This window comes from Natator depressus, chromosome 5 (genome assembly GCF_965152275.1).
Source record: "Natator depressus isolate rNatDep1 chromosome 5, rNatDep2.hap1, whole genome shotgun sequence".
In the NCBI taxonomy this organism is placed as follows: domain Eukaryota; kingdom Metazoa; phylum Chordata; order Testudines; family Cheloniidae; genus Natator; species Natator depressus.
Window position 1 is genome coordinate 24,516,743 of NC_134238.1, and position 60,948 is coordinate 24,577,690.

General features: G+C 44.5%; 1 protein-coding gene across 1 annotated transcript; it reads left to right on the forward strand.

Annotated features, from left to right (window-relative positions):
* The first annotated feature begins 19,864 nt into the window (after positions 1 to 19,864).
* On the forward strand, positions 19,865 to 58,274 carry LOC141987270 (sperm flagellar protein 2-like). The gene is made up of 10 exons (XM_074952471.1): positions 19,865 to 19,984; positions 22,219 to 22,321; positions 34,547 to 34,799; positions 35,811 to 35,981; positions 38,126 to 38,266; positions 41,799 to 41,881; positions 45,913 to 46,129; positions 52,444 to 52,632; positions 53,598 to 53,785; positions 57,689 to 58,274. Exons 1-10 carry the CDS (start codon positions 19,927 to 19,929, stop codon positions 57,909 to 57,911), a joined length of 1,626 nt encoding a protein of 541 aa, XP_074808572.1. The 5' UTR covers positions 19,865 to 19,926; the 3' UTR covers positions 57,912 to 58,274.
* The last annotated feature ends 2,674 nt before the right edge of the window (positions 58,275 to 60,948 follow it).

The window sequence follows — 60,948 nt, forward strand, 5'->3', positions numbered from 1 at the left end:
AATATCTGGCTGTGACAGGTGTACTCAAATGATATAGTTTTATTAAAACTGTTTTTCTTGACATTTGCATAGAACTTCATCCCAAGTTATTTTGTTTGAATTCATGCAGTAGTATTGCCAAAAACCTGGACTCTGACAGAAAACCTAAAAGCACATTGAGCAAGCAGTTTCAATTGGTTTCTGACTTGCACACATCCAGGCTAAGAGTGCTCTTCTGTCTAGTTAGTGCAAAAATCATTGGAATCACATTTATATGGAGACATGATGTGCATACTGTTATACCCAATCAGAGGGAGGCACAAAATGGGCTGAGTAAGATAGTAGGAACTCCTGCATTCTAATGCTGCTTCTGACATTGACACCTTCAGTAGTCTTGGGTAAGTTGTAATTTCTTTTCTTCAATCTCCTTATCTGTAAAATTGATATAAAAATATTTACCCACCTGTGATGGTTCTTGAGGTACCCAGGACTGCGAGTCACTGCGATACTCCCTGCTTCTAGTGAGAGGGACCCTGGTCTCTGGTACCTGGGTGTTAGATCCTTACCACCACCAGCTTGTCACCCACTTAAGCACTCTCCTCCAAGCTATGGCAGCGCTGTTTTTGCCTTGCAGGTTAACAAGAGGTGCATCTCAGGCCCTGAATCCCCTTGAAGTGTTTCCCTGTGATATCCAGCCCCTGACATTGGCTAGGCTCAGAAATCCCTGATTCTCTGCTCCCAAAGAAACAGCATACCCCAATTTACCAATTTTACCTCAAATCACCACTCCTGTATAATGCACGGTACCGATAAGCTCTTAAATTAAAACAAAAGAAAGGTAATTTAAGAAAAAGTAGAGGTTCCCTTAGAAATAAGAGACAGTAAAGAAGAAAATGGTTACAATACAAAACAAAACAATAAAACATGGTCTTGTAGACCAGTGCTTCTCAAGCTATCTGATGTGGGGGACCCGCAATTTTTTTCCCCACTGTGCGCACAGACTGGCAACCGATGGCTCGCGGACAGGCACCGGTTCACGGACCACCACTTTGAGTAGCACTGTTCTAGACCTTATCTTTATTAATAGTTTCCTTTCCTACCTAATAAAGTAGATTTCTCCCCCCACCCCCACAAAGTTCAGTCTGTTGCAGACCCATCCGATTTCACATGAACCAGGATCCGCTCTTTCATGAAACACCCCCCTCAATAAGATGCCTCTTCCATGAATGGAAGCAGAGTGTCTTTCTCCCCCTGTGATATACTCAGTCAGTCTTTTGTTTTTATTCAGATAGTGCGATCCCCTGTCTGTTATAATGTTCCTTTTTACCTCCAAGTGGTTATGATTCTTTGCAGTTGTCTTTGATGGTTTTCTAGGGACTGTTCTGGGATGGGGCAAGGGTGACCATTGAACCTTCCATTACATCACTGGCTGATCAGGGAGGAGTGAGAACTCTCTCCTGATTGAGTGGGCATCACCTAGCTCAGTAGTTCTCAATGGGGGGTCCTTGGTCCCCTGTGGGGGTCACAAGCCATTTAAGGGGTGTGCAGGACCCCAAGGCTGAAGCCTGGAGCCCCCACAGGGCTAACGCCCTGAGCCTCGATGCCCCAGCAGGTCTGAAGCTGGGAGCTGTGGGGCTGAATCCTGGAGCCCTGGTACCCTGATGCTCCCTGCAGGGCAGAAGCCCTGAGCCCCTAGGTGGAGTTGTAAGGTCACAGGGAGTGTTGCCCCCCCAAACTGCAGTGCCTTACCCAGAGTGGAACACGGGGTCAGCTCCACCCCGCCTCCTCCCCGCCGTCCTTCTCTCCCCCAGCCTCTCCGAGGCCCTGCCCCTTGATCAGGTCGGAGGTCGGAAGCTGGAGCTGGGCAGTGCAGGGCAATTGCTGCTCTGGTTGGTGCCATGGAGCGGGCAGCCATGGCGCTCTCCTGCGTCCTGCTTCTGCTGGTACCTGGGGCTGCAGCTGCTCCTTAGCTCCCAGCCACCTTTGACTGCTTGCACAGCCAGTAAGAGCTACCTGGGCAGGAGGACCCAGCTCTGGGGCTGGCAGAGCCCTTGGGGAGCAGTGCCCCGGGTGGAACATAGCCTCTAGCTAACTCTCTCGCTGCATCCTGAGCTACCCCCTGACCACACACAGCCCCAGCTACCCCTCTCCCTGCACCCTGAGCTACTCCCCTGCCTGCACATATCCCCTAGCTACTATCTCCATGCACCCTGAGCTACCCTCCTGCCTGCGCACAGCCCCTAGCTACCCTCTCCTTACACCCTGAGCTACCCCCGTGCCTGCACACAGCCCCTAGCTACCGCCTGCCTGCACCCTGAGCCGTTGTCAAACTTTTTGAGCTGAGTCCCCACTTTGAGTTATAATTTTTGGTTGCACCCCCCCGAAGAACAGCCATACTGGGTCAGACCAAAGGTCCATCTAGCCCACTATCCTGTCTTCCGACAGTGGCCAATGCCAGGTGCCCCACACGGAATGAACAGAAAGGTAATCATCAAGTGATCCATCCTCTGTCACCCATTCCCAGATACTGACAAACAGAGGCTAGGGACACCATCCCTGCCCATCCTGGATAGTAGCCATTCGTGGACCTATCCTCCATGAATTTATCTAGTTCTTTTTTGAACCCTGTTATAGTCTTGGCCTTCACAACATCCTCTGGCAAAGAATTCCAGGCAGTTCCTCAACCCAAACAGGCTGGGTGGTCTGGGTGGCCTGAGGTGAATCAGGGAGTGGAGGTGGTGATCCCCCCCCCAATTCCTACAGTGTGGAGGTCGTCGAAGCCCCGCTGGGCCCTGCTCCCTGAAAATAGATTTCTAACTATGCCTATGCCCGAGGGCCCCCTCAACCCACCCAGTGGCTAGAGCCCCAAGTCCCCTTCCCCGACTGGGCCATGGAGTTTTTATAGCATGTTGGGGTGGGGGGAGGGGGAGAAAGAAAAAGGGCGATAACCCCTGACCTAGATGTATGAATTCCTGGTGCCTAACTTTTACTCTAAGACTTTAAGGCATAGTTTTCAACACAGTTACATTATTCCTTAAATATTACCAACACACACATCTCACAATAATGAGTATAGATAAGTTATAAGCTTTCAATAGAAAGCGCCCATACTATTCTTCATTGATAAATAAAATGAAAGTAGTGTATTAGGTGTAGTGAGTTTATCATGTCTGAGGCAGGAGTTGCTTGTAAAGAGCAGTGTATCCTTTTCAGAGTAGCAGCCGTGTTAATCTGTATCCGCAAAAAGAAAAGGAGTACTTGTGGCACCTTAGAGACTAACAAATTTATTTGAGCATAAGCTTTTGTGAGCTACACGAAAGCTTATGCGTCTACGCTGTAGCTCACGAAAGCTTATATTCAAATAAATTTGTTAGTCTCTAAGGTGCCACAAGTACTCCATTTCTTTTTTGTGGATACAGACTAACACGGCTGCTACTCTGAAACCTGTCATTATGCAAGGCACTGAATTTAGCCGTATGGAGTGGAAATCTATCAACTTCAGAGGAATGCATCCGATGAAGTGAGCTGTAGCTCACAAAAGCTTATGCGCAAATAAATTTGTTAGTCTCTAAGGTGCCACAAGTACTCCTTTTCTTTTAGTGTACCCTTTGGAACCAATGGGCATCTGCATCTCACCACCTCACGTGGATGTTGTGAGGAGGCTGTTAGCCAATTAATGTTTTAATGAGCTTTGTAGATGAAAATGTAGTTGTCCTTACACCTTTTATTTGGAGTGGATGTGTGTGATACGTCCCCTCCAGAGTGCCCCCTGAAACTGGGGTACAGCTGAGCCCTTTGTTTTACCAATCTGGGATCCCTGTCACAACGTCAGTGTGAGAAGCTAAAAGCCCTCCAAGCTTCCGCTCATACCAACATCCACAGGTAGGGGCCACACCCAGCTGTGTTCATGAATGCTCCACCAGCCACTGCATGAAGCAACAATAGAAAGGCTCCATCCAAAATACTCTCAGCCCCCCATCTTAGGAAATTGGAGCTGTACTGTTCTGCCCTGGTCAAAACTTGACCAGTATGAATTTATTACCCAGCCGCCCCTCCCTTGATGTGAAGAGGATGATACACAAGCCCTTGTAAACTGAGCTGAAATTTTTCTCCAAACACTTCACTCAAAACCACACTGGTTAAGAGAAAACATAAAGTAGGTTTATTAGCTACAGAAAGATAGATTTTAAGTGATAGCAAACAGATCAAAGTAGATTACCATAAGAAATAAAACAAAACTGCAATCTAAGCCTAATATACTAGTTAGGATTTGAATCAAGCAGTGTTTCAGCCAGTTAGATATTACAAGCAGGTTAGCTTTTGTATACACAGGCAGGCTTCCTTCTATCCTGCCTGGGACCAGCACTTCCCTGCCAGTTCAGTCTTTTTTCCTCTGGTACTTTCAGGTTTCGTGCTGTAGAGAGAGGTCCAGTAATGATGTCACTTCCCCCTTTTATATCTTCTTCTAACTTGCTGGAAAGCTCTTTTGCTGTGATCTGGGTCAAACAGTTCCCATTATGTAGTGCTATCTCTGAGAGGTTTCTATCGTACACAGTTCCCGGGGTAATCCTTGTGCTTGTGTGTATTTCCATCAACATTGTTTGGCCTTTTTATTGTTGTACCTGAAAGGCTGCTTGTGGATGTTCTCAATCTCACAACATATTTCAGTAGCACATACTTAGCCAAACTTCATAAGTTCACATACAATAATAGCACATACAAGCTAAATGAGATATTAATGTCTAACAGATCAAGACTTTTAGAATGATACCTCACAAGGCATACTTTGTACAAAACATATCATACTTATATGACAGTAGTGAATATGGGGGTGCCAGGATGTCACAATATGCTACCCTGAAAAATGGATTTTAGGATGCTGCTATAACCACCTGCTTATTGCCCCCCTAATATTTCCTTTCTGAGGTAAAAGTTCCCAGGGTTGCTAAGGAAAACACCAAAGGACACGGATATAACCTTCCAATAAAGTAGTTGACACAGTCAATATTCTTTCCAAAACAAAGTATCTTTTTAATTAAGTGTCTAATAATCCCTACTACAGTATAATCTAAGAATCCTAAATAAAGGACAAAATCCCTGAGACACCAATCCCTTATTGCAAGTTAAAGAGCATTCAAACTACAATAGTATATAGTTCAAATGACACTAAGTGAAGCAATTTGTTGCAAGTGGCCAGTTTGCAACAAATTGCTGACAGCAGATCTTAAATTATACTTTAAGTTTTACATAAATAAAATACAATTAAAAACACACACCCATGCTTCAAGCATACACATACTAACTCTATATACTATCCTACCCTTATACTAAAATATAATTAAAAGAATATTAAGCTTATTCTATAAATCTGTTGCTGCTTCCTTTTAAAAATCAAATTGCTGCTGCTGTTCAGCTCCTGGTCAGTCAGCTCTGCCCCGCTCCAGCTTTCTGTTCTCTCTCTGCAGCAGTTTTTCTGTGGCTTCTCTTGTTGGCTTCCCTGCTCTTCCCGAACGGCTCTCTCCTTCTCCAATGCAGCCTCTGGACTCAGAAACTGAAGCTGGCCTTTTATGCTACATTGTAGCTCTTTCTTTATATCCTTCCTAATCTTAGCAACAGTTACCTCACTTGCAGATGCTCAATCTTGACCATTACCTCAGAATTCTATTGACAGCTCTGACCTTTAAAACGTGTTGTTACCAGTATGAGTAGGTTCTGACCAGCTAACTGCATAACTGACTGACTTCTCTGTCACACCTTACTGCATATGCTCAATAGTTGCCAATATTGTACATGCTCACTGTGGTCCTTTACTTCACAGCTGTGATTCTGCCAAGCCACTCCCACATATACTTGGTTCTTTGCCAGGACACTTATTTTTTTTAAATTAAGAAATCCTAAATTCTTACTGACCATGCTCAAGGTCCATAGCTTTGATATCAGGGTGGAGTGATTTTTGCTTAATTCAGAATAGAGATTAAAAAATACAAAGTAGACACTGGAAATTTTTTTCTGGTAATAGATGAAATGCTGTGATACACCAATTGATTATTGACAAAGCATTTGGTGGCTTACCAGTGTCATTTGCTAGGCCCATTTTTCACCAAACATCCTTCCAATTTCCACAGAAAGAATGTTACTTACTGTGACGGAGCAGGGAGTGGGGAGGATTGACCTGGGGATGTCGCAGGGGAGATTTACTGGGACTGTCTGCATTGGGGATGGGATAGCAGGGGGTGACTGCACTTGAGGGATGATACCTGAGCCTGTAACCTGAGCCAGGAGGGGGGTTAGGGCCAGGTGACACCTTTGCCTGGGAAACTGGACAAAGGCTGGAGGAGGAGCCAGGGGGAGGCTGGGTGAGACGGCTGGAGGGGGTTTCAGTTTGGAGCGGTCTGGGGAAGTGGAGGGAGCCCCAAGGCTGGGGTCTAAGCTCCCTGCCCCCCAGAGGGACCTGACTGAGGGGTCCTGTTTGTACCTACAAACTCTGTCTGGACTGTGTTCCTGTCGTCTAATAAACCTTCTGTTTTACTGGCTGGCTGAGAGTCACATCTGACTGCAGAATTGGGATGCAGGACCCACTGGCTTCCCCAGGAGCCCCGCCTGTGCGGAGTTGCTGTGGGAAGTGCACGGTGTGGACGGGGATGCTGAATGCTCCAAGGTCAGCCCCAGGAAGGTCGAAGTTGTGTAAGCTTCTTGCCCTGGGGAGAGGAGGCTTCCCCAGAGTCCTGACTGGCTTCGTATGGAGTAGTTCCAGAGCATCGCCTGGTGACTCTGTGACACTTACCTTACAGTAACTGTGGTTCTTCGAGAAGCGTTGCCCATGTGGATTTCACTCTTGGCGTGCATGCACTTCATGAGGACAAGATTGGATTCTTTTTGGCCACCGTGCCAGGCCTGCACATAGATGTCCTTGCATATAATTTCCGCAAAATAATTCCTTCAACTTCCAGCCTTTGACCTGTTATCCATTTGTCCGCTAGATTAAAGAGACCATTTGTTCTCCATGTAGGTACTTAGAGTCACCCCTTAACCTTCTCTTTGTTAGTCAAATAGATTGAGCTCCATGAATCTGGGAGGCTGTGAAAAATGATATTAACAAACATACAAACATCACTTTCCACAACAGACTTGCTAGTGCCCCAGCCACCCAGCTCTGAAGGCAGCACTGCTACTAGTAGCAGAGCAGAAGTAAGGCTGGCAAGCGTGTTTGTGCCCAGGCCCCCAATATTAAACAGCAACTGTTTAAAAAAATAACTTTTATGCTTACAACAATAATTTAAAAATACATTTTAGTCTTAATTTAAAAGTGGCGAGAAAAGGTAAATTCATTTTAAACAATAGGGTTATAAATTTAGCATTTAAGTAGTGTTAAATATAAAAAAATGTGTTTTTAATTTATAAGGGGAGTTGCACTCAGAGATTTGATCTGAAAAGGGTCACCAATACAAAGTTTAAGAACTACTGCACTAATCTGAATGGAAAATGCTCTAAATCTAATTTATTTTAGGGGGTTAAAACAACAAAAGTAACAGAATCCATAGAATCTGAATTTCTGACTATTCAACAGCTTAGCGTTTGATCTCTATATGACTCTCTCTTCCTACAGTCCTTTTAAATCCATCTTATAAAACATTAGCGTTCTTCTCTTTACAAGAGGATGTGAGCGGCTGGTAATGAGATATGGAGCCTTTTAGGTCAAAAGTTCAAATCCAGCCTACAGTGCATTCGTGGTGTCTGTAAGTTACTACACCATCTGCTGGTTGTTCTGTGACCTATGTGAAATCAATCTGGAATTCACAGTCTAGGCCAGGGGTCGGCAACCTTTCAGAAGTGGTGTGCCGAGTCTTCATTCATTCACTTTAATTTAAGGTTTCGCGTGCCATTTTAACGTTTTTTAGAAGGTCTCTCTCTATAAGTCTATATATTATATAACTAAACTATTGTTGTATGTAAAGTAAACAAGGTTTTCAAAATGTTTAAGAAGCTTCATTTAAAATTAAATTAAAATGGTGATCTTATGCCGCCGGCCCGCTCAGCCCGCTGCCAGCCTGGGGTTCTGTTCACCTAGGCCGGCAGCAGGCTGAGCGGGGCCTGCGGCAGGGACCCCGGCTGGCAAGGGGCCGGCAGCCAGAACCCCAGACCGGCAGCGGGCTGAGCGGGGCCGGCGGCCAGGACCCCAGATTGGCAGCGGGCTCAGCGGCTCAGCCCGCTGCCGGTCTGGGGTTCCGTCCGCTGGCTCCTGCCAGCCAAGGTCCCGGCTGCTGGCCCGGGATCCCGGCCCTGCCCACATAGAGTGGGTACCTACCTTCTCCCTGGTTCTAGCCCATTCTCTTCCTCTCTCTCTGCACTGAGCTGAGAGTGGGAGTGCACTGAGCACAGGGCTGGGGGTGAAGGAGCAGGCTGGGGGTTGGGGTGCAGGTTCTGGCCAGGAGCTAGAATGAGGGACGGGGCTCAGGGTTGGGGCAGGAGGTTTGGGTGTGGAGTGCTTACCTGGGCAGCTCCCATTTGGTGCGAGGTGTGCAGGTGGGAATGTGGGGGAGGGGAGGATGCAGGAGCTCCCATTTGGTGCTCAGGGTGGGGGTGGGAATGTGGGGGGTGCAAGAGTCAGGGCATGGTGTGGGGGGGCTGGGTATGTGAGGGGGGTACAGGAGTCAGGGCTGGGGTCGTGGGGGGTGCAGGGGTCAGGGCAGAGGGCTGGGTGTGTGTGAGGAGGGTGCAGGGGTCAGGGCAGGGTGTGTGTGGGGGGGGGTGTAGGAGTCAGGGCAGGGTGTGTGTGGGGGGGTGTAGGAGTCAGGGCAGGGGGCTGGGAGTGTGTGAGGGGTGTTTAGGGGTCAGGGCTAGGGTAATGGGGGTGTTTGAGGGGGTGCAGGAATCAGGGCAGAGGCCTGGGGGGTGGAGGAGTCAGGGCAGTGTGCTGGGGGTGCGTGTGAGGGGGTGCAGGGGTCAGGGCAGAGGGCATGTGAGGGGTCAGGGCATGGGGTGGGGGTGCTGGGTATATGTGGGGGGTGCTGGAGTCAGGGCTGGGGTCGTGGGGGGTGCAGGGGTCAGGGAAGGAGGCTGGGGTGTGTGGGGGGTGAAGGGATCAGGGCAGGGGGCTGGGTGTGTGTGAGGGGGTGCAAGAATCAGGGCAAAGGCCTGGGGGGTGGAGGAGTCAGGGCAGAGGCCTGGGGGTGTGTGTGGGGGGAGTGTAGGGGTCAGGGCAGAGGGCTAGGGGTGTGGACTAGGGTCGTGGGGATGCTCCCAGCCCCCTGCCCTTAGTGCCTCACGGCAGGGGGCTGGAGGGAATATGCCCTGATTCCACCCCCGTTCCCCAAGGCCCCGTCCCCACCTCTTCTCCACCTCCTCCCCAGAGCAGCGAGTGCACTGCGGCTCCGCTTCTCCCCCTCCCGCGCAAGGGCCATCAGATGATGGGCGGCAAGGAGGGAGAGGGGGAGGAGCAGGAACCCAGCACGCTGGGGGAAGAGGCGGGGGAGGGGGGAGCTTGCCTGCCCTGCAGCAGCAGCCGGCAGGACCAAGCTTCTTCACCCTGCCTCCACAGGGGGGACGGAGAAGAGCAGGCCGGGGCAGGCAGGATTTTTAATGGCATGCTGCTGCCTGCCAGGGTCCCGGCCACGGGCCCCACTCAGCCCGCTGCAGGCCTGGGTTCGGCAGCCGGCTGAGCGGGGCCAGCGGCTGGGACCTGGCAGGCAGCAGCGTGCCACTAAAAATCGGCTCGCGTGCCGTCTTTGGCACGCATGCCATAGGTTGCCAACACGTGGTCTAGGCCCTATTGGAACAGTGTCCATATCACAGAAGCCACCACCACACTGGCATTGCCTGTTAGACTCTGCAAAGACACACAGAATTGAATAGGATAGAGAACAAACAAACTTCTTATACAAAAGGGTTGAGGTTCATTGCAAAGGCAGAGTGGGGAAAACAGTTACTTTGGGTTGTTACCTATGCTGTAAATGTTCCGTGGATTTCATTCTCCAGGGCTCAAAAATCCAGCACAGTTCCTGAGCGCTAAAATTCACAACAAAACCTTAGATCACTATATAATCCTTTTCTAATTTACAGGGGTGTAATGAGGCTTCATTAATTTGTTTGCAAAGAACAAACAGATCCCCGGATGAAAGAAGCCATAGAAGTGACTAAAAGAGGGCCCAATTCTGCTACCCTCATTTTGTAGAGTAAAGTGCTACTCGAAGTAAGGATGGCAGAATTAATAGAAGAGAAAAAAATAGCAACCCGTTCCCTGTTGCTGACCAGCTTTCGTCCTGAAGCATGAGAGGTAATAAAATCTATCTTAGTATGTACAACTACCAATGTCAGTTCTGGACATAAAATTAGCCATTCATTTAAAATCCAAATAAATTATTTAAATCTCTGCTTGAGGCAGTGAATTCAACAGGCTGAATGCACATTGTGGGAAATACTGTAAACACATTGTGACAAATCTCTTATTGAAACTCCCATTTATCCAAATAAATTCCAGGCTGCCTATTCCAGTCAGATGAAAATGGTTCTGCGGCATTTTCATTTTCTTTTACATTTATCTATTATTTATTTCATTGTGTTGAAGACAAACCTAAGGACACTTAATTAATAGGGATGGATAAGCTAGTTCAAATAATTAAGAGTCAGCACAAAACTTCACCCATGCAGGAAACTGAACACTGACATTTCAAAATGGTTTGATTGACATTTTTTTGTCTTTTACACATTATGTCTCTGCACCTACAGTAATCCAGCTAGACCAGAAACGAGAGATTATTGGACTATTTTGTTTTGTATTTGTACAGCAGCTAACACAATGTGGTCCTGGTCCCTGACGCAGGCTCCCAGGAACTACAGTAATATTGTCATGGTGCTGCTGTCGAACCCAATGAAACCTGGGAATTCTGGACATCTTGCCAGAGAGCCACATTCTCACACACTTTTCTTTCTGCCCTGAAACATCAACTCTACCATACAACTGGGGAGTGTCTCTGTAAAGTTAGTGGAACAGGTGCTCTTCTCTTTGGTTCTGTACTCCCTTCTCTGCCCTTGTGCTTATAACAATGAGGCTGATCAAAAAGAAAGGAATGGGTCTGACAGCATGGGAAAAACAAAAGTAGCACTCCCATGCTCTTTACAGGCTCAGGGAAATTACAGAGTCCAAACTGCAGTGCATGCACACCAACATTTAAAAAAAAACATTCCTGGAACAATTCTGAGAAGACATTAGGGCAGCGGCACTGCCCAAGGAAGTGGGGGGCTTTGGAATTTCACCTAACCATTAGACTACCTCTTGTATGCTTCCCGATCAACTCCTATGTTGCTTAACAAAGTTCCCAGTCTCCCACAAATCACTCACCCATCCCCTAAATCAAGTTCTCTCTCCCCTTTCCAAACTCAGTTACTTATTAGGTATAGTAACTGGCCTCTCATATCAATTAGGGCTGTGCCCTGCAACTAAATCCCCTCTGGCCTCTCCAGACCTTGCCATTGCCTGCACAATAATGCCATCCAGCTTCAGTAGGCACAAAACTTTAAAAACAAAATATACGTACCCATCCTCAATGTGTGTGCATTTATCTCTCTCTAGTGCATGTTTATGCACATATTCTGGATCATTGACTGGGACAGAAGGTTGCTGGAGCCATTCATAAAAACCTGGAAACTGCAACAGTCTTTAGAATAAGTTAGAAGGCAATCCCTATTGTGGTCAGGCTTTCCATTAAATATCAAGACAGGCTCTATACTTCATTAAATTTCATCATTTTAATTGATCAAAGATGCCATAGCAATAGGTGCTACATAAAAATAAGTATTCTCTCTCCTATGTTTCAACTTTTTTCCATGAATAACAAGAATAAAAGTGAGCAAACTCCAGATCTCCAAACCACCCATACTTATCTTTTAAACTCAACCACACCCTGTTGCTTCTAGTGCTCAGCATACCCAGAGCAGCAAAGACAAAATTACTAGAAGGGAGAGGTGCATGCTGGTAGCAATAAGAGTCTTCAACCATCTAGCACAAACATCTTTCAGCTGAATGGGCTGGCCTGCTTTGAAGCCATCTCTATGTACACCTATACCCACATGTGAAAGGGGCCATCTAAGTGGACTTGAATATCACTGTTCGCCCAGCTTAAAGAACCAATTAATTTATAGATAGCACAGACTCAATTTAACTGTTTATATTGTTGATTTTACAGAACACTTTACATATATAATTTGCCTCTGCTTTATAAACCCAAAGAAACCAATCGATTATATTAAAAAAGGATAAATTTTTAGACAGACATTGCAACCCCATGCAATATCTTTGGGGACCATAATGTATTAAGTTTATGTATCACTGTGGGCCAAGGACTGTAACCAACTTCAAGAAGGGAGGGTTATCATAGCTTCTCCTTGAGGAGACTCAAGGAGCTTGGCTTGTTTAGCCTAACTAAAAGAAGGTTGAGGGGAGATATGATTACTCTCTATAAATATATCACAGGGATAAATACCAGAGAGGGAGAGGAATTATTTAAGCTCAGTACCAATGTGGACACAAGAACAAATGGATATAAATTGGTCATTGGGAAGTTTAGACTTGAAATTAGATGAAGGTTTCTAACCATCAGAAGAGTGAAGTTTTGGAATAGCCTTCCAAGAGAAGCAGTGGGGGCAAAAGACCTATCTGGCTTTAAGATTAAACTCAATAAGTTTATGGAGGAGATGTATGATGGGATAACATGTTTTTGGTAATTTGATCTTTAAATATTCATGGTAAATAGGCCCAATGGCCTGTGATGGGATGTTAGATGGGGTGGGATCTGAGTTACTATAGAAAATTCTTTCCTGGGTATCTGGCTGGTGAATCTTGCCCATATGCTCAGGGTTTAGCTGATCGCCATATTTGGGGTCGGGAAGGAATTTTCCTCCAGGGCAGATTGGAAGAGGCCCTGGAGGTTTTTTGCCTTCCTCTGTAGCATGGGGCATGGGTCACTTGCTGGAGGATTCTCTGCTCCTTGAAGTCTTTAAACCACAATTTGAGGACTTCAATAGGTCAGACATAGGTGAGAGGTTTTTCGCAGGAGTGGGTGGGTGAGATTCTGTGGCCTGCGTTGTGCAGGAGGTCGGACTAGATGATCATAATGGTCCCTTCTGACCTTAGTATCTATGAATCTGTGAAACCAAAAATAAGGTGGGGGTGATTAAGGTATCACCTTCTGGGGAGGCTTACATATTATGGTTCAAACTGGGTTTTCCAGAGACTAACAAAGAAAGGGCTTTTGATATTAAAAAACTGGGTTTAAACTGACTCAGGGTCTTCTATTTGATCCAGTGAACAGACGGAACCTTCCATCCCAAGGAAGGCTTCCCCGCTTGTGGAATGGTTGGAAAGATTTTAGTCTACAAGGGCCTCATAAGACTGATGGGTGACTCTTAGTATGTTTAATGTGAGTTTAAATCTGTTGATTGTTTTTATGATGTTTTCTTTGTAATACTTTTACCTTAAGAATAAATATACTTGCTTAGAAAAATAAAGGTGTAGTAACTTCATCTGTTCATAAACTTTTCATAGGCCTCAGGGGGAGAGAGGGAGGGAGAGGAATGCACAGGAGCTGTCCGTTAGGGAGATTGGCTTGCTGGGAATCGGCATATAAGGCAGGGAGCTCTGCAGCCTCAAAAACCCCTGGTAAGATCCATCCCCAGAGACAGGAGATGTTAGGAGATCAGAGACCTGATTGGGCACTCCTGGAATGGACCATGAAGAGTGGGCGAAAAATACAGCTTCAGTTACTGTGGACTGGTCTACACTAGAAAATGAAAGTTTACCAATGTTGCTCAGGGGTGTGAAAAATCCACACCGCTGAGTGGCATAATTAAGTCAACCTACCCCCCTGGAGTAGACAGCGCTAGGCTGGAAGAATTCTTCCATCAAGCTAGCTACTGCCTCTTTGGAAGGTGGATTACCTACACTGATGAGAACCCCTCCCATCAGAAGAGCTACAGTGGTGCAACTATGCCAGCGTAGTGTTTTAAGTGTAGCCATACCCAAACAAACAGTGAGAGAAACAGCCTTACCCTTCCCAATTCTGGGCTTCCCTGTGCCTCTACTGTATTAACAAATGGACTAGACTCCCTATGATTCTTTGTGTTCCCATAACTCTTTGTATATAAAACCCCCATGATCCTTTGGTTCATGCACAAAGTGTTTTGTAACTATAATTCTAGTGCTTTGTATCTATGATTCAAGGGACTCTGTACTTAGGTTGAATTTTAGTGTGTGACCAAATGATGGAATGTGTATAATATTTTTACCCTGACCCTACTGACTCATGGAGAATGTGTCCAGGAAGGGACCACTAATGATTGAGGAGGGATATTTATTATTGCAAATGTCTTCAGTGATCAATGAGATGATCACCCACTGAGAAATGTTTTTAGCTCGTTACCTATGCCACAGGCATTTTCTACAATAAGGACTTAGTCATAGATACTTTTAGCTTATTGATTAGGTAAGATGAGATACCATAAGGGGAATTCCATATGTAGATCAGTTATGGAAAACGATTCTTCTTTGTCCCAAGTACAACATGTACAGAGGGTAGTTTCTGGGAGTGAGTTAGGACTGAATCAAGCTGCAAAGTCACTTCTCCAGTCTTCAGACTGGTTTGGTATTGATAGCCTTTCTGTATTCTGTATTGTGCTGTATTAATCTTGACTACATTTTTGATTAATAAATTCCAATTGAGCCTGATTATTTGAAGTTTTATTAATAAATCAAAATGGAACCTAACAACTGTGCATATGTCTGGTTTAGTATGGAGCAGAGGCAATCTATGTTTCAAGACTTGTACAGAGCTCAGCAAAATCTCAGTACTTAAAAAATAAATTTCCTCTAGTCTAGAAAATAAAAATTGTTATAATGCACATGTCCTCAGCAGATTCATTTGCCAAATCACAGCTACATTTCAGCTGTAAAGGAATCAAAATATTTGCATCTGTGGAAACCCCAGAGCCATACATAAAAGCAAAAGGCAGCAAATATCTGTGCTTTAATTAAAGTATAAAATATAACGTAAAACAAACTAACATTACAGAATCTCTTGTACGATCAGTGCATAAATATAATCATACAGGGAGACTGCCAAATTGAGGTCCGGTAACCTGTTGACAACTGTGTTAGTTGATATCATGTAACAGCTGCACCACGGGAAGCTTGTTGTTTTGGCCTAAATTAAATGAAACACAGGGCAATTTGCTAAGAGAGAATAGTGTGGGTAGGACAATGAAAAACAAAAGGAGAAAGGGACAGAGCATTCAAAGGCATAAAAAGTGACACAGAAGACTGTTGCAACTTGGATTTCTTTTTCTTACATAAAGTGTCTGAGGGAAATAAGTTATGTTAAAATAGATGTTTTCATATTAGTTTCTAAGGGCACAGCTACATTAGAGAGAAATGTAACTGCTCCAAGTTGATGGGAGAGTGCTTTCCTGTCAGCTTAACTACTGCAGCACCTGTGAACAGCAGAAGCTATGTCGGCGGGAGAAGTTCTCCCACAGACACAGCGTTGTTCATACCGGCACGTATGTTGGCGTAACTTATGTCGCTCAGGGGGGTGATTTATCCAAAATAGAGCTCCTTTGTGTTGGGTGCAATACCTGTGTCTTAGAAAAGCATCATATCTAATTTTTAGAAACTCTAATTATGTTATATTGCTGGCTGCATGAGATCTCCAGCAAAGAACTCCCAAACTGAAATCTCCCATAACACCACAATTTTTCTTTCCACACATTACAAACAGTGCTTAATGAGTAACTCAGCCTGTTCTTTGGTTTAATTTGATGGTCTGGAACAGAACTCCACCAGCACCTATTGCTGGGCTTTCCCAGTTAGCACATTGATCCATATGCATTCAAGATTCTGTGCTTCTGAGTTATTAATAACTCTATAACAGGTAATAGTGTATTTAATGTAGAGTATGACACCCTTCCCCACTGCATACATACATCTTTTACTTACTATATCCTTCCTAAATAGGTTATAACTAGCAATTTTACAATTCCAATCATGTGAATATTCCCACCAGGTTTTCAGTAATGCCTGTTATAAAATTTCTCATGATCAATAAGAATTGCCAACTCTTTCTCGTTACCTAGCATTGGTATATAAGCATTTGAAACATTTCTTCTCTTTACATTCTTGGTCACATCACATCAATTTGTTTGTGACACTGAGTTTGAGTTTGTACTGCATTTGGCTTCTAAGCACCCTCCCCTTGCGTTGTTTGTTTAACCCCATCCTGCTTGCTCCAGCTAGTTTCCAGTGGAGATTAACTCCCATCCCCACTTGTGAGTTTATATAGCATCCTCCCACACTGGAATGTGACCCAATGTCCCAAAAACCAAAACCTTCAGCTTTACATCAGTCAAACGTTTACGTCCAGTATTTTCTGTCTTCTCCTTTATCTCTCTCGTGGGACCGGAAGGACCTCCAAGAATATTACTAGGACTTTCCTCTTCTTCAGCTCCCTTCCAAGGTTCCTAAAGCCTTCTATAGTCTGTAAAGATCCACGTGATGCCAAGTCATTGGTTCCAATGTGTACCATCACCAGTGGACACTTGCCAGTCAACTTCACAATCACAGCCAACTATGCAATTACATCTCATGTTTTCACTTCACAGAAACAGCACACCTTCCTATGGTCCTTGTATCCCTTACAGAATTCTCTGTCCGTTCTTCTATATATGGAGTTATCAGTGACGATTGGCAGCCTTCTCAGGATGGTTGAAGAGCCTTTCTTGGTAGTTGCATGTTCTTGCAGTTCAGCAAGCATCAGAAATGCCACCCATAGGTTTCTGTTTCTTTCCTCTAGAGACAGGTTCTTCGGCAGTTGACTCGCTAATCATGTCAATACCTCTAACCAGGCTGAATGGCTGCTGGTTCTCCTTTCCCTCCTGGTCATAAATTGCGAATCCACTTCTTTGATTTCTATTCTTTCCAGTTCCCCATGAAGGCCTTTTGATGTCTGTGCAATGATTTCCAAATGTGGCTGTCCAATAAGTCTTCATTTTCTCAAATACTACACAGTATTAAAAATTGTGGTTCCAGACCAGTACGTTTGCCAGCTTGCACTTAATGCACCAGCAATCTCTTCGGTCTTCCAGCAGAAGGAGAAACACAGCACTTCCAAGGTACGTAAAAGCAATTGTTTCCTCATCATCCATATCCACTACTTGATGAGGAACCATATCTAAAACAGATGGAACCCTGCTCCCTTTTTAAACTCCCTCTGAAACTGCAATCAGCTGTTCCTGTTTGCCTGTTAACTGTCATATACTAAGCCTCAGTGCTAGTCTTCACCTCTAGTTATCACGGAGGGATTAACTTTTGGAGACTTCAAACACTGAGTCTGTTCAAAGATCCAAGAGTGCCAGCCTCACCGAGACACAAACAGATCTGTCTCAATGGGCCTGTTCAAATTCCCACAGTCTAGCCACACAACTCTCACAGAGAACCAACAAAAAACAATAAACAGACCAAACACACCACTCACAAAATCCTTCTGCCTCCAATCACAAGGATCTGCAGCTGTGCCCTCTAGAATTGCCATGTGCTGTTCTGGAGTTTGCCTCATGGCTCAACTTCACCCCCTCACAGGGAGGGATTAACTACTCAGACTTCAGGGAACTCATCACAGTGACTGAGTGAATTTCCAAATCTATGCGCTTGCTAGGATGTCAGTAAAATGGGGAAATCCCTGCATACCCACCCCCACACAGCAATTTGAGGCAGGCAAACGAGCTTTAAGTAAACACAAAGCATCATTAACAAAAAAACAACACTCAAGAGTCCTGTTTCCCCTGCTCTAAAGAATGGTCTAACCATTGCCCTCTAAACAATGCCTTATCAGAGGCAGGAAAATAACTCTGGAATCCTAAATCACAGCATTCTACTGCTGTCTAACAAGTAGTTCTGTAACTCACTGGCAGAGCACGTTAGGTCACCCCTCTGATGACTGGTCCATATAGATGATAAACTATTATTGCTTAAGGAGGCCATTCATCCAGGAATAAACTGGAATGTCCTCTTTTTGAGATGTTTGTCCCCAGTCTGATCCCGAAACAAAACTGAATGTGGTTTTGTCCAGTATTGGACAGGGGATGCCATTTTTAAAAGCGTGCCACTCCACCCCCTCCAGCGTGACCTCACATGCACCATGTGCATGAGGTCACACGGGGGGGGCCACACGACATGACGTTCCAGGAAGTACTGGAATGTCCGGTATTCTGAAAATGAGTGAGTGGCCATCTTAACACTGTTACCAATTAACAATTACTTCTTAAGCTCAAGTACTGAGGGGTCTGTGCTGCAGGTCTAGAGGCCCTAGGTGCCAACCCACGCAGGGTTTTTATGGCTTTACATACCTGATTTTCCCCACCTCACAAACAAGAGGCCCGTAGGATACTGATATGATTTCTTAGTTTCCATCATCACGATAACATTGCCCCTTTGGCCCAAGTAGCTACCAAGATAGCTAGGCTTCAGAACACAATCTCCATCAGGAGCAGCAACTTTTAGGGCTGTCTATACAGCTATTTTTAGAGCATTAATGCAAGCCATGCTAGCCCAAGTCTGCTGACTCAGGCTGGGAGGGTTGCTCCAACAAGCTATATAGACAAACCCAAGTACATGTCATACATAACTTCTTCTGAGGATGGAGGGTTGGGAAAATTAACCAACAAGATGTAAGAATGTGTAAGATAGCCAGATCTGTCCTACTCTTTCTCCCTAGTCCTCCTGTGGTCTGCTTTTCCATTTACAGTGCTAACCCACTGTGCCCCTTCTCCTCCCCACCACCTTTATAAATGTTACATGATTTTATATTCACTTGTGCTTGCTCACCAGTGTTGAATTTATACTCTATAAATATCACCTCTGAATTGAGTCCATAGCCCATAAAAATTGACACAATTTAGATGAAGACACAATCTTTCAGAGGTTTTCCATCTTTGGAATCACTACTCATGGCACAAACTGGTAGTGGTGTTATTTATACTTGATCAATAACTTGACCGGGGCCTTTCAGAGCTATTTCAATATAAATGGTGTCCTGACCCAGACCCACTGTGCTTGGCACTGTATCAATGCACAATAAAATACAGACCCTGCCCTCAAGCACAACTTCACCTCTATAGCCTGATGCAGCATCGGGGCCCATGGCTCTCGCTGTCAAACAGCCCTAAGGACTTTGTTCCCACTCCTGTGCAGCAACCTCTACTCCCAACGCCTCATCTCCCCACAGGGGAGGCACCGGCGGAGCATTTTCCCCTTATCGTCCCACAAAAGCTTCAGCCTCCTCCTGTTCGCATTCTCTCACAAGAGCCTCAACGCCCCTATTCCTCCCCCGCCCGCCCCCCGCATCTGGGCTTTGCACCCGTCTCCCACACCAAACCCACCAGCACTAGGGCATCCCTCCCATTCCCCTCTCAACACAGCCAAGGGCAGCCCTTCCCCCACAAGCGCCTTGGTCGCGTCGGCCTAGGCTCCAGCTCCCCTAACCGCGCCCCAGGCCTAAACCCAAGCCCCCATCCTTTCTCCGTGCGAACTCTCCTTGCACGGCTTCCCCCGCCCCAAACTGCCTCCCATTCAACACTGAGCGACACAATTACAGTACCCACCAGAAGACGATACTTACTTCACTGCGCATGCGCCAGTAGCCAAACGCGGCCAACACAAAACAGTTCGCGCGCTCCCCCGCTGTGGACGCATGCGCTTAGCAGAACACATTCTCCCCACCCCCCGGCAGCGTAGGTGTTCCACTGCGCATGCGCAGTTCACAAGGCACACTCTGGTCCCGCTATGTAGTCCCAAGCCCACCCCTCCACAGCGCATGCGTTAGATGCTTGCCTGCATGTCACCATGGTAACGGGACGCGGAGCCGGGCCCGTGTGAGTGGGGTTCGCCCGCAGCCCGCGGCCGCCATGTCGGAGATTCTGTGCGAGTGGCTGAACCGGGAGGTGAAGCTCTCCCAGACCGTGGGTGAGTCAGGGGCTCCGACGCCTGGGTCCTGGACGGTGCCGCAGCTGGGGAGGCAGGGCCCGGGGGTGCCCACAGACCACCGTGTGCCTACGCAGCTACAGGGGCTCCCGCTCAGGGGTGTCTGTTCGCAGGGGCCCGGTGGATAGGAGCCCCCGGGCAATTCTTCGTTAGGGCATTAGTACGGCTGCAAGGGCTTCCGAGTTGCTGCCCGACGGGGAGTCCCAGAGGGCAGTGCCCCAGGGGACTAGCCCCTCGGCCTGCGCCACAGCGAGACAGCCTGAGGATCAGTGCACAGATAGAGAGATGGGTTCCCTGCTCGACTTTCGATGTGCCATGGGTGGGAGTCACTTTTGGGGAGACTTTGACGTCCGGGAGGTGGGTGAGGTTGTCGGGGTCTCTGCAGGCAAGTTTGGGAATGTGGTGACTGGGTAAGGTGGGGGTAGCGGGAGCGTTCTGCTGCTGGGACGGCAGTCGGGTTGTTGGCCTGTTGGTATTATTCATATACTCACTTTACCTGGAGTGGGCTTTGCGCACTCTCTGTAATAACTATAGGTTTCAGAGTAACAGCCGTGTTAGTCTGTGTTCGCAAAAAGAAAAGGAGTACTTGTGGCACCTTAGAGACTAACCAATTTATATGAGCATGAGCTCTTAGTCTCTAAGGTGCCACAAGTACTCCTTTTCTTTTTGTAATAACTATGTTCAACTGAAAATACTGTCGCCCTAATTCTGAAGAAGGTGTGAGCAACAGTAGAGGGAAATTAGTATTGGGGACATTATGTTTAGGTTTTATAATAACCCAACCATTCCCACTCTTTATTCAGGCTTAATCTGATGGTGTCTTGCAAGTTAATTCCAGTTCTGCAGTTTCACATTGGAGTCTGTTTTTGAAGTTTTTTTTGTTGAAGAATTTGCCACTTTTAGGTCTATTATTGAGTGACCAGGGAGATTGAAGTGTTCCCCTACTGGTTTTTGAATGTTATGATTCCTGATGTCAGATTTGTGTCCATTTATTCTTTTGTGTAGAGACTGTCCGGTTTGGCCAATGTACATGGCAGAAGCATCTATTCTATAATGAGAGACATCCCTTATGAAAAATCAGGCATATTAGAACATATTTACTGGCTGGTTTTGTTTCTGTGTGTGTTTTAGGATCAGAGGAGTTAGTAACTGTAACCTGTCAAGTATTGGTTTTGCAAAATCTTAATTTTGAGCCAAATGTAAACAGTTAAAATAGTGTAATTTACTTTTTGATATTGAAATTTAGATTTTAGATGATAGAGTAGATTATGGAATTTGCTTTCAGTAGAAAGAAAAGGAGTACTTATGTCACCTTAGAGACTAACAAATTTATTTGAGCATAAGCTTTCGTGAGCTACAGCTCACTTCATCCGATGCATAAAAGTGGAAAATGCAGTGGGGAGATTTATATACATACAGAACATGAAACAATGGGTGTTACCATACAAGAGTGATCAGGTAAGGTGAGCAATTACCAGCAGGAGAGCGGGGGGGGGGGGGGGGGCTGAATTGGAATTAATTTGCAAACTGGATACAATTAATTTAGGCTTGAATAAAGACCGGGAGTGGATGTGTCATTAAACAAAGTAAAACTATTTCTCATGTTTATTTCCCCACCCTCCCCCACACTGTTCCTCACATGTTCTTGTCAACTGCTGGAAATGGCCCACCTTGATTATCACTACAAAAGGTCCCGTTCTCCGCCCCCCCCCCCCCACCCGCTCTCCTGCTGGTAATAGCTCACCTTACCTGATCACTCTTGTTACAGTGTGTATGGTAACACCCACTGTTTCATGTTCTGTGTGTATATAAATCTCCCCACTGTATTTTCCACTGCATGCATCGGATAAAGTGAGCTGTAGCTCACAAAAGCTTATGCTCAAATAAATTTGTTAGTCTCTACTGTGCCACAATTATGCGGGTACAGACTAACACGGCTGCTACTCTGAAACCTTCTTTTAGTACAGTTATACAACGTAAGTACTGGCTACTTGAAGACCATTTCTAATCCTAAAGTTATTTTAATATAGTCGTTTCATTAACAAAACTTTAACGTTAACTTACAATGTAAAGATTTTATAAGAGTAATAATGAGTTGAACTAAAATTAAGTTTGTCTCTAATATTATACACATTCTGTAATGATCTCTAATTCATATCATATTCTATTCATATGGTACTTTGTATTTTGTTGCTGTTTCTTGTTTTTTAACCTAGATCCAAAATCATTCCCAAAAGAATTTTCTACTGGCTACCTAATTGGAGAAATTCTGCACAAATATGAACTTCAGGATGACTTTAACCAATTTTCACAAAGCAGGTTTGTAACTTAAGGCTCAGTTAGAGCATGTATTATATCTCCTATGTAACTTATACAAGATATTTGTTTATCATTGAAGATTTTTTAGTGATACCTAGCAGGATTTGATGAAGTTACATACCAATCATTAGTTAGCAACATATTAGATGCACTAGCTGCATTAATTAGCTGCATACTTCCAAAGGTTTTGAACATTCATTAAGTATTTACTGGGAGGATATACTAGGATGATAAAGGATTGCAGCACAATTAATGTCAATCAACATGGTCCTATGGAAAATAGGTATTTGATTTAGCACTGCATGAACTTCTGATTAAAAAATTAACACTGCACAAAATTGATGTAACATATTAAATAGATTAAAAACTGGCTAACTTAGATCTCAAAAATGGGAAAATAATCATTCTATGGAGTGTTTCTAATGGAGTTCTACAAAGATCTGTTTTTGTCCCAATGCTATTCAATATCTATAAAGTCAGTGCTGATAAAGTTTCCAGATGACGCAAAAATTGGTGGAGTGGTAATTAACCCATTGTCAGTTATACAGAGAAATCTGGATCACTTGTTAAACTGGGCTTATTAAAACACAAGTTCAGATGCAGCCAAGTGCAAGGTCATATATCTAGGAACAAAGAATGTAGGTCATACTTACAGGATGGGGGACTGTATCCTGGAATGCAGTGACTTTTAAAAGGCCTTAGGGGTCATGATGGATAACCAGTTGAACATGATCTGCCAGTGCAATGCTGTGGCCAAGTGGGCTAGCACAATCCTTGGTTTATAAGCAATGGGAACATCACATAGGGAGGTGATACTACCTCCATATACGGCATTAGTGAGACCATTACTGGAGTAAAAATGAAGGTCTGTTTGATACTAGGATCCTCTGTGAGGAGAACTCTTCAGTATAGTATATCTTTACTGAACGATGTTACAGAAAGAGCTTAGCCTCTCCATAGCTATTTGTGAAACAAGGCTTAAGTCATAAGCCTGATTTTTCTCCTTCCATTTCTTATGTTTGTCAAATCAAAGCCAATCCATTTGAAATTGGACAGGGTATGATTTTTAGGAGAGATACTTTGAAGGAATTATGAGAAGGTCATGGGCGGCGCGTGAACCGCTGGCTGGGGGTGCCTAGTCCCCAACCCCCACCCCTTCCCCCTGCTGGAGCTGAGCCCCGACCAGAACCCAGAGCCACTCCCCCCACCAGAGTGCAGAGACGCCCCCCCACTGTGGCCACTGGCCCAGTCCTGCGGCTAGTCCCTCAGCCCCAAAGGAGCACCGGGAGGGTGGGCGGTGCGCGACCGCAGCCTTCCCAACCCTGGAGCGCCAGGAAGGCAGGCGGCCCTGGCCTCCCCGGTCCTGGAGCACCGGGAAGGTGGGTGGCACACGGCCCCAGCCCCGGAGTACCGGGAAGGCAGCTGTCGTCATGCAGAGCACTGAGGGGCTGGAACTGTAGGACTAGAGCTGCCTCCCCCAACCTATGCGACCCACCGCCCATGGACAAGGTGTTATAACAAAGTATTGTGGGGCTTAAAGGATGAAGTGCTCTACTTTTAGAAGTTTTTCTGTCTCTTTAGCTGGTCCTAATTCAAGTGGCTTGGTCTAGATATTTCAAATTTGTATTTAGTGTAGTGTCTCTAGTCAGTATTGTTGACTTTAACGATGTTTGTAGGATAATTATTTTGTTAAAAACCCACTTGACCAATGTTTGCTTTAAAACTCATATTTGGTCTCTCAAGTTGTGCTGGTACTCATCCTATAACATCTACCCTCAAACTTAAGGGAAAGTTACAAGGGGATGGAGTGGAGGCTACCTTTTCCATGGCTGTTGGTGGGGAAAGTACATTGCTTTTCCTGTTTGAATGAACAAGCAAAATATTGGCTCTTTCCTTCCTCTCAACTTTCTCACCTCCTTCTTCCCCCACCCTTTTAATGTCTGATTTTTTTTTTTCACGCTATGGGCTCTTCATACTGCATTTCTATGTAGTGTGACAAAGTTCCTCCTCTACCTTGGTGGGTCTTGCGCTTATTGGCGGATTTGCTCGCCTTTGAGCTTCACGGCAGCCCTCAGCCTGGCCGTTTTTCTGAACCCACAGTCCAGGTCAACTCCTCCTGTGTCTGACCAGGAGTTGGGAGGATTTGGGGGGAACCCGGGCCCGCCCTCTACTCTGGGTTCCAGCCCAGGGTCCTGTGGAATGCAGCTGTCTAGAGTGCCTCCTGGAACAGCTGTGTGACAGCTACAACTCCCTGGGCTACTTCCCCATGGCCTCCTCCCAACACCTTCTTTATGCTCATTATAGGACCTTCCTCTTGGTGTCTGATAATGCTTGTACAGCTCAATCCCCCAACAGTCTGCGTTCTCACTCTCAGCTCCTAGTGCCTCTTGCTCCCAGCTCCTCACACGCACACCACAAACTGAAGTGAGCTCCTTTTTAAAACCCAGGTGCCCTGATTAGCCTGCCTTAATTGATTCTAGCAGCTTCTTGATTGGCTGCAGGTGTTCTAATCAGCCTGTCTATCTTAATTGTCTCCAGAAGGTTCCTGATTGTTCTGGAGCCTTCCCTGTTAGGAGACGGAATCGTTTTTTCGCTCGCTCCTGAGCTATCTGCTTTCCTTTCTTTCCTGCAGCCCCCTGGCCCAGATTTTTCACACTTTTCCTTTTGCTTAGTTTCCCCCCCCGCGTTTGGGCCGGACGCTTTGTTTTTTTGGTTTCGTTTTCTTCCGCTTTTCTGAGCTGCGTCAGTGTGCTGGCCGGTTGCCAGCACCCCCCCCCAGACGCCTGCTTTTGGACTTTGCTTTTTGCTTAATTGAAACCCCCAGAAGAGGGGGGGAGGACTGCCGACCCGCTGTCCAGAGAGGGGAGTGGACGCCCCCAGACCCAGCCGTTTTGTTTTTTGCCTGGACTTTTTTCTTATCACTACAACATTCCTAGCTGCCGAGAGCCTTGGGACAGAGCCAACAGCTGCAACAGATGCCAGAGGCCGGAGAACTCGCCCGAGCAGCCGTGAATCATCGTGGAGAGAAGCCGTAAGACTGAGGGATTTCCTTTGAATTATACCCTCGGGGGGGGGGAGTTGACTGCGTTCCAGCTGCGTCTGTGGCGGCACAGGGGTGTAGCAGGGAGCTACCCCCAGATCCACCGGTGCCCCCAACCCCCCCACCACTACTACGACTATCACGGCCCCCGCTGCCTCGTCCCTGCTGGCGATCTGCCATCTGCCTTCGGATCCAGCTGTTTGCTTTGGACTTTGCCTTTCGGACCGGACATAACAACCAACCAAACGAGACTCTTTGGACAAGTGTGGTGGGTCGCCCTCCCTCCACCCCCACCCCCCGGATTGTTTATCCCATAGTTTACCCCTACTACCGGACCCCGATTTTTGCCCCCCCCCCCCTTCTTCCGGTGTCTCCCTGTCTCTCCCTGCTTACAATGGCAGAGATGGAGAGACGCAAGGCCCCTCCAATGAAATTGGTTGTCCCTTCCCCATCTACCCCCCTGCCCACCCCTCAAGATTTTCCCACCGCCTCCATTGTTAGAACCCCTGCCCCCGCCCCCGCTGGGGCCTCGGCAGTGGGAGGCACCGGGGCAATTACTACTGCTGCTTTGGTTTTTGCCCCATTAGATTCTAGGAACCCCCCCCCAGTTCGACGGAAAGGTCGGGGCGGGCCGAAAGGAAAGGGCCCCGCTAAAGCCGCTGGGCCCTCCATGGCAGAGGCCGCCCCCACCACTGTGGCCTCATCATCGATCGTGGCACCCCTCCCAGCTGTTCCCTCCACCAGCTCTGCGACCGTCCCTCCCCCGGCCCCCAGGACGTATGCCCGGGCGGCGGCAGGCTCCCCCTCGCCTGCCGCCTCCTCATCTCGCCCACCCACTACCTCCGCTACCATCACTAGCGCCCGGGGCCCTCTTCCCGCCCTGACCAGGAAGCACGGTGTCCGTTGCCTCCTGGTGCCCGCCTCGCCCCACGTGGAGGCATACGTGCAGGCGTTGGCGAAGGTGGTAGGACCCATGGCCATTGTGGCGGCCTCCAAGATGTATGGGAAGGTCGTTTTCTTTCTGGCTTCGGAGACTGCCGCCCAGGAGGCGGTGGAGAAGGGCCTAGTGGTAGGAGGGGTGTTTATCCCCCTAGAACCGCTAGAAGATCTGGGCGTTCGCCTCGTCCTCACCTCCGTTCCTCCCTTTTTACCTAATGTTGCCCTGTTATCCGCTCTTTCTGCCCTGGGAAAACTTGTTTCTGCTATTAGCCCTCTCCCGTTAGGCTGCAAGGACCCCGCCCTCCGTCACGTCCTCTCGTTCCGCCGGCAAGTGCAGATTTCACTGCCGGCGGGGGTGCGTGACGGAGAGGCGCTTGAGGGGTCCTTCCTAGTTCCCTACCAGGGAGCCCGCTATAGGGTCTTTTATTCCACCGGAGAGGCCCGGTGCTACCTCTGCCGCTCGGCGGGGCATGTCCGTAGGGACTGCCCTTTGGCCCGGGGGAGAGGGGCACCTGAGACCCCCGAGACCCGGCAGGATATCGGCCCTGTCGTTGCCGACACCCCTGGCCACCCGGCACCTGAAACCACCCCTCCTCCCACCCGATCCAACGCTGCCCCCGTCCGGGCCCAAGAGGTATCTTTCCAACAACGCCCGGGCGACCACGGGAGTCCCGCTCTTGCTGTAACCACCTCGGCAGAGCCTCTGGAGGAGAGTGTGGCACAGTTATTACCAGGTGCAGGAAAGGGCTCGCCCCAGGGAGAACCCCCCGCCCCTCCTGCTCCCTCACCGCTATCCCCCCGAACCCCTGAACCTTTGCCTCCGCGCCCCGCTCTGCCCCCTGCTATTCAATCCCCAGATGACGCTATGGAGGGCTGGACTGTAGTCCAGGGGAAGCGAGGCAAGCGGAGGGCTCGAGCCCCGCTGCATCCATCTGACGCGGAAGCCCCCCGGAAGACCAGGAAGGGAGGTACTGATCTTGAGCCTCCCGCTTCGGCCACGAGTGAGATCCATTCGCTGGTGTCGGGAGGTGAAGATAGACTGGCATTGGAGGGAGGACTCCCCCCTCCGCGGGGGACCCTCCCCTCCGAAGCCCCGGAGGAAGCCCCTTCTAACCGGATACCACCTGAACTCCCTACGAACCCCGACGTGACCGTTGAGGCGGGCCCTAGCGGAGAGGCCCCCAGGGTAGTAGGAGTCGGCCTCTCCTCTGTGTATGCAGAGATTGAGGCCCTAGATTTGACCCCGGTCACCCAGGGAGGGGATGATTTACTGCCGGCCAGCCTCGTTTTAGGTAATCTTACCCCAGGCCCCCTTTCCCCATGTTCTCTCCCCCTGACTGCCTTTCCGGGTGAGCACCCCACGGAAAGTGGTTTACCACCTGATGCCATGGCTGCCACGACCACCCCGAAGCCAGCATCTAGCATTGCTCGGAGCCCCCTCCCTTGCCCCTTAACCCCCGACCCTGCTCAGGAGGCATCTTCTTTTTGCTGCTCGCCTCCTGAAGCCCAGGGCCTTACCTCTGCCCCTGTCCCCACCCCTGTCCCGGTTCAATTTCCCTCCTCCTGCAAGGCTACTGCCGCCCCTGGGGTTATTTCTTTTCCGCCTTTTGCAGACCCCCCCCAGGGAGCAGTCTTTACGTTTTCTAGTTGCGACTCATTAGGAGTTGCGCTTTTCCCCCTGCCATCCCCTTCCACTCCAAGGCACGAGATGGATTTACTAACCCCAGCCTGTCAGACGCCCCGTCGGCGGTCCGCACCCTGCCTACCCGCCTTAGCGGACCTCGAGGCTGTATTAAGAACCCCATCGGGGAGTACCCCGGAAACCGTAACCCCATCCCCCCATGAGCTGCGGCATGCACTACGGCAGTTCTTAGAGCACACCCGTGGTGCCCGCAATAGGGCACAGCTGGCTCTCCAGCGATGGGGGGACTTCGATCAACTTGTTCAGGCCGCAAGGGCCCTTATGAAGGAGGGCAGAGGGCAAGGGAGGCACGGTGCTGCGGCCTACGAGCGGGCCCGCGGCTTCCGGAAAGAGCTACTTACTTATGGGATGGGACACGGGTTGCTACGCGACCCGCCGGGGGCCATGAGCACCCCCACCACTGAGAACTCCCCACCCCCCCGGCCCTCCGCATGACACCTCTCATTATTGTAACCCTGAATACCAGGGGCTGTAGGATGGCTCTCCGCAGGTCCCAGGTGCTCTCCTACCTTCGGGAGGGGGGGTACTCTGTGGTTTTCCTGCAGGAGACCCACACGGACCCAACCGCCGAGGATAGGTGGCGGCTGGAGTGGGGGGACGGGGTGTACTTCAGCCATTGCACGACCTGGCAAGCTGGAGTGGCGACCCTGTTCTCCCCCGCCCTGCGGCCCGAGGTGCTAGGGGTTACTGAGGTCGTACCGGGCCACTTGTTGCACCTCCGAGTTCGTTTGGAGGGGCTCGTGGTCAATCTTGTTAATATCTATGCCCCGCAAGTGAGTCCACAGCGGCCACAATTCTACCAGCAGGTGTCCGATTTTCTCGGCACCCTAGACTCGCACGAGTGCCTGATCCTGGGAGGGGACTTTAACACTACCCTCGAGGAGCGGGACCGCTCGGGGGCCGAGCCGAGCCCGGCCGCCGCGACCATTCTCCGAGACATAGTCGATTATCACTCCCTAGTGGACGTCTGGCGTGACCATCACCCAGATGACACTTCCACGTTTACCTTTGTCCGGGTGGAGGCCCATCGGTCACACCGCTCTCGGTTAGACCGTATTTACCTATCCCGTTTCCATCTTTCACAGGCCCACTCCTCCACCGTGCGGCCGGCCCCTTTTTCCGACCATCATTTAGTTACCGTCACGGTCTCCCTCCGTGCGGAGGGACCGGGGCCGGCCTACTGGCACTTTAATAACAGCCTGCTGGAGGACGAGAGCTTTGTGATGTCCTTCCGGGAGTTTTGGCTGGCCTGGCGGGAGCAGTGGCGCGCCTTTCCCTCGGTGCGGCGCTGGTGGGATCTAGGGAAGGTGCGCGCCAAGCTCTTCTGCCGCAACTACACTCGGGGCGCCAGCCGACGGAGAAATGCAACGATAGAGCAGTTGGAACGGGAGGTCTTAGAGCTGGAGAGGCGCCTGGCCGCCAGCCCCGGGGACCCGTCCCTCTGCGGAGCGTGCCGGGAGAAGCGGGAGGAACTTCGAGCCCTCGAGGACCACCGGGCCCGAGGTGCCTTTGTCCGGTCCCGCATCCGCCTCCTTCGGGAGATGGATCGCGGCTCCCGCTTCTTCTATGCCTTGGAGAAAACGAGGGGGGCCAAAAAACACGTCACCTGCCTTCTAGCGGAAGACGGCACCCCCCTCACGGATCCGGAGGAGATGTGTGGGAGGGCCCGTGACTTCTACGCAAGCCTTTTCTCCCCGGATCCGACCGATCCTGGCGCTCGCGGGGTGCTCTGGGAGGAACTCCCCACGGTCAGCGTGGGCGACCGAGACCGGCTAGAGCTGCCTCTCACCCTGGCCGAGTTCTCGGAAGCCCTCCGCCGCATGCCCACCAATAAATCTCCGGGCATGGACGGGCTGACCGTGGAGTTTTACCGCGCGTTCTGGGACATCCTCGGCCCAGACCTAGTCACTGTCTGGGCTGAGTCTTTGCAGGGCGGGGTCCTCCCTCTGTCGTGCAGGCGAGCGGTGCTTGCCTTGCTGCCGAAGAAGGGGGACCTCCGCGACTTACGAAATTGGCGTCCCCTCTCGCTCCTTAGCACGGATTACAAAATCGTAGCGAAAGCAATTTCGCTGCGGCTAGGGGCCGTGATGGCGGACGTGATCCACCCAGACCAGACCTATACTGTCCCAGGTCGCAGCATTTTTGACAACCTCTTTCTAGTCCGAGACCTTTTGGAACTCGGGCGGAGAGACGGTCTGTCGTTCGCCCTCCTGTCTCTCGATCAGGAGAAGGCGTTCGATAGAGTGGATCATGGGTACCTCCTGAGCACCCTGCGGGCGTTTGGATTCGGACCTCAGTTTGTGAGTTTTCTCCGGGTGCTGTACGCCTCCGCGGAGTGTTTGGTTAGGCTCAACTGGACCCTGACCGAACCGGTCAGCTTCGGGCGAGGGGTGCGGCAGGGGTGCCCCCTCTCAGGCCAGCTGTACGCTCTGGCGATCGAGCCTTTCCTCTGTCTCCTCCGCAGGAGGTTGACGGGGTTGGTGCTGCGGGAGCCGGAGCTGCGGCTGGTCCTGTCGGCGTACGCCGATGACGTCCTCCTCGTGGTCCAGGACCCGGGCGACTTGGCGCGAGTGGAGGCATGCCAAGCCATTTATTCAGCAGCCTCCTCCGCCCGAGTCAACTGGGTCAAGAGCTCTGGCTTGGCGGTGGGGGGCTGGCGGCAGGTAAGCTCCCTCCCACCCGCGCTTCAGACCATCCGGTGGAGTGCCGGCCCTCTGCTCTATCTCGGCGTTTACCTTTCTGCCACGCACCCTTCTCCGCCGGAGAACTGGCAAAATTTGGAAGGCGGCGTGATTGAGCGGATCAGGAAATGGACGAGGCTACTCCGCTGTCTCTCCCTTCGGGGGAGAGCACTGGTGCTTAACCAACTAGTCCTGTCCACGCTCTGGTACCGGCTCAACACCCTAGCCCCGGCCCCGGGTTTCCTGTCCCACCTCCGGAGATTGATTCTGGAGTTCTTTTGGTCAGGATTGCACTGGGCCCCTGTTGGAGTTCTTCATTTGCCCCTGAAGGAAGGAGGGCAGGGCCTGAAGTGTCTGTACACTCAGGTCCGCGTTTTCCGCCTTCAGGCCCTGCAGAGGCTCCTTTATGGTGCAGGTAGTTCGACGTGGAGCATATTGGCGCACGCCTTCCTACGCCGCTTCCATGGGCTCCGATATGACCGGCAGCTCTTTTATCTTTCTCCGAGAGGTTTTCCGCGAGACCTCTCCGGGCTGCCGGATTTCTACCAGGACCTCCTCCGGACCTGGAAACTGTTTTCAACCACCAGGTCTGTGGCGGCCATCGTGGGGGCAGATCTCCTCACGGAGCCCCTGCTACACAACCCCCAACTTCGTGTGCAGGCGGCGGAGTCCCGCACGGTGCGCCAGAGGTTGGTCCTGGCGGGAGTTACGAGGGTCGGGGACCTCCTGGACTACGACCGGGGGGACTGGCTGGATCCCCTGACGCTCGCTCGACGCATGGGGCTCTCCAGCCTTCGCACCCCCCGGCGCGTGCTTCAGGAGGTGGAGGCCGCTTTGACCCCCGCTGCTCGGGCTTATGTCAGCCGAGCCTTGCGCGAGGGCGCACCCCGCCCATCCTTTACCCCAGGCCCACCGGACCTTTCCATCGGGCCCCTACCTTGCCGATCCCAACACACCCCTCATCCTTTCACTGCAAGCCGGCTGCATGAATTGCAACCGGTCGGTTTTCAAGTTGCATCACGGCAATATTTCTATACACTCACGCTCCATACCCTTCACGCCCGCACCCTGGTGTCCCGCCCCGACACAAAGTGGCGAGACCTCCTACCACCCTTGGAGGGGGAGCAACCTCGGTGGGCCAGCCTGTACTCCACCTTGGTCCCGAGGCCCGTCGGGGACATCAGTTGGCGGCTCCTTCACGGGGCCGTGAGCACGGGCGTGTTTTTGACACGTTTTACCTCCGTTCCAGAGACTTGCCCCTTCTGTAATGTGAGGGAAACCCTGGCGCACGTCTATTTAGAGTGTGCCAGATTGCAGCCTCTTTTTCGGCTCCTCACAAACATTCTTTTGCGCTTTTGGCTTCATTTTTCCCCTCACCTCTTTATCTATACACTCCCCATCCGTGGCCCCACCAAGTCGCGGGATCTCCTGGTTAGCCTCCTCCTAGCCTTGGCTAAGACAGCCATTTATAAGACCAGAGAGCGGAGGTTGGCTCATGAGGCGTCCTGCGATTGTAGGGCCGTTTTTCGATCCTCAGTACATTCACGCATCCGGGCGGAGTTCCTCTGGGCGGCGTCCACCGACTCCCTTGACACCTTCGAGGAGCGGTGGGCGCTGTCCGGGGTTCTCTGCTCGGTGACCCCGTCCGGTTCCCTCCGTCTGACCCTCTGATTGAGGGACAGAGCGAGAGACGCCAGCCACAGCCGTTAGCTGCTGTGAATACCATCATTATTGTTATTTAGGAGGGGTCTTATAATACATGGATGTGCCCCCCTCCCTCCCAGCTACCCACCCCGCAGCCGTGCCCATCTTGTCGGGCACTCTCAGGAGAGGGAGGGTCGGTGACCCTGGGCGCGGCACTAGGTAACTCGAGGGGGTGGAAGACCACGAGTGTCGAGGAAGCCCCCCCGCTCTAGGCCACCAGGTAACTCAGGAGGGTGGAAGACCATGAGTGTCGAGGAAGCCCCCCCGCTCTGGGCCTGGGCTAGCCTGAACACCTCTCCCTCCTGAAAGCTGTTGTGTTATACCTTCTGATTGCGTTGTTTTGTTGCTAAGTTTTTCTTTATCTTTTTGTAATTTCTGTAACTGTTACAAATAAATTTCTTTTCTGTTTCAAAAAACCTTCCCTGTTACCTTACCCAGGGAAAAGGGACCTGCTTAGCCTGGGGCTAATATATCTGCCTTCTATTACCCTCCTGTAGCCATCTGGCCCGACCCTGTCACAATAGATATAGTTTATGTATGCAATATATTGTCCGTATGGCTGGTGGGGAAACTGATTTTTTTTTCTCTCAAAAATTCATGGGATAATATTTGTTCCAAATTTTTTGGAGGAAGAATTTGGGTTTCACTAGAAATTTCAAAAGAGATTTTTTTGTTTCATTTTGTTTTTGAAATGTTAAAATGAAAATTTTTGTTTTGACTTAATGTTGTTTTGGTTTGTGGAAACAGAAACATTTCAGTCTCCTGCATCGGGAGTTTTCTTCCCAGAGGATGACTTTATGGTAGCAGCCCAGAATTAAACTGAAGGCATCACCGCATCTCAGTGTACTACACTTATGTAGGCTTCTGAACCTTCTTCCAGCTAATGATCTACTGCTCTTCCTCAGATAAGCAATTGTTCCTGCTGTTCCTAAAAAACATGACTGAAGTAAGGGGCCAAGTATCAGTCAGAGGCATGTCCCTCATTCTTTTAACGTATCAGTCAGAATTCACTTCTGATGTAAATTATGCAGGAATTGGAATTTACAGTAAGTTTCCCATTGACTGGGCAAAGGACATTGTAATAAAATCTTCCAATGAAATAGGAAGTAGTAGGGTGGAGCTTCTATCTAATGACATATCCACTTAGCAAATTAAGGTGGGCTTGGAGAACAGGTAGGCATACTTGTGCTAGCTTTAATCTACTTAGCACAGGTAACAGTATAGTAGAACTTCAGAGTTACGAACACCAGAGTTATGAACTGACTGGTCAACACACCCCTCATATGGAAACGGAAGTACGCAATCAGGCAGCAGCAGAGACCAAAAAAAAAGAGCAAATACTAAAAAAATAAAGGGAAAGTTTAAAAAAAAGATTTGACAAGGTAAGGAAACTGTTTCTCTGCTTGTTTTGTTTAGAGATGGTTAAAAGAAGCATTTTTCTTCTGCATAATAAAGTTTCAAAGCTATATTAAGTTAATGTTCAGTTGTAAACTTCTGAAAGAACAACCATAATGTTTTGTTCAGAATTATGAACATTTCAGACTTACAAACAACCTCTGTTCCCGAGGTGTTCATCACTCTGAGGGTCTACTGTGGTAATGAAGGCATGGCAGCACACATTTCAGCACAGGCTAGCTGCCCCCGTACAAGCGCATCAGGGACTCTGGGTACGTACTTGGGTTGTTATCCTGCAGTGAAGTCCTTGCTGCCATGTCTTCACTATTAACCATGCTAGCTAGATTAAAGCACTATCTACAGTACAATCTAAGTAAAGAGCTTTTTTAACTAGTCGTATACCTTTTTAAAATAAATCTAACAAAAATCCTAGATTGCTTTTAGACTCCAGTTGAGCTTTCATATTTTGAATTGTTTCTTTTGAGAGTGTATCAATGAATAATCCATTATTTCTGTATTCACCATGCACATTACAACCTACTTTTAACTCTTATTCAGAGTCAGTTTTTTTCCATATACCCTGATATAGTGGTATATATCGTCACAGTGCTTACTGCAGCAATTTGGACTTTCAGGTAGTGTTTCTAGTGGTCCCTTCTGGCTTTAAGATCTATGAAAATAAACTTTATGAAGTGCAAAGTGACATAGTACTTTATAGTAGCAAAATACCATACTACATATAGTTTTGTTTTTTAAACATATAGGGTCACAAACTCTAAACTTAACAATTTTTCTCGCCTGGAACCAACACTTCAACTCCTTGGTGTGGAGTTTGACCAAAATGAGGCCCAAAATATCATGACTGAACAGCATGGGGCTGCAACCAAGCTTTTATATCAACTGTATGTTGCCCTAGAAAAAAAGAAAAAGACGGGGCTCACGGGAGTTGCCATGGAAGCAATGAGACCTGCAGCACCTGCAAAGCTCCAGGGCATTGAGAGTGAGTTGTATCGAGAGGTAGGTTAATTAAGTTTGTCATATACATAACTAGATAATCAACAGACTAAAATGCATCACATTTACATATACCTTTTGGGTAACAAACAAAAAAAAAGCATTCAGCTCATTTAACTCAACCTTCTGTTCAACAAAGAGTACCTATGTGAAGTGTCTGTGACAGATGCTTAGTTTTCCATCCCCTTCATTGATTCACAGGCAGGCCAATCAGCTTCAAGATTCTCTGTGTACTTGCTTTGCCTCTTTCCATTTGTTGCCTACTTTCTTCCCCAGGCTTCTTTTTTGCCTCAAAGGAAATAACAGCACAGGTCAGTAGTTTTACAGCAGCTGCCATCTTATTCTTCTCGGCAGTACAGTTTGCATGCTGAAATTGAGCAAAGAGCAGAAGACTGAGAACAGCGTTAGAGGTGTAGGTCCTGCCAGAGCACACACTCCCTGATCTCATTAGTAGTGCTCTCTGAGAGCAGGCCACACTCCCTTATGAGGGTGAGCAATTTTAAATAAATTTGGTTCAGAACATACAGCTTATCCCTTGTTTATATGTGTTTGATGGCACAAAATAAGACCTAGGACTTCACTGACAGAACGATCCTCAAGGAAAGTGGAAGCAGCCATAATATCCCTTCACCAAGGAGGTTGTATGTGGATAGCACAAACCAAAAAGGGAAAAGAGGTGCAGCTAAAGTAACAAGGAACACATGATTCAGCATTTCCTGCAACTGACTGAATTCATCGGTTCAAATACCATTTGCCGTCCTGTAATTTACAACTCTCTATGTCAATTTCAGAAAATCTGGCAACTTTTCTGGAAAAAAAAATCCTGTATATCTGGCTGTTGTTCTGCGTACATCAGTATATGGGAAGTGCCTATTCAAAACTATTTTCTTAAATGTCCCTTTAGGACAGTTTTGAGTTTTGGAGGTACAGTAGTTTAATGTTTAAGTGCTTAAATGTAATGTTTGTGTTACTGTTTCTAACTCTGAGATATCTTGAAACATTATTTCATCATAGCGTCTTAGAAACCTAATGCCACGGCAGACTGACGTGAGACTGCAACAGGTTTCAGAGCATTTTGAAATGAAATCTAAGCACATGCAAAATAAAATAGCTCGTATACAGTTTGCAGAACAACAGAAAGTTCAAAAAATCCAGGAGGAGCAAAGAGCCCAAGACATTGAAAAGGTGAAAAGCCAATTTATTTTTTCATAGCAAGAATCCAATCCTGCAGATGTTTACTTATGTAAACTTTGTGTTTTATTAGTCCTGTTGAAGCCATTAATTCCCTTTATATTGCTCCACATGTACATATTGATGGAGAAGCTGAAAAAGTATAACACTCTTAACAAACATAAAGATGTGGCTGTATAACCAATAGTATTTTATAAATCACCTAAAATATTAACATTTACACACACACACACACACACACACACACACACACACACACACACACACTAAAGTGTTTGGTGTGTTTGTATGTCATCACTCAAGTGGATTGTTAGGAATAAGGATAAAGGGCAAATGCCACAATCACATGAAAAGTTGTAATATCCAAACATGACACGCAACATGAAGAATCTTACTATGATTATAAAGTGGGTCTTATCAGTATAAGAAAAGAAAGAAAACTATCCTTACCCATCTAAATATTCTTTACCAAAAAATGTAAATGACATTTAAAATCACGTTTCTCTTATCTTTGATATAATGGTCCCTTTTGGGGTTGATTTTTTTGTTTTGTTTTTTGTTTAATCTCAGGAGGTAAATTGCTTTTTCCACCCAACCTCAAACTCTTATCCATGTATACCTAATCTAATGTAGTCTGCTTGAAGGTGTCACTTTAGTATCTATCCCACCTCCTGACCCACTGATGCAGCTTCACCTCTTCCTACTTTATAATCTCAATTGATGGCCAAAAGATTGGATCTGAAGATAGCTTCAACAATTGATCAAAAAGGCACAGGAGAATTGGTGCTTGACTGTATTTGAAATGCTACTCAGAGATGTCACATGGGGTACTTGTTGCTTCTAAAGAGGGGAAAAAAAGTAAATTTTAGAAGAGAATAGGAAGCCTTTCAACATACTGTTTTTTCCCTCAGTTCAGAGCAGCACTTCAATATCATTGAGGGATGGGGTTCTTCAGTCCTTTATCAATCAATTGTTGAATGAGGAGTATTAATTTCAGATTCAGCTTTTATTATTTTATCAAATTTAATTTTAAAAGCCTTTTGAGAGAGAGGACTAAGGGTGGTGAAAGGGGAAAGTAGAAGAGACAAAAAAAAAGTGCAAAAAAAGCAGAGGAGACATAGGAAAAATGGTGAGAGTCCATGCAACTTTCTCTCAGAGAAAGAAGAGAAATGAAAAAAGGGAAATGTTAACATATGCAATTGTCAGTGAAAGAAGAAAGTCTTTAATTATTATATTACCAGTTTTTAATTTTAAAAATATACATATTACAAATTTTGATTATTAAAAAATCCTCCATCTGATAGATCAGTAGTCATGTTTTGTGGAGGCACACTGGTATTATCTGTAATGGAGTTGAGTAAATAAAAATAGTGTGACACTGAGGTCTATCCCTCTCCCTCTGTGGTGGCACAAAATGGGGAAGGGCCACAGGGTAGTGCACCTTCACAATGGTGGGGAGGGAAGACGTGGCTGTGAGCACTTGAGAGTGCAGGGTTGGCGGTGCTACAAGCTGCTGGGGGTGCCTATCTGCACAGGGAGGGGATGAGATGAAGACCCTGATCCCAACATACCAGTAAAGCTGCATAATGACTCCTGGATGCATCTTTGGAAGAATGTAGCAAGGAACATTTCTTTGTGTACTATTCCCCACTGCTACCAGCCCCAGGAGGCGTTCTGCATTGTGAAGACATACAACTTCTGATACTGCTGTTTGAATAGTATACCTCCCTCCCCCAACATGGACCAACCACATGCGGAGCCATAGTGTGCTAGGATGTTGCTATGACTGTTGATGAGTTAGAAAGTTAGTTTACAAAATCTGTTTTTGGCCCAGAGAAAAGATTGTTCACATGCGCATAGGGGATGACAAATCAGGAGAACTCAAAATATAGTCCTTAAGACTTAATTATACACAATATATAGAGATGGGCTGTTTGATTTCACATTTTTTTTTAATGTTCTACTTTTTGAAAAATGGTTTAATTGTAAGTTTTTACAGCACTATATGCAAGATTGGAACTTGTTTGTTCAAGTACTTTCTGCTTATAAGAATTTTTCTATGGATGAATTACAATGCTTGTATAGTATATTTTTACATACGTTCAAGTAACTGAACAGATTTTATACTGGATGTTCAGCATCGTAAAGGAAGAAGGAGACAAAATGAAATAATGGCCAGGATTCAAGCAGCTATTATACAGATTCCAAAACCACCACCAAACCGTACCTTGAAAGCTATTGAAGCCCAAAAATTGTTAAAAAAGAAAAAAGAAGCAGAGGTAAGTGTTAACTTTATTACTTTAAGTTTTAGTAACACTAAATTTTGAAAAGCAAGGAAACTCATAGTAGAAATCTACTGTTAGAGATGATATGCATACCGAATGGCACTGTTGATTTAACTGATTTCAACAATTACAGCATAAAACAGATTTCAGAGTGGTAACTGTGTTAGTCTGTATCAGCAGAAAGAACGAGGAGTACCTGTGGCACCTTAAAGACTAACAAATTTATTTGAGCATAAGCTTTCATGAGCTAAAACCCACTTCATCAGATGCATGCAGTGGAAAATACAGTAGGAAGATACATACAGAGAACATGAGAAAATGGAGGTTGCCATACCAACTCTTAACGAGACCAGTATATTAAGATGGGGTATTATCAGCAGGAGAAAAAAACCTTTTGTAGTGATAATCAGGATGGCACATTTCAAACAGTTGAAAATTAGCATGGGGAAACAGTTTTTAGTTAGTGTAATGACTCATCCACTCCCAGTCTTTATTCAAGCCTAATTTAATGGTGTCCAGTTTGCACATTAAGTCCAGTTCTGCTGTTTCTCGTTGGAGTCTATTTTTGAAGGTTTTTTTTGTTGAATAATTGCGACTTTTAGGTCTGTAATCAAGTGACCAAAGAGATTGAAGTGTTCTCCGACTGGTTTTTGAATGTTATAATTCTTGACATCTGATTTATGTCCATTTATTCTTTTGCGTAGAGACTGTCCAGTTTGGCCAATGTACGTGGCAGAGGGGCATTGCTGGCACATGATGGCATATATCACACCATCCTGGCCACTATGGATGTAGAAGCCCTCTACACCAACATTCCAAATAAAGATGGACTACAAGCCTTCAGGAACAGTATCCCCGATAATGTCACAGCAAGCCTGGTGGCTGAACTTTGTAACTTTGTCCTCACCCACAACTATTTCACATTTGGGGACAATGTATACCTTCAAATCAGCGGCACTGCTGTGGGTACCTGCATGGCCCCACAGTATGCCAACATTTTTATGGCTGACTTAGAACAACGCTTCCTCAGCTCTCGTCCCCTAATGCCCTACTGTACTTGCGCTACATTGATGACATCTTCATCATCTGGACCAATGGAAAAGAAGCCCTTGAGGAATTCCACCATGATTTCAACAGTTTCCATCCCACCATCAACCTCAGCCTAGACCAATCCCCATGAGCGGTCAATTTCCTGGACACTACAGTGCTAATAAGAGATGGTCACATAAACACCACCCTATACTGGAAACCTACTGACCGCTATACTTACCTACATGCCTCCAGCTTTCGTCCAGATCACACCGCACGATCCATTGTCTACAGCCAAGCTCTAAGATACAACCGCATTTGCTCCAACCCCTCAGACAGAGCCAAACACCTACAAGATCTCTATCAAGCATTCTTACAACTACAATACCCACCTGCTGAAGTGAAGAAACAGATTGACAGAGCCAGAAGAGTACCCAGAAGTCACCTATTACAGGACAGGCCCAACAAAGAAAGTAACAGAACGCCACTAGCCGTCATCTTCAGCCCCCAAATAAAACCTCTCCAGTGCATCATCAAAGATCTACAACCTATCCTGAAGGATGATCCCTCACTTTCTCACAGCTTGGGAGACAGGCCAGTCCTAGCTTACAGACAGCCCCCCAACTTGAAGCAAGTACTCACCAGCAACCACACAACAAAACCACTAACCCAGGAACTTATCCTTGCAACAAAGCCCCTTGCCAACTGTTTCCACATATCTATTCAGGGGACGCCATCATAGGACCTAATCACATCAGCCACACTATCAGAGGCTCGTTCACCTGCACATCTACCAACGTGATATATGCCATCATGTGCCAGCAATGCTCCTCTGCCATGTACATTGGCCAAACTAGACAGTCTGTACGCAAAAGAATAAATTGACACAAATCCGACGTCCGGAATTATAACATTCAAAAACCAGTCGGAGAACAGTTCAACCTCCCTGCACACTCAATTACAGACCTAAAAGTCACAATTCTTCAGCAAAAAAACTTCAAAAACAGACTCCAACGAGAAACAGCAGAACTGGAATTAATCTGCAAACTGGACACCATTAAATTAGGCTTGAATAAAGATTGGGAGTGGATGAGTCATTACTTAACTAAAAACTGTTTCCCCATGCTAATTTTCCCCCTACTGTTACTCACACCTTCTTGTCAACTGTTTGAAATGGGCCATCCTGATTATCACTACAAAAGTTTTTCATGTGGTGTGTGTGTGTGTGTGTGTGTGTGTGTGTGTGTGTGTGTGTGTGTGTGTGTGTGTGTGTGTGTGTGTATCTTCCTACTGTATTTTCCACTGCATGCATCTGATGAAGTGGGCTTTAACCCATGAAAGCTTATGCTCAAATAAATTTGTTAGTCTCTAAGGTGCCACAAGTACTCCTCGTTCTATCAGCATAAAACTGGCCTAATGCAGTAGTGAATCTGGCCCAGTAACCTCTAAGGGCTTGATCCTGCCTACTTTACTTAGGGAAATCTCCCACTGACATAAATGAGAGTTCTTCCAGAGTAAGTAGTACAGAACCAGGCCTGAAATTAATCTTCGGTAATATTTTAGGATCCACTCTAGCCACATTGAAGTCAGTGGAAAAATTCCTGTTGACTTTAATGCAAGTTGTATCAAGCCCTTAGTCATTTCCTTACGATTTGTGACCGTTGTACTTCTGCATTGTAATTTATTAACTCTTTTACAATATGCTATATATAAGTGTCATTGACAACAAAAATACTAGTAAGATTTAGAACTGGTAGCTGTCTCATATCAAAGCAAGGAAGACTGAAGATATTTTTGCTGGATTCTTTTATGTTACACTACTGCATGTAATACATTTAAAGCTTTTTGGAGAATGCTTCCCATTCAGAAATTTGGATCATGTTGTACTTAAGACTAAGTGGGCCAGATTTTACCCTGACTCACATTCTGTACAACCAAATCTAGTTGAGAAGTTTGAAGGCGGTCAGCGGGAGGCGGGGTACAGGAGAGGGAAGAGAGATAATTTAGTTAGTCCTAGTCTCTTTTGGAATTTACTAAATGAGTTGGGTTACACAGGATGTAAAATAAGGCTAAGTTTGGGCTACTGAATCCAAATTACAACATACTTGGCAAAGAACAGTATACTTAAAAAACCCTGAATGGAATGAACTCTTCACAGGACTTGAACTGACTTAGTAGTCTAGCAAGCTATATTGTGCAGAATGGAAGACTGTAAAGCTCCAGATGCTGTTTTTACAATGGATTGACTTCTATGTAGGAAAAGAGAAAAATACAGTGAAGTGAGTGTATAGGAGCATGACATAAGCTTGTCTTCTGTCACCCTGGACTAGCTGATACGTAATATGTTCTTAATCTAATTTGTTTTAAGGCATTAAAATGACATTAAAAATTCTCTATATAATAGTTACAGTACAAATTCAAATTGTTAATAGTTGAATCCATCTTTTGTGGTTTTAGGGAAGGTAAGACAATTGAAATGTCTGTGCTGTTTCTCTAGGATGTATACATGGAAATTAAGAAGTTTGAGACATTTATGAGGAAAGAGAGCCCCACTTCTGGTAGCACCCAAGTCACTGACAGGTAATGTTTGCACCAAGTTAACATCAATGAAACTGTAGTCACCAGGGGGAAAAAAAAGAAATATCCACTAGTTTTGTGGTTCTATTAATGAAACTGTTCACTCCCTATCAACTGTTGTCATTTTTATTATGAAGTATACCTCATTTTCTACTTTTAAATTTTGCAGTCAGACAAATAGAAATTAATATCCCTAAAGAGCCTTTCTCAGTTGCTTATAACTTTCTCAAACTTTCACCTTTTTAGGCTTGTGTTTTCCAGGTCTTGTCTCAATGAATGTTTGGAAAGTATGAGTACATTTTTTTTTTTTTAAAGTAGCCCACATTTTTTCTCTCAAAAAAGCTTTAGAGTAGAAACTTAATGTTTGTACAGAAATAATCTGTAAATTGGACATGTGCCTTCCTACTGTGATAATTTGTTTTGGCCAACTAATAAGAGTTTAAAACATACATCATGTATTCACACTGACTTTAAAAAAAGTAGTAGTGTCCTACTGTCACTGCATTATGTGTGAAGATGCATAGAGATTGAGATCTTTCACTGTGTACATTGAAACCTTAATCCTGCACAGACTTACGCACACAGTTACTTCCTTGAAGCTGAAGTAAAGTTAAGTGAATGCATTAGTCTGTGGACAATTGGGGCTTGAATGAGGTAGGGCTACTTCTGAGTGTACATGAACTCTTGCCTCACTGAAGTTCTGATCCTGCAAACACTTAAGCATGTGTTTAACTTTGCAAATGTGAGTAGTCCCAGTGAATCAATGAGACTGCCCACATGCATTGGGTTACAGGGATCAGTTCAGCTAATTTAGCCATCAGTTCCCCCTGTTTTCTTGGGCGAAGAATTCCTTAAACGTGATAGACTAAGATTCATGTTTCCGGATTTCATACTTAGGCAGATATTTTATGCACATGAGTATCCTATTTTTGATTTTTAGTTGATTTTTCCAAAACTTTTATTTTTCACTGGAGAACAACTTTTTGTGTAATTACGACAGAGGAGAGCTGTTTCAGGCTATCTAATTATTGATTTTAATCACTGTATTTCTCACTAGTCATCTGAAGATGTTTTTCAGCATGAACTTCTTCCTCTAATTTGGCGTTGCCAAGGAGCTTCCAATTTCATATTCCTAGAACCTTAATGCCTGCATAAAATAGCTATAGAAGCAGGTGCTCAGATACTGCCATGATGAGCACAGTACAAGAACCTATGTAGAATAGAACAGAATAAAATAGAAACAGCAGATGATTTGTCTGGTTGAGAAACTGTATGTACTGGGCATCAAGAAGCCCTGGAAGAAAGACACCTGCTGTTGGTATGCCCTACCTCTGCTTTAGCAGGAGACTGAAAATAATATAAAGTGGCTTCAAGAGCTACTCAGTGCCTTTCTACTTGGGGTGCTTACATTTTTCTGGTATGGTTTTTAGATTGAGGAAACAAAATACCTTTCAAACACATAACACACCACTTGAACAGCTATATGATAAAACCAACATAAATTAAAGCTGCACTGTATATATTAAACAGAATATTTTCTCTGTTAATTAATTCCACTCCAAACCCACTAAAGATATAGGCACTCTGTCTATTTTAAAAAATAGCTACACTGACAAAAACAACATACTGGTTTCAAAGAGCTGATAAAAGCTCGTTCCCCAAAAATCAGAACTAAGGGGACAACTGTTTGTTAGTCAGAAGGGGCAGAGCAGGGAGGCAGCAACTTTATTACTGTAAAGCAATATATAATCTTCAAGTGATTAATCCACAAGGATTCCACTTGGTGTTCTTGCACCCTAGGCACACAAGACCAGGTTCTTTTGGCCAGCAGGGTCTGTTGAGGCCATGCCTGCCCACTCTGTGCCCTCGCCCCAGAGGCCATGAAGAACTGAGTGTGCCCAACCATCCATCCGTTCCTTTATAGCACCTGTGGGAGGAAGATGGAACCCTCCGGTGTGCACCTTCTTCTCTGCACATTATGTGAATTTAGGGTTAATTGTTAGTCTTGCTGCCCATTGGCAACACAAATAACAATAATAAAAAAATCTTATTTTAGTCAGGTTTTGCTTTACAGCTAGAATCACCCTGTATTCATGGGCACTAGCAAAATGGGAGAAGCAAAATCTCTAAGGTTTAAGACCTGTGTCTGATGTGAAGCTTCAGTGCCACTTAACAATAGACACTCTAGGGACGTAGAGAGGGACGTATTCCTGAACAATGTACTATATGTCATTTCTTCTCTAAACAGGCTCAAAAAGTGAGAGAAGTCTTCCTAAAATTGTTCCTTTTGGTGTGCTATATGTAAGCCTCCTTGGACACCAAAAGGAGGGAGGCAGCTCGACCTCAGTCAGTCTTTCTCCATGAGCCCCCGGGTGAGTCAAGATTCCACCCAAAGCTAAACTGACCAAGAAGCCCCAGTCATCTGCCGCCTCCTTGCTTCAGTGACCTCTGATAGGGTAGGAAGAAACACTACTCCTGAGCTGAGCCAAAGAATAGATCACCTTCTCTAGTGCCTACTGAGTTGAGGCACAAAACTTATAAGTCTTAGTAGTGTCAGGCTCAATAGTGCAGGGGCCGAAAATAGCCTGAGATGGTCCCTCTAGCACGCCAGTACTCACAGTTAAGAGTGGTGGCAGTACCCACGAAACCTGCAGGCCCTATCTCTCTCAGTACAAATCCTTTGGTACTGTACAGGCAACCTTGGAAGTATGTTCCTTGGTGCCCAGCGTATCAATACCTACTATGTTGGTATCCAGGGAACATATGGTATGAGTGATTTATTTTGGGGTCCAGTACCAGAGTCTACTTTCCTTGAAAGGTTTAGGGTGATGAGAACTAAGTCACCAGCCGCAGAAAGTTAAGGAGGTATTTCTGGTACCAATTTCATGCCCTACCCAGTTAAGGAAAGCACAACAGAGCCAGGGAGCTCTGACAGGATGGCCCCTCCCTCATGTAGTCCTTTTCTTTGCCCACAGTGGGGTATAATAGAAACTGCTCCCCTTCCCCCCATACTCTTCTTCCTTAGGTAGCACAATGGAAATCAGGAAGAGTCTCTGGAGAGGTATCTGTCTATGGTAGGAAACAACCTAGGTTTCACAGGGAACATCCTTCTTGGTATCTCTCCCTCACTGTCACTCCCTCGCCCCAGTACTCATATCTTATCAGCCTTATTCCTCCTGGCAGAGACTTTAGCTATACAAGCCCTGTGGTCCTACTACACTGTGCTTTAGGAAAGGGTCAGTGAAGATGGGTCCTCTAGGCCTGCCTAGAGAGGCTACATGGAAGCAGCCAATCAGAGCCCAGCAGGCTCAGATTAGAAATGGTGCAGGCGAAAACTCACAAACTCTGGACATCATGTACCCTTCTATACCTGACAGGCTCACCATGCCTATAAACAAAGGATGGTTGGCACCTCAAAAGATCTGTAGCACATATCAGCATCCATTTGGCCACATTCAAGTGAGCTGACAGGATGTACCAAGTCCACCAGATCTCAGGCAGCCTCTGCTGCCTGTTTGAAGAATGTCCTTAATTCTGAAATCTGTAGGGCAGCTAATGGACACTACATTTACAAGACACTACTGTTTGGTAGACTCTTCGAGACTGATCCTACTACGCACCTCCAAGTAGACAACTGTTTGTTAGTCACCAAGAGTGGAATACATATGGACAATCCCTCAAAGGAAAAAGAATGGTTACTAGCCTTACCGAAAACGGTGGTTCTTTGAGATGTGTTTTCCATTTTGATTCCATGACTCACCCTTCTTCCCCAATCCTGTCTAGTCCTAATCCTCTGGGATTCTGTACTGGCAAGGGAATGGTTGGGCCTGCTAAGCCCTCAAATGGGGGACACAAGGACATTTAGGGTGCAGGTGTGGACCTAACTGACACCGGTGGCCAAAATAATCCAAACTCATATGCATGTGGCTCATGTGACCAAGAGTGGAGTCCACATTGACAACACCTTTTGAAGAATCACACTTAGTGTAAGGTTAAGTAGCCGTTCTTTTGATGTTCAACATGTATTTTCTTAGCACTGTACAGGACACCTTGCAGATACAGGAATTAGACATAACAGCTCCAGACACCACAGCCCAGACAACTACTGAATTATTGAGCACTTATTCAGATGATGAATATATAAGAAAAATTCAAAAACGTCTAGAGGAAGACAGTTTTGCCCGGGAGCAACGAGAAAAAAGACGACGGAAGATGTTAATGGAACAGCTAATAGCCCACGAAGCACAAGAGGTGAGGTATTTGTGCCAATGTGCTGTATCGCATGCAGAATTACCAATTTGCAAGTATCTAAATGGAAAAATAAAATAACAATTTGATGTTTAATTGCACCCTTACAGCAGTCTTTAGCTATCTGATTTTTCCCCCCAGAATTACAGAAAGAGCTCGACTTTTTATAATTCAAAAACCTAGAGATGTCATCCTTATCTCACATTTCTCTTACATGATGGTAGCAGTCAGGGTGATTTACTGCAGCAGTCCTAAGAGGCAAATGTTTTGCTATAGCATGTAATGATGCTGGGAAGCTGGGAATATCAAGTGGGAAGTCACTGATGTGCTGGAACTTTGCATGTTTGATCTTAGCCCTCAGGTGACATTACTGTTTTGGGGGGCTTTGAACAAACTCTGTTCAGATGTTTTTATCAGGTAAATGGAGAAAAATTATATCTATAAATATATAGCTATATATAGAGAGAAATAATCATACTAAATCCTCAAATTGTGAAAGCTGTCATTGAAGTTCAACTGAAGTCAATGAAGCTAAGATGTTTTACACCAGCTGAAGATCTGGCCCCCAAAAAACTTTTCCCAAAAAATGGTTGAACTTAAAAACTTTATACATGGCTAGCTCTCAAAGAGGCATAGTCACTTGGTAAGTTTAAAACAGATAATAATGAAGTTAAATGATTAAAATCTTTCTTTTGTGCATTCAGTAAAAGTTGTTAAATATTTAGAACTAGATTGTGACTTTCTAAAGTGGCTGTGCTGGGAAGTAGGGGGAGGTTGGTAAGTTTAAAACAGATAATAATGAAGTTAAATGATTAAAATCTTTCTTTTGTGCATTCAGTAAAAGTTGTTAAATATTTAGAACTAGATTGTGACTTTCTAAAGTGGCTGTGCTGGGAAGTAGGGGGAGGCAAGGATTCCCCAAACCTCTTGCATGGCTGCATTAGAGTTAGCCGGATCTTAGATCTGGGCAGTGCTTAATTTGTAATGAAAGATGTGCTGGGGCTCAAGCAATTTTTTTACTTTCATAATCGATGCGGCAAGCCCAGAGCTGCCAGGGCTATGAACTGCCAAGCCTAGAGGTGCAGAGGCTCAGCCCTGGCAAGTCCTTGCACAAATTAAGCACAAGATCTATGTGCTGGTAAGGGGTAGGAAGCAGACAAAGATGGCTGGCTTTGTGGAGGGGAATGCTGTGTCTCAAAATTGGTTTTGCAGTTACTCCCCTTAATCCCCACAACCTCCTCAATCTTATTTAGCCTCAGAGTTGGGGTGAGTTTGTTGTCCTTAGTGTGTGTGTGTTTGCTGCTTGACTGAAGTATATAGCGTGGTCTGTTTGTTTGGGGGACTGTGTACTGAGCTAGCAGCCTGCTGGGCAAGGCTGAGAGTTTCTTAGTGAGGCTTTGATCCCCATGTCCTTTAGTACCCATCAACCCTTAACCGGGGGCAGGGCTACACAGCGAGAACAGGGGTTTAAAAAGCCCACTCCTAAGTGACCAGAGGAGTTAGTGACCAGGAGCAGTTAACCGGGGAGTTTTGCGAAGGAGTTTAGAGTGGGGGTGCGGGAGCTAGATACACTTCATTAATATTCTTTAAACTTAAGGCAATAAATACTCCCAATAAAAACAAAACAACAATAAAGGAAAGAACTGCAGGAGTAAAAAGAGAATGCAGGCAGAAGTGCAGCAACAGAGTTTATTGCACTGAATGCAGCATGTATGATTCCTGCCTTATGGGCCGGTGGCATAAGTGTGCATTCGATGCAAGGAGCTCCTGTCCCTCAGAGACTGCGTACAGGTTTTGGAGACCAGAGTGGCTGAACTGGAGGAGCTAAGGGAGACAGAGAGGTACATAGATGAAACTTTCCAGGATGCAGGACAGCAGTCCCACCCCAAGTCTGACAGCCTCTGTGCTGTTAAGGAGGATGAAAGTCTCAGGAAAGGAAAACATCAAAGTGGAGCGGAGGGAAACGATCCCATAGTTGGGATCCTCCTTCCAGATGATGTCATGGTATCTTTTTGCACTGAGAATACCTCTTCATGGGAGGAAACTCCAGTTATTAGGACGAGATGGGTAATAATAATGGGAGATTTGATCATTAGAAACATAGATAGCTGGGTTTGCAATGACCAGGAGAACCACATGATGACTTGCCTGCCAGATGTGAAGATCGCAGATCGCTCGAGACATCCTGACAGACTTATTTGTAGTGCTGGGGAGGAGCCTGTGTTTGTGGTACATGTCGTAACAATGACATAGGGAAGGATAGGAGGCCAAATTTAGGCTGCTAGGTATGAGATTGAAGTCCAGGACCTCCATCCCATGATAGCATTCTCTGAAATGATTCCAGTTCCACAAACATTATTATTGAGTCTTTTATTTTTATAGCCTCTGTATATTTGGGTCTTTTAAAGACAGATTATTTAAAACAACCTGCAGTTTCCCCTATCAGACAGAAGCTATCTTTTTAGAAACTTTCCCTTATCTCATTAATTATTTTTTTGAACCACACATCCTCCCTATTTCGTTCCTTCTGGCCTTGTAACTCATTATTTTCAAGGCCTTTCTTTCACTTGCTAATTATGACCTTTCTTTACAACACATATTTCTTTCACCAAACTTAAAGTAACTTTAATTTTATAGTTTTATATTTATTCTACACTGACCATATACCCATGTGTTATTACACTTGTTGTATGAGACTAGCCATAGTGCGTGAAGTTAAGCACTTGTATAAGTCTTTGAAGAAGTAGCGCCTTTCATGCGAAGACCTGAGTTCAGGGTTCTGTGCGTCTCCTTTCACAGTGATGACAATGTAAATAAAGCAGCATGAAGCTGCCCCATTCATCTTTAAATTAAAGATGCAGATAGAAATATAGTAATACATGAAATACGTGTAGTAATATATAGGTGTATGGTATGATACATAAACATAGAATTAATGTGTTTGGCCACTGGATGCCACTGTTGTCCCAAATAGATATAATTTTAAGCCTCTTATCATACATTTTCTCAAATGAGCACCATTACAAAGCCATCTGTTGTTTAAGAACCTATTGTATCTTTTCTACAGTGACTTGGTGATTCTGTGTTTTACTATGGATTTTTAGAAATGCTGCAATATAAAACTGAAGTTATGATTTTGTCCTGTACCTTATTTTAGGTCTCCTTTCACATTTAGGCTTTGATGGGTTTTAATTCTTCCTACATTGTGCTACATTTTTTCCTATTAATTGTTGTGTTGAATTTGGTGCTTAAGAAAGGGAGAGGCTACAAGTGTTGATAAGAAGCCGATAAAGTAAGTAAGTGCTGTACAAGTTTCCACAAAGTGGGCTTGATCCTGCACCAATTTAAGTCAATGGCAACTCCTTCCCCCGCCCCTGACTTCAGTCCTGCAGGGTCCAACACTGTGTGCTGCCAGTACACTTCAATTCTGACCAGCAACACCACTGCTATTCTAGTTCTGGGTCTACTTTGAATAGAATCATTCAGCTGATTAACAGTTTTCTGATTAGGTGGAATGGAGCTAAAATAACACCACTGCAGTAATTTTAAATTAAATTGTGATTATACCCAGGTCTGCATAAATGGCAGCCAACTTTCAAAGGGGAAAGTGCAATAACCAACTATGCTACTGAAACCTCAGGAAACTTGAGAGGTTACTATTTTCATAGATTAACCCTCCCACTCAATCTGTAGGCTACAGGTATTGGCACCCTTAAAATGACTACTTGAATGAAGCCTTAGTAACATAGTAAAACGTCACTTGTGTGATTTATGACTATGTATCATACAGTGCAATCATTTCAAAATTGTGTCAAACATGAACAAGACAAATTCTTTATTGAGTGTCCTCTGCATATTCCCACTCATGGGATGCACCAGCAGGTGCAGCTCAGTGCCTGTTGGACTCTCATGTGTCCCTCCCACCTCTTCTCTCTGCATTTCTGTGTGTTCTGAGGGTGAGACTACAAAAGGGAACATGGTGATCATCTAGACTGACCATCTGCAAAACACAGCTTGTAGAACTTCTCTGAAACAATTCCTGTCTGAACTACAAGAAGTTTCTGAGAAAAACATCTAATCTTGATTATATTTAAAAATTGCCTGCGTTGGATAATCTGCCATAGCCCTTAGTAAATTGTTCCAGTGGTTAATTACCTTCACCATTAAAATGTATGCCTTGTTAAAACATGGTTATTCCATTCAGTTTGAAACCCTTCCTCCATCTAACCCCCTCTTCCTGATTCAGGGACTCTTTCATGAAAGCTTGTTAAAATCAGAGATTCAGTCCCTTGTAGAAGCTTGAGCAATAGAGGAGGTTCCAAGGGAATTCAGAGGTCAGGGCTTCTGCTCCAAATATTTTCTGGTATCTGCCTGGTGGGTACTCGACTCCCCCCCCCTCCCCCCCCCCCCGGCCCTGCCCCTGCCCCGCATCTGCCCTGGCCCCACCCCCATTCCACCCCTTCCCCAAAGTCCCTGCCCCGCCCCACCCCACCTTTTCCCACCCCACCCCTACCCTGCCTCTTCTCCATCTCCTCCCCCTCCTTCCCGGAAAGTCCTTAGCACCGCCAAACAGCTGTTAGGAGGACGGGGGTTGGGAAGCCCTGGGAGAGAGGGGAAGGAGTGGGGACACGGTGTGCTGGCGGGAGAAGAAGGAGGCGAGGAGCTTGGCTGCTGGTGGGTGCAGAGCACCCGCTAATTTTTCCCTGCGGGTGCTCCAGTTTTCCCCTCTAGCCTCTTTCTCCACTCCTCTCCTCTTTTCTGAAGAAACTGAATTGGGACTCTTAGACAAGGTCCAATTACAGTTCTCTAAACTAAACTTTAAAGCTGTACGTTGCTTCTGGAGCAGGTGTCTGGGCTGCAGAGGGAATCTGTGATTTCCCTTTCAAGCCCTTCCACAGGACAATGGGACTTCAAAGGAAAACTGCAACTTTCACTCAAAGCGCAGTGCCTGGGCTGCAGAAGCAGCTGAAAAGTTTTGAAGTTTAAAATTTAGTTCAGAGATCTGAATTCATAAGAACAGAGGAGGGGCAGAAGGAAGCTGAAAACGTAAGCATGTCAATGAGGAGATACTACAAACTTTGGTTGCCACTGTATTTAACAAGGACAAACTCCTAAACCCTCCTTAAACTCCTATGTTAAGTAGGATAATAAGGAGAAACAGAAAATCAGTCCTCCTTTTCCTTTATGATTTTTTTCTTAACATTTATAATAGGCAGTTGCCTGACACTTCCTATTATAATTTTACCATCTTTAACTGTTTGGGCTGAAATTTTACAGGCTGGGCATCTACATCAGGCTGACTTATTTTTGCAACATTTTAGCATTTAGGGGAGGGAAAGGGAGGAGTTGTGTGCCTTTGTGTCAGGGATCTGCTTGTTGCCATCCCTGTGAAAATCCACCCAAATTCGTCATTATAAGACTTTAAAAAATTGCAGTCCACACATACTCACTAGAGACTTGCTAGATCTTCTTGAAAGATTCCATCTGTACTGGAGAGACAAGGTGGGTTAGGTGATATTTTTTTTTATTGGACCAACTTCTGTTGGTGACAGGTTGGTCCAATAAAAGATATTACCTCATACATCTTGTCTCTCTAAAGTCCTGGGACTGATATGGCTACTACAGTACTCCATCCATCTGTGCTAGGCATGCTTCAGCTCAGGGCTGAGCAGGACTTTCCTTGCAATTAAGCTCCAGGCTGATGCAGGCTATCTTGGGGCCAGGTCCACCACTAGAATGGAGAGTCACCTGTACTCAATGCCCCCACTCTACTGTGAGGGAGGAAGCTGCCTGAATAAAAAGCAGAGGGAATGTGCATGTCAAGGGAGTAGATTAGGACAAGGAACCTTCAGAGGGTGAGAACTGGAACTAGATATGAGTTGTAGGATGGGGTTGGGGGAAGAAAGGGAAACTCGGACTAGTTGTTGGGGAGTGAGCATCACTACAACTAGAAAGAGAATTATTTGAAGCACAGAAAAGTCACATCAAAATTGTCTGTACATAGTAGTTTCTTCAGTCTGTGTTAAAATTAATGTTAGATGCCAAAATTTTAAGAAAATTTATTTCTGTTGAGTATCTCATTAAAAGATTTTTAAGTGGTTATGTATTACGTGATAAGACCATAACTATATTATATTACTGATAGCATCATAAATAGAAATGTATGTTTTAGGCTGTGTATGTTAAATAAGCATAGATGAAGACTGTCATGCTGTTTTGAATAAACATTTTATATTGAGAGTATAGAATTTTCTGACACAAATCCATGAAATAGTTAATCACTATTTAGCATAGTTTACAATATTTTATTTTTTTAGGAGGCTTACCGGGAAGAGCAACTTATTAATCGATTAATGAGACAGTCCCAGCAGGAGCGGAGGATTGCTGTACAACTCATGCATGTTCGGCATGAAAAAGAAGTGCTATGGCAGAACAGAATTTTCAGAGAAAAACAGTATGAAGAAAGACGACTGAAAGAGTTCCAAGAAGCTCTTGACAGAGAGGCGGTAAAAGATTAATTATTCAATATATTGTGCAGAGCTGTGTCTACCTCCCATACATGAGCCCAGATTTTTAAAGGTATTCAGGTATTGCCCAGCCAGTGTTGCAAGGCCTAAGTGACTTAGGAGCCTGTCTCATTTTCAAAAGTGACTTAAGCACTTGGGAGCCTAAGTCCGAATAAGATGTTATGCCAAATGTTATGCATACAGCAGGGCATGGCATTCACACATTCACCCTTTCTAGCCCCGTCCCCTCACTCTTTCTTCCCCTCAGTCATTAATTCTCATTAGGAATCTCATGCATCCAGGAGTCTGTAGGTATTGATCAGGAATTCTCCAGAATTACACCTCCTGACCACCAGGGCCCACTGTGCCCTTGGGAGTGCTGATAGCCAACCTCTTCTTCCTCCTTTCCGATTTATGTGCAAAAATTTTGGAAGGTGGGGGTTCTAAAGTTCAAATAGCATCGGTATCTTTGTCTTAATTCTTTGCAGATTAGGCCCTTGCTGTTTAAATTGTGTGCCACGCCTTCTAAAATGTATTTAATGGCTGAAATCCTGGCCCAATTGACTTTGAGAGGGGTTTTGGTATTGACTATACTGGGACCAGGATTTCACTCAGTGTCTGCATGACTGTTCTTCATGAATAGCAAATGTACTCTCTCCAAGTTTTAAGGTTAAAATGGCTTTTTTCAGAAATCACTGAAAATATTTTTTTATTTGCTATGAGGGAAGTAACTTTTTGCTCCTTTACTTCAGTATATTAGTAACAATTTTGCAAAAAGCAGGGACTTACAGAGTCTATATATATCATTTGATTAATGAATCTGATAAAAATGTTTTCAATTCTTGACTCAAGTTCAGCAAGTTCATAGTCTTTTTAAAAATGCTTAGACTTTTTTTTATTGCTATGCCGGTGCAAGTTAATTTCCAATCTAATTTAAAAGTTTGCTTTTGAAAAAAAATCCTTAGGCTCTTGCAAAACAAGAAAAAATTGATTATGAGGAACATATTTGCAAAGAAAGAGACCTACATGAGAAAATTGCTGCTGAAAGAGCGGAGGCTCGATATAAAAAGCATTATTCCATGTGTTGGGAAGTGATTGACCAAATTATTGATCTGTCAACCAAAACAGGAGAATATCGAATGTTGACGAACAAGTAAGTAAATTTCAGAAGTCAGAGAAAAGAAATATATAAGAAACAGAATACAGGGAAAGGAAAATTAATGAGATACGTTATTTCATTAAATATGTTCCCTTGTGAATGCCCTGCTTTACAGTTGTAGTTAATATTGAAAACAAGCATATAATTTAAAAGGTTATTATATAATCATGAGTTCTGTTTCTCATATTTTATGTACTGGGGCTAATGTTACTATGGAAAAATTAATCCCAACTTCACAGTATTAATTACTTTAAACTGGAAATACTTTTCAATATTTTCACCTTTTTTGCACATGAAGTATTAATAATAATAATAATAAAATATTATATTTGTAGTACAACCTTTTGTTGTAAAGGATCACAGTGTACTTTATATAGATAGTAGGGCTGTTAATTAATCACTGTTAACTCAAGTGATTACCACAAAACAAATTAACTTGATTAAAAAAATTAATTGTGATTAATCACTATTTTAATTGCACTGTTAAACAGTAATAGAATACCAATTGAAATTTATTATAAATATTTGGGATGTTTTTCTATATTTTCAAATATTGATTGAAATTATAAAACAGAATACAGTGTACAGTGCTCACTTTATATTATTTTTATTACAAATATTTGCACTGTAAAAATATATAAACAAAAGAAATAGTATTTTTCTATTCGCCTCATATAAGTGCTGTAGTGCAGTCTTTTTACTGTGAAAGTGCCACTTATAAATGTAGATTTTTTTTTATTTTTGTTTTTTGGTTACATAACATTTGGTATGTTATCGAGCAAAACCCATCCTCAGTATTGAAGAATGTCCTCTGGAATGGCAGTCAAAGCATGAAGGGGCATACAAATGTTTGGCATATTTGGTACATAAACACCTTGCAACGCCTGCTACAAAAGTGCCATGCATACACCTGTTCTCATTTTCAGGTGACAATGTAAATAAGAAGCTGGCAGCACTATCTCCCATAAATGTAAACAAACTTGTTTGTCTTAGCGATTGGCTGAATAAGAAGTAGGACTGGGAGGACTTGTAGGCTCTGAAGTTTTGCATTGTTTTGTTTTTGAGTGCAATTATGAAAAAATAAATTCTACATTTGTAAATTGCACTTTCATGATAAAGAGATTGCACTACAGTACTTTTATGAAGTGAACTGAAAAATACTATTTCCCTATAAACAGGGGGGAGGGATAGCTCAGTGGTTTGAGCATTGGCCTGCTAAACCCAGGGCTGTCAGTTCAATCCTTGAAGGGGCCATTTAGGGATCTGGGGAAAAAATTGGGGATTGGTCCTGCTTTGAGCAGGGGGTTGGAATAGGTGATCTCCTGAGGTCCCTTCCAACCCTGATATTCTATGATTCTGTGAACAGTGCAAGTATTTGTAATGACAAATAATGTAAAGTGAGCACTGTACACCTTGTATCCTGTGTTGTAATTGAACTCAATATATTTGAAAAGGTAGAAAATATCCAAAAGTATTTAAATAAATAGTATTCTGTTATTGTTTAACAGTGCCCTGAAAACTGCAATTAATCACAATTATCTTTTTTAAAATAATTTGACAGCATGTGAAAAGATGGGAGCTGACCAAGTGGGAGGGTCAGTGCAACTCCCATCTTTTCATATGCTGTGTATTTATACCTCCCTACTGTATGTTCCACTCCATGCATCTGATGAAGTGGGATTTAGCCTACGAAAGCTTATGCCCACATAAATTTGTTAGTCTCTAAGGTGCCACAAGGACTCCTTGTTGTTTTTGCTGATACAGACTAACACGGCTACCACTCTGAAACCTGAAAAATAACTATACAGTGATTATGCAGAGCCCTGCACTATGATTTTTATCGAGACAGAGTACATAGATTAACATACTGTATGATTATTAAGAAATAACTATACAGTTATTGTGCATATCAGCACTTTAGAAACTATGAGAATTCAGAGAATTGAATAATTGATAGGACCAGGAGAGGACTGAATGTCTGTTTTTCTCACTGTAGGGTATCCCTGTACTTAGGCTGAGGCCACTGCATTTCAGTATAATTGGAATTAATAGTCTTATACTGTGAAAATATGAATAATGTATAAGTTTTATAAGATGTCCTTCTTATGAATTTCATATTTTTCTCTCTACATTGAGAAGCAAAAAAGTCCTCTAAGAGGCACAGCACAGAACTCACAGATCAGGAGTAGGGGGAGGCTAAAGTTGCTTAAATCTTTGTGCCCTCCCAATCCTAGGGTGCTCCAGTGGCTGGATGGCCCATAGCATAACTTAGACAACCCTGGGGGCTTGTTTACATTACAGCAGCTTTCCTGGGCTGCTCTAAGGACCACCGCTCTGCTTGGAATCTCCACAGATTGTGGCCCATCCCTGACATGCCCCCTGCATCAGAGCTTGTGAGATGATCCTCGGAGAGCAGTCTTGCAGCTGTCTCCACAGTGTCTGTCCCAGGGGAAACCTCCCCTGGTCAGATTTGGGGCTTTAAGGGCTCCCTTATGTTGTTCCAGCCTTTTTACACCGCATAAAGGGGCTAGAGTGGTGGTGAAGATTTCACCCCAGGAATATAAATCTAAAATTCCATTGCCTTTAAAGAATAACTGTTATGTTAGAAGAGTAAGAGCAAAAGGTTATTAAAGAAAAAATGTGCAAATATATATTATGGCGCAGTAGATGTTTAATATGAATCGTATTTCAGCATTGCAATATTCAACATGACATTCGCATTTTGTGCGTGATTTCCTTGTCAATGTACAGCCATGACTCCAATGTAAATTAGTATAAAACATATGTGAACTGAGTGGTGAATACACCATATAGGTATTTCAAATACATATACAGATCAAGATTGTATCAGCATCCTCACTGCCACAGGAGGTAAATTTTGTCAGTATTTCCATGCATTTCCTTGTGCAAGATGCAAACAGTATTATTTTCAGTGTTCAAAAGTATTATGTGCAAAGTATATTTATAGCATAACACTCAGTTATCTCAGATCTGTAGTTAAAAAGAAGAAAATTCAAATAGATGAAGTTGTTGTTCTAAAATGATGATGCTGTTTGCTAGCAATTTTATAGTTGTGCCCTTTTATGGTCATATAATTAAATCACAGCTGGTTTTTTTAAAATACAAAGTGCGAGATAATTATAAGGTAGTCATATGTATTTTGATAATAATACAACTCTGTTTCAATTTGAGCACACCTGTTCAATACAGGCTCTTTGTGCTCCTGATGTTGCTCAGCTTGTTGATTTTTAGCAGCTATGGAATTACTCCATATGATGTGTTCAGGTTCTTTGTTTTATCTTTAATAATAAAAACACTTTTTCCTTGTTTATATCTACTTTAATTTGCTATTTTCTATAAATACCTTTCTTTTCTAATGGAAACATAATCAGGTTGAATTACTTATATGATCATAAACTAGTATCAGCATGTACAGTAGGCATTTCTGGACAGTTCTTGCCACCCTCCTTTTGTTGGTGCGGAAGGCTCTGAGTGCAGAAAAACTGCAGAAGGGATGGATTAGATGTGGAGTCCACATCTCTTGTGTAGCCTAGGGTACATCTCCACAGATCCTGCAATAAGTCCTTCCCCAGTGAGAATATAAGTTTTGGAGTGGGAGAGGGGCAGAGACAATAGATTTGCTACTACACACTTTCACCAACCAAATACTGCACACTGGCACATATGTGGAGATACAGCGGCCCTTGTGTCTATGACAGCAGCTGCAGAGGAGGTTGGGTACAGTCTTTAGGGAGGGCATCTGTGTCACAGATGTTCTAGTGTAGAGCCTGTTTACTTCTGCTGCATGTTTGGTGCAGAATTGGGTCCATAATTCTCAAAATAGCTGACTTGTTAGTTTGGTTTGACAACTAATTTGGTTTGCTTTTGTTTCTGCAGCCTAATTCCAATTAAATTGATGCGTGATTGGAAAGAACTTTTTTTTAATGGAAAACCAATATATGAACAAGCGTTGATTGAACCTTTGCCAACTGATCCAACCCCAGAACAACTTGTAGAGTTGGATAAAATGAATTTGCTAGATGAGACAGATTATGATGAATATAAGGTACCCCTAACTGACATGGCAGAATGGAAGAAAATGCACCTTGTTTACTCATGATTGCTGACAATTTTTTGTAATGTTATAATACATTTGGGTGGGGTTTTTTGACAGTTTATGATGATAGAATTAGATATAAATGTTCATGTAGTTACAGATGTTTTCACATTAACTCCATATTGGTGTAAGAGTAAATAATATTTTCTATTGCTGGCATTTGAAAGCCTGTGCAACCTTGAAAATCTTAATCCTTGTTTGGCCTTGAGTGCAGTAACACATTTCATATTGTATATGAACAGCTGATGTTACTATCAAGAATACATAACTACAACATATGAAATCTCAGTGCAATTATTTTTAAGTGGAAATTAAATTGTAGTTAATGCCACCACATTAGAAAATGTAACACAAAACAGTCAGCAAAAAACCTAAATAAATACAACTAAATAAAAACAGTGCCTGTTACAAAATCTGGTAGTCCTGTATATACTATATGCAACAATTTGTGAATTAAACCTTTGTAGTGGAATTTTATATTTGGAGATCTGTTTATTTTAATAAGACAACATTTTAAAAAAGAAGTTTTGAGAGATGGCTGATATTGTTATAACCATGCTGTAATAATCTAAGTGACAATTTTTCTGATCCTATAATCTGTTTCCTGCAGTTTTAGAACACAATGTAATTTAACAATTGAAAATTGAAGTAAGAATGTTGAACTGCTTTGGCCGAAGTACACTACTTAGTTATTTCCCCCCAATTCAGTATTATTTTTTCTCTGGTTTGAAAAAGAAGCTTTTATGCTTTGAATCTTTTCTGACAGTCTGTTTAGTATAATATAGCACAATCATTGTAAATAACTTGTATTTCTGTCTTTGTTGTTTGAGAAATGATTACCACACGATATGTGCTTTTTACCCACATCCTGAACCAATTGGTACATATTCTTTTGCAGTAAGTAGTCAACTTTTGTTAGGGGTTGGTGTGGTGTATGTCTGACAGCTCAGTTTATTTTGTTTTCAATCTTTGAGTATGTTTTTTGCCAACTGACAGTTATTTACAAGATACCTGTTCATACAGCATTAACATGTATAATAAATTTGAAAACCTTCCTTAGAAGAGCAAAGACAAATATACTCTGTGAGGAAGGAAGAAGGGAGGAAGCTAGAAGGTTGAGATTTAGTAATGGCATAATAAGTCTTTGGACCAGAGTCTCGTTTACATTAAGGCCTCTGTACACCACTCTGGGAGAATGCAGGACATTAAAACTGATGTAAATTTAATTCACCCTTTTAAGGCCTCCTTACATTGCAAGTGGGATAAAGGGACCGTAGAGTAAAGGAAAGTCACCTCTAGGTTTCCAGTCCTACTCCCCTATTCCATTCCTTGTCACCAAACATTTGGTGTTCTCAATTCAGTTTCGAATTAACTTGCAATTAACTTGTAATAAGTAAATGGCAAATTAATGACCATAGCTTTAATATCTGTTTAAAATGCCAGGCAAATTTATGGAATGTTATATACGTTTTGAATAATAAATGTTAATTTAAAAAAATAAAGTAATTTCGTAACTCTTAACAGGCCAATCAACACAGCAGTCATGTACTGAATTAGGACAGACAGCAATAGAACTTTGTTTTAAATACATATTGAGCTTATGCAAAAATAGTCATTAATAATTAGGATAGCAATTTTTTAACTGTTTGCATTATTTTCAAGTGATGTAATGTACAATAACTCATTGGTTCAAACAGAGCATAGTCACTATTCACTAGGATCCTTTAGCAAGTCAGATTGGTTACAGACATTTGAACAGAGAGCAAACAGAAATAAAATCAGTGTTGATGAAAGAAGTGCATGATCTATGCAGGACAGCACAAGATTGAGAACCCGATTCACTGACTCTCTAATTACGACTGTCTGCTATCTAAATACGGACTCTCTCTTTGGTCATGGCAAGTCACTTAACCCAAAATTTTCTAATACGGCCCTTAATTTTCAACGTGGCCCAACTTCAGACACTTAGCATCAAAGCAGAGGTGGGTATTGAGGGAAGGATATGAAAGAGGTATATTTCACCGCCCTTTTTATCTTTCCCCTATCATCTTTGTGCTTTGATCTTCACTACCCCCTGTGCTTGCACCAAACATCAATTCTCTTTTCATTCAAATCCTTCCTTAAAATCCCTCATTCAAATACGACTTTTGCAGAGCCTATCAATGTCAGTTAGTGCTGCCAGAAGTATATAACATATCACAACATATACTTGAAGAAAAAAAAATTCACAGTCATGAATTTTCACCATCATCTGATCTTCCAGTTTCTTATGCATCTGAACCATTCTGTTTGTCTAAGTTAGGGGAAAATACTAAAGCCCTTACTAATTTTTAATGAGGTTTTAGGCAAACTCCTATTAAAATTAATATCAGTTTGCTTGAGTTAAAGACCTCAAAATTATAAGCTCTTTGATACAGGAACTATAGTTCTATGTAATGTACAGTGCTGAACATACTAATGGTGCTTATTAAAAGTAAGAAAAATGCTGATCTGCTAAAATTATATACACGAGGAAATTGAATAGTAATTCACACAATTCAAATGAGCTTTGGAGTAACAATGGATAGACAAAACAATATGAACTAATATTGTATAGTTAGAGAATATAAAGAAGTTGTCAGTCAGCAATTAATCAGGAAGGCCCTTTAGAATATCTTCTTCAGTTCAGATTAACAAAACATTTTTCTAGAACTGCAGTGACCGTATCAAACACAAATAAGTATATTAACAGCATATTTGAATTATATCCCAAACTCTTGTGCTATCGCAGCAACTTTTGATGTCAGAAATTGAGACAGTGAGGTTAAGAGAGTAAAAGTGAAGACAAGAACATAGGCAGGTATGTATTGCCTTACAAAATATTGTGACTCCAATATAAGAAGTATAGCTGATAAAACAGCAAAGTACAGCAAACACCTGACATAATTACTGCAGTGCATTCTACAGTGGACTGTCCTTGAAGAATATGTGTAAGCTGCAGCAGTTGTAGATTGCAGCTGATCATTTGTTAAATAGAATCAGCCACAAGGAACACATTACA

Excerpts from the sequence above, each read along its gene's own strand:
- LOC141987270 (XM_074952471.1), top strand. The coding sequence starts at position 19,927 with ATGTCGGAGATTCTGTGCGAGTGGCTGAACCGGGAGGTGAAGCTCTCC. Across the intron at positions 35,982-38,125 it reads GAGCCCAAGACATTGAAAAG|CATCGTAAAGGAAGAAGGAG; the intron begins GTGAAAAGCCAA and ends CTGGATGTTCAG. Across the intron at positions 53,786-57,688 it reads TATCGAATGTTGACGAACAA|CCTAATTCCAATTAAATTGA; the intron begins GTAAGTAAATTT and ends TTGTTTCTGCAG.